Source organism: Nannobrachium achirus (assembly GCF_963921795.1).
Source record: "Nannobrachium achirus genome assembly, chromosome: 10".
Taxonomy (NCBI): Eukaryota; Metazoa; Chordata; class Actinopteri; order Myctophiformes; family Myctophidae; genus Nannobrachium; species Nannobrachium achirus.
Window position 1 is genome coordinate 16231132 of NC_137819.1, and position 72089 is coordinate 16303220.

General features: G+C 42.4%; 3 protein-coding genes and 2 long non-coding RNA genes across 7 annotated transcripts in view; 3 read left to right on the forward strand and 2 right to left on the reverse strand.

Moving 5' to 3' along the window:
- The first annotated feature begins 7337 nt into the window (after positions 1-7337).
- On the forward strand, positions 7338-17039 carry pcid2 (PCI domain containing 2). 2 transcript variants are annotated; one of them, XM_080734729.1, is made up of 15 exons: positions 7338-7400; positions 9076-9147; positions 10658-10747; positions 10965-11038; positions 11310-11375; positions 11726-11767; positions 12107-12161; positions 12659-12762; positions 13231-13306; positions 14524-14665; positions 15145-15245; positions 15339-15412; positions 15566-15691; positions 15813-15936; positions 16914-17039. In XM_080734729.1, exons 2-15 carry the CDS (start codon positions 9112-9114, stop codon positions 17001-17003), a joined length of 1200 nt encoding a protein of 399 aa, XP_080590855.1. In that variant the 5' UTR covers positions 7338-7400; positions 9076-9111; the 3' UTR covers positions 17004-17039. The 2 variants fall into 2 exon arrangements, with proteins under 2 accessions (XP_080590855.1, XP_080590856.1); XM_080734730.1 differs by lacking the exons at positions 7338-7400; positions 9076-9147; positions 10658-10747; ... (3 more) ...; positions 12107-12161; positions 12659-12762 and adding an exon at positions 12874-12890.
- An 8777-nt stretch (positions 17040-25816) lies between these two features.
- Positions 25817-27731, reverse strand: LOC308293291. The gene is made up of 3 exons (XR_013962446.1): positions 27234-27731; positions 27002-27076; positions 25817-26870 (listed from the first exon to the last, which is right to left on the reverse strand). It is a non-coding gene; the product is annotated as an uncharacterized lncRNA (long non-coding RNA).
- A 423-nt stretch (positions 27732-28154) lies between these two features.
- Positions 28155-36681, reverse strand: LOC308293290. Its single transcript, XR_013962445.1, has 8 exons — positions 36305-36681; positions 35644-36206; positions 34571-34651; positions 32656-32858; positions 32424-32498; positions 32149-32294; positions 29625-29727; positions 28155-28234 (listed from the first exon to the last, which is right to left on the reverse strand). It is a non-coding gene; the product is annotated as an uncharacterized lncRNA (long non-coding RNA).
- Positions 36682-37636: 955 nt separating this feature from the next.
- On the forward strand, positions 37637-54785 carry LOC308292611 (scavenger receptor cysteine-rich type 1 protein M130-like). 2 transcript variants are annotated; one of them, XM_080734998.1, is made up of 17 exons: positions 37637-37727; positions 38771-38934; positions 40398-40520; positions 40905-41114; positions 41586-41879; positions 42446-42748; positions 42844-43146; positions 43257-43364; positions 45261-45412; positions 46747-46879; positions 47307-47585; positions 49870-49986; positions 50362-50571; positions 51404-51697; positions 52628-52933; positions 53029-53331; positions 54001-54785. In XM_080734998.1, the coding sequence occupies exons 2-17, from the start codon at positions 38868-38870 to the stop codon at positions 54027-54029; spliced, it is 3231 nt and encodes a 1076-aa protein (XP_080591124.1). In that variant the 5' UTR covers positions 37637-37727; positions 38771-38867; the 3' UTR covers positions 54030-54785. The 2 variants fall into 2 exon arrangements, with proteins under 2 accessions (XP_080591124.1, XP_080591125.1); XM_080734999.1 differs by lacking the exon at positions 40398-40520.
- A 13675-nt stretch (positions 54786-68460) lies between these two features.
- LOC308292148 (saxitoxin and tetrodotoxin-binding protein 1-like) overlaps positions 68461-72089 on the forward strand; it is a 5853-nt gene continuing 2224 nt past the window's right edge. Inside the window, exons 1-3 of the mRNA XM_080734414.1 lie at positions 68461-68665; positions 70652-70797; positions 71314-71396. Of these exons, the coding sequence (XP_080590540.1) occupies positions 68543-68665; positions 70652-70797; positions 71314-71396 (352 nt within the window). The 5' untranslated portion in view covers positions 68461-68542. The remainder of the gene's footprint in view (positions 68666-70651; positions 70798-71313; positions 71397-72089) is intronic.

Below are 72089 nucleotides of genomic sequence, written 5' to 3' on the forward strand. Positions count from 1 at the left end.
CCGTGGCTCTGAGGATCACCGACCTGAAAATAATATGACAGGCACCACAATCTAATATAGCTCTAATCCATACCATTGCTCTCGAAGGTTTAGTTCTAGTTGCCATCTTATGAATGACAAGCACTTTAGTTCTAGTCATAACTTTAATTGGCCAAGTTATCGTTCCGTTTTTTGAGGGTTACGTCTACTGCCGATTTAGCCAACTTAAAATGTATCTGGGCCGGCGTTAATGCCCACATATCGACTGATTTTGCAATTAGTTTTGTGCTGCATACATCAGATCACCAAGTTCACCGTGCCCCCAGACCCCCACCCGCTCTCCTGTCACATATTAATACATATATGGCAGCAAATGATACAGCCTGGCGGACAGTACACAATTGTATTAGAACAATCATGCCCCTAAAGTGTGATAAAACAGTGTTTCTCAAATAGGGATACGCAGAGGTGCTGCGAGGGCCACTCAGAAAATGCTTTTAAAAGAGAACTACTCAAGCCAAGGAAAGTTGAGAAACATTGCTCCATCCATAAAAGCATGATTGGACAACACCATTGCATAATAACAGCGTAATGGGAAAACAGACCAGCTCAATCAAAGAAACAATGGGCGAGAGGTAGAGAGAGAGAGAGAGAGAGAGAAAAGGAGAGAGAGAAAGAAAGAAAGAGAGAAGAGAAAGAGAAAGGAAAGAAAGAGAGAGAGAGAGAGAGAGAAAGAGAGGGTGAGAGAAAAAGAAAGAAAGAGAGAAGAGAAAGAGAAAGGAAAGAAAGAGAGAGAGAGAGAGAGAAAAAGAGAGGGTGAGAGAAAAAGAAAGAAAGAGAGAGAAAAGAAAGAAAGAGAGAGAGAGAGAGAAGTGCACCGAGTGTGTGTGTTATATTCAGCACAAGCAAAATCAGCCTATTAACCACCCCGCAATTTGTATACCTCACAACGTTATGGGATGGTGTTTTCCTCTGGTGTTTCAGTCCGAGTGTATCAAAGGGTGCGTTCGGAAATGCGCACCGGGTGGACTGCGCGGGCGTTTATCGTGGGCTTGCCCAGGCCTTACGGCCTGGGCATAAATATAACGATTGCATTCACCACGGCTTCGTAACTCGCGCGGCGCTCCGCCGGCCGCGCGGCCCTGGCCCGCTCTTCGCGGCCACTCGCGCCTGCGGCGCTCGGGGGCGAAGAGCAGGACCAAGGTCCGCTGGCCTTCGCGCCGCTTGCAATGTCGTGGACAATAAAACGAGCGCACCCTTTGATACACTCGGACTGAATCACCAGTAGAAAACACTCTCTCACAACGTTATATCCCCCTTACAAGTCACAGAGAAGCACGTAGTGTGTGCTGTAAGTTACTATTTAGCTAGATGTAATCTAACACCAAGCCCGTTTCTCTGCCAGATGGGCGGGGCAGACTCCACTCCCCCCGCTGAGGCTGGGAATCACCCCAACGTCAGCGAGCGAGTCCCTCCCATCTGCAGAGCCAACGTGAAGCGTGTACAGCCAAAATGGCGGATATCCCCGACCACTACGTCGCCGCAACGTGACACCCACAGACCTATCCAAATGCACGTCGCTCGCAGGGAGATGACGATTACAACCGCTAACAAGGAAATACATATTAGCCGTTATCCCAACACCTTTCCATCGCTTCTCAAACATGATTTAAGCAATTTCAAATACAAACGCCCCCAGGATCCAATCGGTCCGCCTCGGACCACACCAGTCGAGGCGTCGCCAGGGGCTGACAATGCGCAACAGCGTTAATATCACCACATTCATACAATGCTAACCAACAAGCGGCTAGGCTAACCTGCCACCGACAGTCCCAACGGACCGACACTATCATTAACAAATGCACACTATATCATAACAGACACACGCTGCCACAGGCGACAGCCTATCCACCAAACCGGCAGGAATGACGGCTATCAAAGGTGATAAACGCCCCTAACGAGGAGACTGCCCAGACAGTGAGTGACGGTCAAACAGTGGTGCCAAACGCACCAGGCAGCCAGCAGCCCTGATCTCCCCAAAACGCACAAACGAAAGTTTCCTACAACGTGCGCTTCGCACAGACCACGGGCAGCCGGCCACCTATAAAAAATTACCTAATAAGGTCCCGAACAGACCTCACAGGACACGCACAGCACAGACAGTATGCCCCAAGCATCATCCAGTGAATAAAAAATCCACTAACTCTAGCCATACAGGGCAAACTGCCCAGCCCCTGCATTAAACATTGCACTCCACCAGATCAAAGTGCGCACAAACTATTATACATTGCACAGTGTAACCAACATTACACAGTGCCAATAAGCACGTCACACAATCAATACATGAAATAATAGCCCCAAACATCCATCATGTCTAACAGCAGCGCACGGCGGCGCAGAGCCAGGACACAGCGTGTGGAATGTAATTGTACAGTGCAACAATAATCAAACAAGTATGTGTCTGCGCGCCAGGGCGCACAGGCAGGCTATGTGGGAGCGCCTAACTGTAATGTGAATTTCACATGACAATACACAGGTTATGTGTGAGTGCCTAACTGGTACGTGAGTTTTAAATGACCATAGACAGAATATGTGTGAGCGCCTAACTGTAATGTGAGTCTTAAATAACCACAGACAGAATATGTGTGAGTGCTTAACTGTAATGTGAGTTTTAAATAACCACAGACAGAATATGTGTGAGTGCTTAACTGTAATGTGAGTTTTAAATAACCACAGACAGAATATGTGTGAGTGCTTAACTGTAATGTGAGTTTTAAATGACCATAGACAGGTTATGTGTGAGTGCTTAACTGTAATGTGAGTTGTAAATGACCATAGACAGGTTATGTGTGAGTGCTTAACTGTAATGTGAGTTTTACATGACGGAGAAACAAAGAATATGCGATCCAACCTTAATCAGGCGTGTAGGCAGGAGGTGGTCGATGAATTAGCAGGCTGAGGCGCGTATGGCACATCAAATGGGCAGATAAAAGTGACAGGCGTCTCCAGATCCCCGCGAAGGGAAGAGCGTCGCCGTTGCGCTGCTGTTAGACATGATGATGTTTGGGGCTATTATTTCATGTATTGATTGTGTGACGTGCTTATTGGCACTGTGTAATGTTGGTTACACTGTGCAATGTATAATAGTTTGTGCGCACTTTGATCTGGTGGAGTGCAATGTTTAATGCAGGGGCTGGGCAGTTTGCCCTGTATGGCTAGAGTTAGTGGATTTTTTATTCACTGGATGATGCTTGGGGCATACTGTCTGTGCTGTGCGTGTCCTGTGATCCAGAGTCGACGGGGAGACCACCACAGAGGCAAGCTGAAATATCAACATGAACTGATTTCAACAGATCCGCAAGATTGAAACCTCACAGACTCTGAATGACTCCTGTGAAGATGACACTAGAACTCAGCCTCACAGCACCATCTCTGTGATGACATGGAAGAAGAAACAAAGAAAAAGGGAAGAAAGGAGGAAGGAAAAAAAAAAAGGAAAAAGGGGGGTACAGGCAAACTTCAGAGAATAATGGACAGAGGACAATCCTGCAGCGAGGGTGCCAGTGAGGAGAACTGCATGAAGTACTATGGGGGTGGAAACTGACATTTAGCTAAATGACTCTACAGCAGCATTATCGAAGGAGCTCAACAATTCAAGACCAGATGGAAGCGTTAACATGTTTCACTCTAATATCAGTATTGTTTTGTCTTTTCATTATCTTATGTGTTTTGTTGATTTCTAGCTGAACAAATTAACATGAGGACTATTAGAGAAAGTTGACATTAGGGGAATGTTTGATTGTCAACAAGGGTTTGCCACGTATGTGAAGATTATTTGTTTTTTATGGCCTAAACTCTGGCATTTCAACATATTAGGAGTAGTCAGACAGCCCTGGAACGTGACTGTCAAGGAATGACTGAGTCAGGCAGAGGTTTGTGAGCTAGCTCTTCACTTTGGAAAACAGAGTTTTAAAGTACAAACAAATATTTTATCTCACATATCTTAAATTCTGAGAATTTGAGACACACAAAAGAAGTGTTGTATTTGATTGTGTGGTGATTATTTAAGCCAAAGCTGTATCAACAAATGCATTGTTTAAGGCTCACGTTTTTCTTTTTTGTACCACGATGTATGGGCCTACAAGCGCCGTTCCTGCGTGTTTTTGGAAGCAAAGAGTTGATTCTAATCTGGGTACTCGTCAATTGCTTAGAGTTTAATCGGATTAGGGCACGGTCGCGAACCTCTAATCACCCCTAAAAGGCCGCTATAATGCCGCTACGTGGGTCTCGCGTTAGGAGACGCAAAGAGTTTGGTTATATAGTCTTTTTATTTGCGTTTGACTATGTGCCGGTTCGGAGTTCGGTTAATTGCTCCACCAATCTCAATTAAATTGTTTTATGTGACGGGCGGTCTGATGGTTTCATCCTATATGTTAAGAATTGATCACTCATACAGTATGTGATGATTGTGATTTAGACTACAAGGCAATTGACAGCCAATATGTTTCAGTGTTGTGAAGGAGGTTTTTCCACTCTCTGGTCTCTTGGTTTTAATGTGGATTTTGAGTTTTGAAGTTTTTATGAACAAAGGGCAGAAGGTCCCTAGAGTACATGGTTCATTTTGATATTGTGTTTCTGATGTTTAACATTTTAGCTCAGAGTTTAAAGACAAACAGAGAGATCCTGCACACTGATGGAAAATGAATGATGCATAGCCGTGGGTCTGGCATAGTTTTTGTGAATGTAATGTAAATCACCTTACGATTGCTGTATAGTCTTTAATGCCTGTTTGTATGTCGATTATGTTGTTGGTATTGAGTATCATGTTTGACCATCTACCTAGGGTGAGCTCCTATCGTCGCTCAAGGGGGGAAATGCAGAATATTATCATACGTTACTATGGTATTGGGACACACAAAGCGTAATGTACACCCTTGAAGTATGACTGATGCATCTCCTCCGGCCGCACAGCTGTCTGTCTCCGGACCTTAAAAGGAGCCTTGGTCGTCTCATAGACTCTCAGGTCCCCAAAAAGTGCTTAGGCACCCATACACATACACACACATACACACATACACACATGCACACACACATACAGTACATACATGCACACACAGGTTTCCTCTTTCCATCTCTCTCTCTCTCCCTCTATCAACACACACACACACACGCACACACTGGGCCCCTACTCCCTGGAGGACACACACACTCACACTCACACATACACAGGTTCTCTCTCTCTTGCTCTCTCATCCCTATATGGGGTCATGTTTAAGTTAACACACACACGCACATACTGGACGTTACAGCGCTCTCATCCCTATATGGTCATGTGTAAGTTAACGCACATACCTCGTGCACAAACTTAGAATATGCAGGCATGTGCATAGACACTGGTTATAAAAGCTAGCCCTATCTCTGCACTTGGGTCGGTTGGAGTCAGTTGCTCAGCTCTCTGTTGGGTCTGTGGTAGTCAGCTATGTCTGATTGGGTCTGTCGTAGTCAGCTCTCTGTCGGAGCTAGGCTCTGTTCGAACCAGCTCTCTAGCTAGGGTCTGTTGGGGTTTACCATGGAAGCTACATCTGTTTAACCTGAACTCCCCGTCTCTCCAATAAAGCCAACTATTGATGAACAAAGGACTGGACGTTTACATTTGTTTCCGTGGGCACAGAGAGCCCCAAAACCCCCCACAATACACAACAAGGGCCTCCCTGCAAGGCGTTGTGAGCACGTACTGTAGATCGGCTATTTTCACAATATCTGCCACAATGTTTAATTTGTCATTTTAGAGGAATTAAAAAGCCCTTAAATTGTCACTTTAGAAATGTGCAGATACACTCTATACCATACATGGGCAACTGGCGGCCCGGGGGCCACATGCGGCCCCCACCTTCACCTAATGCGGCCCTCAGGTTAATATCGGAAAACTGATATATTATTGATTTCAGCTGTTGCAATTCCAAACATGCAAACATGATCCGCTTTACTTCAGTCGATATTAGTAGCCTAGTAGCATTAAAATGTATTTTTTTATGTCCAACATATTTATATTTAAGTTCATAAATCATAACCTTAATTTAGTTAACCTGAGTATAACTAAATGGATTTGACATTAAATCAAAATGTTAAATTTCAGGATTCCAATTCAAAAGAAGCACAAATTATTTTATTTTTTGCTATTTCATTTTTGCGTCTTTAGTATGAGATATAGTAGAATGACAAAGTGCAACATACTGGTATGCAGCAATATGTAATGTGGCCCTTTGGACTGAGTGTGGAAATATAGTGGCCCTCTCCATTAAAGTTGCCCACCCCTGCTCTGTACACTTAAAATGTGTTGGTTTGTTTACTGTTGAATGAGAAAACAATGTTGCACATTAAGTTAATCGTAGGGACCACAAAAATAATTTGAGAACCACAGGTTGAGAACAACAAATGACATCATCAACTTGCGACTGGTCATTCTACAGTACCAAATGAGTGAAGAATTGGCTTCGATCTTTCTAGAATAATTACAACATTTAAGGTGTTTTTAATTTTACATTGTAGTTATAGAGGACAATTGTATGCATATTTGGCTAGCCAGGGATCCTTTTGACATAATGAATGAAATCCAACTAACTAGAAATAATTGATCAAATGTGTGTGGAATATTCAATAAGAAGAGCAGATCTACAAGCTCACAACGTGCCACGCTGTGACACAATTTATTAACTGCTCGGCCTGCTGTAGTGACGAAGTTGTCCACCAGGGGGTGCCATTTAAACGCACAAGAGAATAAAACACTTGACTAAAAATGTAAGGAAAAGGTTCTCTTATCTCCATTTATAACTCACACAAGACAATTAGCCATTAATTAAAACACTCGTAGGCCTATGATGTTATTTATTGCAAACCACAATGTACAAATGTCACACTAAATGGGCGACTATTTTACACTATTATTTATTATAATAAAAAAATATGTTTGAAAATGTAAAAGTAACAAAATGTTTTGAAATAGCCGATCTACAAGCTCACAGCGCGTTGTGTCGCGGAGAGTTGTGAGCTTGTTGATCTGCTATTTTTAAACATTTTAGTAGGCTACTTTTACTTTTGGTGGTAGTTTAAATAGCCTACATTTTGAAGCAAACACTTTCATCCTTTTACACAAGTACATTTTGAATTCCGGACATTTACTTATAACGGAGTATTTCTACATTGCAGTATTGATACTTCATTTTTTTTATTTTTACTTTTTCCACCACTGTAAAGAAACGCTTCCAGCGGTTTTCGAGCTCTTATTCTGACAACTTCCGGCAGGCTGACCCCGACAACCCGGATGTAGTTGCTCCGTGATGCGGAAGCGAAGGACAACAAACCACCAGAAGAACTACAAACCGCACGAGGACTCAAACAACGGATCTCCAATCACTCCCGCGGTATTTAAAACCATTTAAACCACCTTTCCACTGAGCTGCGTGTGATCTATTGATCCGCGGTGTGTTCATGTTGACCAGGATATTAAAATACGTCTATAAATTAACTCGGTGTGTAGAATGGAAACAGAACCGTTAGCCGGTAGCTAATGGCTAATTCTAATGCAATAGCATTGTGTATTTTAATTAATATCTCATTAAAATCAGTTAACGTCACACAGCTGGGTTTAAATAAGCTGCAATCCAGAATTTATATTCTAATGCAGGGGTCTTCACGTTTTCAGGCCAAGGAGGGGAGCCCTTAGTTTAGAGAGAGATGAAGCAGGGACCCCCGCAACCTGTTCACAGATATTTTCAGCACAATCAGTGTATTTTGGATTCATGTCAATTTGTATTTTCAGATATTTATCTACTTGAACCTTTACTTGAACCTTTCACCCAACCTTTCAGCTCACAACGCCTTGCAGCGCGAGGCATTGTGAGCTTGTAGATCTGCTATTTTTGGCTAAAGTTCTATCCCACAAAGATTTGGAGGACCCCCTGTAGTAATTCTGAGGACCGGCTGTTGAAGACCCTTGTTCTAATGAATAAAGCGTAATTTATATTTATTTTATGAATTATTATCATAGAGTTATAATAAGAATAGAGAGGACACCAGATATCCCCGCCCGTCCACTTGCATTGAGTTGCTCACCCAGCGCATGAGGCGTTTTCACCCCTCCTTCCGTGTAGTAAAGATTATTATACATTTGATAATATTATGTTTATTATTGACATTATAGTCTAAGACACTGTTTCTCAACGTCTGGTCCTGGGACCACTAACATGGACCCTTACAGGTCTGTGACTCTTGAGAGTGCAACAAATGGAACGAAATGGACCTGTAAATCCATCTATGAAATCTATTAAAATGCATAGACATCAAAGGGGGCTTGAGCCCCTGCCCTTTTACCCGTCTGTAAAAAGTGCTCTCTCCAGGCCATGCAGTGGCAGTTTTCACTATGGTGAAAGAAATGCAAATGCCCTCTTTCCATGCCATACCTGAAGGCAGCATTCAAGAGAATACACACTCCTGAACTTGAATGCAGAATCTTATGTTAAAAGAATTGCAATATGTGTGTAGAAATCCCAGTATTGACTTGATTATTCTTACTTCAGTCAGTGTGGTATCAACTGAAGTAGCAGACCTCCAAGCTCACAACGTGTTGCAGTGCGACACGTTGTGAGCTTGGAGATCGGCTATCAGTCGGTAGAGCTCTCGCCTTTGAACCGCAAGGTCATGGGTTCGATTCTGGGCACCGCCAACTCAGCGTATGAGTAGCACGGCTTGGCAAGTCGTGCGGCAAGTACTGGGAGCTGATGGTAGGTGTGGCGCTCCACCTCAGCAGTCCATCTCCCAGGGGTCTAGCGCATTGTAACGGGGACAGACTCCCGCGTGTTACCGGCTGATACCGACAATAAGCCACTCCCGACCTACTTGTGTATTTCGATATTTTCACGAAAAGGCCCTTTTAAGAAATGTCAGCCCCTGCATCTAACATTCTCTGCATGTCTTTGTTGTTGACACACATGGACATCCTGATTCTGATACATAATGTTTTGAGATGGGGGTCCTTGACATGAAAACTAAGGTGATATTGAATGTTTTTAATGTGTTTTTTTGTTAATGTTATTGTAGGTTGGTTTGTGTTGACCTTTGACCTGTACGACAGCAATGGCGCACATAACAATCAACCAGTACCTGCAACAGGTAACACTTACACCTTTTATACGTTTTATTATACTATTCATTTACACCCTGTCTGTCATTTGTATTGTCTGTGGTGGGAAAAGTACTCACATTTTATACTTAACCCTGCAAGACCTGAATTAATTTCTACTGGACCAAAAAAATTAAAAGAAATCAGATGGTGTTGTAGGAGTCCTAATCACAGGAAAATGTAATGTTAAAAAATTAATAATGTTTTTGTAAGGTTTTATAGCCATAAGTCATGCTCTAATTTGCATTATGGGGATATTTTTTCACAATAATAACATATGTACATGTTCTAGACATTCTAATGATCACGAAAAACAATATTACAGGCATTTTACTTATGTTTTAGTGAGGAATAGCTTCAGTTAAAAAGTGAGATGTTGTTCGTCCAGGCGCTGGAATTACAACTTCTCTGGGAGGTGTGAATGTCATTCTCTGTGGGGGGTATTTATATGCAAATATCGTGGCCAATGGCATTGTAATACTAAACAATATGATTTAATGGTGATGTTAATGTGAAAAAAGAACAGGAAAACTAATTATAACATTTTTTTAAAAATGATTAAAAAAATGTTGCCAAAAAGCAACGCTGGGCCTTGCAGGGTTAAAGGAGCTATAGTCAACTTTTTCATTGTAGGGCCGACACTTTGTTTACATTCTAGTCTATAGACTAGGACAATGGCCAAAATGATTATTTTATCATTATTGTACGCTTTTTGTGGTCATTTTTGAATAGAAACACATATATGAAGCTTATTTTTTTATAAAATATTTTCGAAACATTATTTTTATTTTAGCATCCATTTTTCAAGAAAAAGTAGACTATAGCTCCTTTAAGTAAAACCTGTCACCCAACAGTTTTGGTGGAGCAACCAAAACCTCACAGGGGATAAGGCTAAAGTCCAAATATGAACCAAACACTCTATAGCAACTAGTAATATCAGAACATAGACCCATTTTGTAAGTATTTGAATTAAATGAAATCACTTGCCCTACCTTTAACTTGATGGGATTCCAGGATTGAAAGGTAGGACTCGTTGAAAGCGCACGTCTCTGATATTGTCCTTCTAATGAATGTTGGACTCACGTTCCGATGTTCATTCATTTAGGCTGGAATTATTTTATACTTTAGCTATTGAAAAATAGCAGATATACAAGCTCACAGCGCGGCACTCGTGAGCTTGTAGATAATGCTATTTTTGATGAAGCCGTGAATTTCTTTTTTTTTAGCAAATGTGTATTTTTAAAGCAAACATTTTTAACTCAAATATTTGCTTCTGGGGGAGGGGTGTCCCTGATACAATATTTTGAGTTGGGGGTTGGCGGCCAAATACATACTAGGGGTCCTTGACATGAAAAAGTTTGAGAACCACTGGTTTAGAAGAAAGATTTAGAGGACATTTATAGAATCGGGTCAAAAATATTCAAATGTCCACGATTTTTCAAAAAATAGATCTACGTTCACATGATTGAACCATTGTGTTATTTCACCGTGTCTTTTCAGATCTATGAGGCCATCGACAACAGAGACGGATCGGTCTGCGCTGAAATGTTGTCCTTCAAACACCCTCACGTCGCTAACCCCCGTCTGCAGGTAATATAATAATAATAATAATAATAATAATAACTAGAACTGCACTCTGCCAACATACTCCTTGCGCACAAGTAGGCCTACTTCTGCTCATAGATGTAATAATACTAGTGTGTGTGTGTGTGTGTGTGTGTGTGTGTGTGTGTGTGTGTGTGTGTGTGTGTGTGTGTGTGTGTGTGTGTGTGTGTGTGTGTACTGTGTGTGTGTGTGTGTGTTGCAGTTGGCCAGTCCAGAGGAGAAATGCCAGCAGATCCTAGAACCTCCATATGATGAGATGGTGGCCGCTCACCTCAGGTACACACACACACACACACACACACGCGGATGCATGGAATTTGGCTTCTGTTTCATGTGTCTAAAGCAGTGGTTCTCAAAGGTTGAACCAGTTCAGAGTGTTTCCACACTGTCCTTAGAATTGTACTGATTGTGTGTGTGTGTGTGTGTGCGTGCGTGCGTGTGTGCGTGTGTGTGTGCGTGTGTGTGTGTGTGTGCGCGTGCGTGCGTGTGTGTGCGCGCTTGTGTGTGTGTGTGTGTGTGTGTGTGTGTGTGTGTGTGTGTTTTACAGGTGTACCTACGCTGTGTCCAACCATGACTTTATAGAGGCCTACACATTCCAGACCCTCGTCGTTCAATATCCTACACATGCACAGACAAACAGACAGACCGGTCTGCTTATTGATTGATTGATTGAAGTATTTATTAGAAGTTTTTATAGGAAATGGAACAGTTTCATGACAGTACTGTTCATGGTTGAACATGATCTGTGGAGCTGCCTCTGGTGTTGTAATTGTGGACATCCTTGGTATTTTGGAAGTATTTTGTCAGGTACATGGGTATCTTAGTCATGTAGTGTATCTTGTACACCAAGCCCATTGCAAGATGCTGTACTCTGGTCAGCTACTTTGAGCCACCCCACGCTAGACTGGTGACTGGAGGTGAGGCGAGTTCACTCAATAATAGTTGTGTTCCTTAACGTGCTACATCATTCCTGAAGGCCTTCCAGTCCCATAAAGAGGAGAACTGGTGAGTGTCTTAAACTACATCCTGTTCTGTGTTATTCTGTTTCCTGTTGTTCATTATTATGTTTCCTTTTGTTGTTATTCTGTTTCCCATTGTCCACTATTATGTTTCCTGTTGTATACTATGCGGTTTCCTGTTGTTCATTATTTTGTTTCCTTTTGTTGTTATTCTGTTTCCCATTGTCCCACTATTATGTTTCCTGTTGTATACTATGCGGTTTCCTGTTGTTCATTATTATGTTTCCTGTTCTCCGTTATTCTGTTTCCTGTTGTTCGTTATTCTGTTTCCTGTTGTTCGTTATTCTGTTTCCTGTTGTTTATTATTCTGTTTCCTGTCACTCAGGGCCCTGCCTGTGATGTTCGCGGTGACCCTTGACCTGAGGGTGTTCGCCAACAATGTAAGACACTTCATCTAGGTTCTGGGGGTTCCCCAGTTAAAATATGATTATGTTGGGGGTCGCAGCCTGAAAAGGTTGAGAACCACTGATTTATGAGATGATACCATGTACCCGGGTAGCTCAGTCGGTAGAGCTCTCACCTCTGTACCGCAAGGTAATGGGTTCGATTCCGGGCACCGCCAACTCAGCGTATGAGTAGCACGGCTTGGCAAGTTGTGCGGCAAGTACTGGGAGCTGATGGTAGGTGTGGCGCTCCACCTCAGCAGTCCATCTCCCAGGGGTCTAGCGCATTGTAACGGGGACAGACTCCCGCGTGTTACCGGCTGATACCGACAATAAGCCACTCCCGACCTACTTGTTGTGTCCACTCACTCTGTGTCTCAGAGGAGGGCTGTGGACAGCTCAGAAACATGTCTACCAGTGAATGACTTTCCGTGTGTTCTTGTACACAAAGATGCCGTTGTGAATAAAGTTGTTTAATTTTGACATTTTCGCAGGCGGAGCAGCAGCTACAGAAGAAGGGCAAAGGTCAACCAGGAGACATGCAGGAGAAAGCAGCAGAGCAGCTGATGAGCTGCTTCAGAGTGTGTGCTAGTGACAAGTTAGTGCACGCACACACACACACACACACACACACACACACACACACACACACACACACACACACACACACACACACACACACACAGAACAGCTGATGAGCTGCTTCAGAGTGTGTGCTAGTGACAAGTTAGTGCACACACAGGCGCGTGCACTGCACACACACACGTTTTTTCTGTTAATAATTAATAATGTCATGTTTTACTAATACATTAAAAGTGTGTTGGTTTGACATAATCTCGCTAAATAACAATTCGATAATAACATTAACGCGCCAATAATAGTGCAAGTTTACATATGAGCTGGAGGGGAGTGACTTGCGTTATATTATCCTATTAATGATTGTATTCTCATTGTGTGTGTGTGTGTGTGTGTGTGTGTGTGTGTGTGTGTGTGTGTGTGTGTGTGTGTGTGTGTGTGTGTGTGTGTGTGTGTGTGTGTGTGTGTGTGTGTGTGTGTGTGTGTACAGTCGTGCTGGCATTGAGGACTCTAAGAAGTGGGGGATGCTGTTTCTCATCAACCAGTTGTTCAAAATCTACTTCAAGGTGAATGACGACTGATTCCATACTGATTGATTCATGATGATTTCACTCTTTTAACGATTCGTTAACGATTCGTTATTTATTGTAATCTTGTAACATTTTTGAGCAACACGGTGTCACTGCTTGTCAAGCCGAACTAGGGATGGAACGATTTATTTGATTTACGATATTATCCCAATAATCAAAATATCTCCACCATCTCTCTTTTTGGCAAAGTGATTTGGTAGAGAGTGAAAAAAAGACTAAAAAATGGCCGATCTACAAGCTCACAACACGTCGCAGGTCTGAATCCAAATGTCAGGGTTCCCACGGTCATGGGATTACTGTAAATATTTTTAAATTAGAAAGACTGTTTCCCAGGCCTGGATATTACTCAAATGCTTTGGAAAAGGTTTGTTTTTGGCTATTGATTTTGTAATTTGTTCATAAAACGACATGTCCCAAACATTATGTGATATCCCTGTGACCTAATGTGTACAGACATCACATGACAAAAGGAATAGATCTACAAGCTAACAACATGTTGCATCGTGATACGTTGATAGCTTGTAGATCTGTTCCTGTTGTCACGTGACGCCTCTCGAGTCTGTCTTGGGGGCATTGACGTCACACTGGAGTAAAGCCTCGTTATTGCACTGTGTGATTTCTAAAGGCTGGAAACGAGGCAAAATAATGGAAAAGTTACGGAAATGTTTTGAAAATCCAAATTTTTTCACACTCACTCCTGAGGGCCACAGTGCATACAGGCAAAAATAGCCGATCTACAAGCAGCTTGTAGATCGTCTATTTTAGCAATTTTTTAATTGGAATCCTGAATTATTTTTATTTTTTTATTTTTTTCATTGGAATCCTGAAAAGTAAATTTTGTATTAGTTAATTTCAAATGCATTTATATGTTCTTCTGTCAACTTTATGAACTTAAATACAAATGCATTGGACATAAAAAAAGATGAAGTACTTGTCATCAAGCTACTAATATAGACTCAAGTAATTAAGCGGGTCATGTTTGCATGGTTGGAATTAATAACAGCTGAAATCAATAACATATCAGCGTTCCGGTATTAACCTGCGGGCCGCATTAAGTGAAGGTGAGGGCCGCATGTGGCCCCCGGGCCGCCAGTTGCCCATGTATGGTCTAACTGCTTGTGTGTGTGTGTGTGTGTGTGTGTGTGTGTGCGCGCGTGCGTGCGTGCGTGCGTGCGTGCGTGCATGTGTAACAGATCAATAAGCTGCACCTGTGTAAGCCTCTGATCAGGGCGATCGACAGCTCCAACCTGAAGGACGAGTACAGCATGGCTCAGAGGGTCACCTTCAAGTACTACGTAGGACGCAAGGCCATGTTCGACAGCGACTTCAAACCTGGTGCGTACTGACCTGCACCACTAGGTGACACTGTCGGATGCAAGGCCATGTTCCACAGCCACTTTCAAACTGTGGTACACGTTAGAGTCGATTGCTACTTGGTTCCAAGTAGGAATCAAATGCGAGTCAATGGGTACTGGGTAGTGGGTACCCATGCCAAGGAATGAATTTGGACGGCTATAGCTGAGTGGTTAGTGAGCCCGTCTGGGCAGCCGGAGGTCCTGGTTGTCCCAGGTTACATTCCAGTGAGAACATTGAAAACATTAAACAGGAAGTAATTGGAGATCTGTTTTTCTCGATGACGTCATTTCTTATGTTCCGGTTCCGCTATGATTCCAACTTCCAAAAAAAAAGAAAGAAATATAAAACTGAGTAGCCAATTATTTTCACCCCCTTTTCCTCCCCAAAAATAATGTGCGTATCATGATCATTTGATGTACAAAACCTTAACGTTGCTCTTCCTTCCTGTGTCTCTCCAGCTGAGGAGTACTTGTCGTTTGCCTTCCAGCATTGTCATCGATCCAGCCAGAAGAACAAACGAATGATCCTCATCTACCTGCTGCCTGTGAAGATGTTGCTGGTAATATATTTATTCATATGCCTCTATCTGTTAACATGTTATATTTATTTAGTTATATATTATATTATTAATGTTTATAATCATGTGTTTCAGGGTCACATGCCGTCTCATCAGCTCCTCAGGAAGTATGACCTCATGCAGTTTGCTGATGTCACCAGAGCTGTGAGGTAATAATGATGTCATGATGATGTCATACTCCCATGTTGCAGCACCTCACATGGTAGCACTCACATATATTCCTCTGTCAGTGAATTGAATGTCTGTCTGTATATTCCTCTGTCAGTGAATGTAATGTCTGTCTGTATATTCCTCTATGTCAGTGAGGGCAACCTGCTACTGCTGAATGAAGCTCTGTCCAAACATGAGACCTTCTTCATCCGCTGTGGAATCTTCCTCATCCTGGAGAAACTCAAGATCATCACCTACCGCAACCTCTTCAAGAAAGTGTGAGTGCTATTAGTTCAACACCAATTGAATTTGAACCCCATCATGCTAGAGTTCCAGTGGTTCATGGGGATCAGACTTAGATTCTAACCTGTGCGTGTGCGCGCGTGCGTGCTGGAACAGGAACCTGCTGTTGAAGACCCATCAGCTGCCTCTGGATGCGTTCCTGGTGGCTCTGAAGATGATGAACGTAGAGGACGTAGACATCGATGAGGTGCAGTGTCTACTGGCCAACCTCATCTATATGGTACACACACACACACACACACACACAGCCTGAAGCCCCTCAAACCCATGGGTTAAAGTTCCACGACAATTCCATTCCAGTTATATGCAAGCATGTTTACCTAGCATCCTAGCCTATAGAAGATGGCCTGTTTGCCTAGTGTCCCAGACCTAGCCTATTGAAAGGGTTATTATTGACCATATTCACACCGTGGCCATCTTGGATCACCACATCCCATCTGAGGGCGATAGCGAGAGAGCGTAACAGACCCGCACTTCCCGACGTAGGTGGATACCTTTTTAGGAGGCAGAAGCATGTTTGTAGTCTATTCATTTACAATGAGAGAGCTAACGTGAACACAGCTTCTGAACTATGGTCACTGAACTAAATATTGGACCAGATCGTCACAAGCCACATAATATTAACACAATTGTCATACTAAAGTGGCTTTTTTCAGCTACACAAAAAAGGAGAAAATCTACTTTATTATCGCCCTTTATCTGTCCCAGCAACAAACTCTCGCTGGACTCTAGCACCAGTAAACACACTCTCGCGGGATCTATAGCACTAGTAAACACACTCTCGCGGGATCTATAGCACTAGTAAACACACTCTCGCGGGATCTATAGCACTAGTAAACACACTCTCGCGGGATCTATAGCACTAGTAAACACACTCTCGCGGGATCTATAGCACCAGTAAACAGGACATTCGCGAGATGCCGCCCACTTAGGAGGCTATGTGTAGGCTTTCGCACTCCAGTGGATCCAATGAGGTTGCAATATCTTCATAAATTAAAAACCTTTGATATGGTTAAAGATTAAAGCATTTTGGAGGTGCTCAAAACTAGCAATATGTTTGGAAACATCATCATCCTTTCATATTCTGCAATTTTTTAGGAAACGAGTGCGATCTCTCTAAAGTTATTATTATAAACTATTGTACAATTCTAATTTAACTTTCCCCCCCCTCTCTCTCTCTCTCTCTCTCTCTCTCAGGGTCACATCAAGGGTTACATCTCTCATCAGCACCAGAAGTTGGTTGTCAGCAAACAGAATCCCTTCCCCCCTCTGTCATCTATCTCCTAAACAACACTACCCACAAACCCCTCTGTTTAATAACTGTAATTTTTATACAATAAAGAAATCTTTTTTGACAAAATGTGTTGGGCTTTTTTATTTATCTGAGATCAGCATCTCAGTGTGGCTTTAAACGGTTAATGTTTGTCCATGGAGTAATCATTGCTATAGTGTTTGTTCAGTAGCAGTGTAAAATAGCTCTATATTGTGATATTAATCATTGCTATAGTGTTTGTTCAGTAGCAGTGTTAAATAGCTCTATATTGTGATAGTAATCATTGCTATAGAGTGTGTGTTCAGTAAGTGATAATAGCTCTATATTGTGATAGTAATCATTGCTATAGGTCACAGATAGCAGTATGTTTGTTGCAGTTTACCATGAGATACGTCACAGATTGTCTCCGTTTAGACGTGTACACAGCGGTAAACCCATAGACCATATAAATGTGTCATCATGCTCTGATGTCACTGTGATGTCAGGGGAACCACTCTAACCCTAACCACTATCATCAATAATTAATATAAATGGTCTGTTGTCAAGTATTTGTTCTAAACAAAACACAAATAACTCAAATAACTCAACATTACCAAATGTAACCAGGCGTGCAAAAAATACAACAAAATAGCCTTTCTTTGACCTCTTCAGAATGAGATAAGTAACAGAACAAGGAATCCTGACAAATCAGGGAAAAAAATGACTGTTTGACAGTGCTGGCGGGCCGTTTATAGTACGATTTAGGAATGAAGCTGTGGGCCGCATAAAAGTTGTCATCGGGCCGCATTTGGCCCCCGGGCCGCACTTTGGACACCCCTGCACTAACAGAATCCCTTTTAAGCCCATATGGAGTTCCCTGATGTCATCAATATTAATGATGCCCTGTTAGAGAGATCCCTGTGATGCCAGGGGAACAAATCCCTTTTATGCCCATAAATGGATATCCCTGATGTCCACATCACTGTGACGTGACCTCGTCGCTTGTCGCCCTGAGGCGTCTTACTGGTATTCCTTGTTCAATTAATTCTTCATGAATTGTGTCTTCTTGGTTCAGTCTGTAGGCTACAGTGTTTTTACATGTTTGTGCAGTGATTTGAACACTTTGCTTATTTTACATTTCATTTTGTATATTTATTAACAGTTCCCAGACAAGTTTAGAGTCTAATGCCTCATTCACACTACAGATATATAGTTGAACGTTTTGCTTGGTAATTCAATGTAATCTCAATGGAAACCAGCTTTAAAGATGCAGGAGATCCTGAGAACAAAGCTTTGAAAGCTTTAAAGCTGGTTTCCATTGAGATTACATTGAATTACCAAGCTAAACGTTCAACTATATATCTGTAGTGTGAATGAGGCATAAGGTTTGAGTCAACAGTTTATAATTTCGTCGGGCAAAAACAAAGTACGGCTCAGTGTTAAAGTTGTAAATGTTTTTACATGATAAAAGGAACATGTTGGTGTAGTATTGCTACTTTGTCACAAGATGGGGCACTTTCCTAACCGTTCCTCTAGTAGGCCTACAGTTGTTCAAAAACATTTTATGGACCCAAACTAGTGAAAATAGCTGATCTACATGTAGACCTGCGATTTTCACTACTTCTTAATTATTAAAAATCATGGAATTTCTTACATTTGTTCGTGGTGTTTCAAAATGTTTTCTTAAAATGTTCTTATTTAAAAAGAAATTTAGATTTTATGGGGGGGAGGGAAAAACGTTTTGAAATAGGCCTATATATTTTATTAATGTAGGAAAAGCAAATGGGATATTTACTCGAGTCGTGGCCCATGGTCTCTGCATTTGCGTTTTAAGCTTGTATATCAGCTATAGTTTTCAATGTATAAAGTTATTAAATATGTCTGTCCTTTATTTGCATATAGGTTATTTGTCATATCTGCCCTATGCAACTTTAAGCCTAAAAGCAAACGGGAATGTGTCCAATGACAAAAACACTACCCTAAGGCCCCAGACTACTATACACACAATGAGTGAGGACAATGGACACACACCACACCTGATACAATCCAATGCATTTTAATGTTTGCCTGTTTATTGAATCATTGGGGTGGTGGTGGTAATAATGGGTGTGGTCTCTTCTCCTGTGTCTCTCCTGCACTGCTCCAAGGAAGTTATTTAAGAAGGAAGGGAAACACGTGACCACATGGGCATGCGTATGGAGCTCAGCATGGGTGCCAAACTGCACTTGTTTATGATGTCACAAGATGGCACTGTTTTCCCTTTTCTTTGACGATGGCTGGACAGCTTGCTTTCACGGTCTAGCGATGCAGCCAGGTTGTGCAGCCCAGGCAGAAACTTGCTCTGTGCTCTTTAGATACATCAATTAAATTAAACAGATCGCAAGTCGGCAAACAAACACTCTGAAAAAAACGTGTGATATATGTTCTTCTATATTCCAGAACCGATTTGATGACAAAGGTCGCAATCGTCCAGAAATAATGTTTGTTCACAAGCAGTACAGCCCACGTAACAGACGCCTCCCATGCATCCCATTCCATGACTTCTATTCATCACACTTCCGGTGGGAGTTCCTGGCACCCATGCTGAGCTCCATACGCATGCCCATGTGGTCACGTGTTTCCCTTCCTTCTTAAATAACTTCCTTGCACTGCTCTATGGCACTGCTGGGGGAAGTTCCTCGATTAATAGGAAGGTGCCAAGTGCTGTGGAGGAGAGGGGTGTTTACTAGATTTCAGATTAACAATGTTTATTGTCAATGAGTTTCCACCCACATTGTGCTGTGACCTGTGGTAGGATCCACTCTTATTTAAGGGAGGCTGCAGGAACTGATAGTCTAGTTAGATGGGAGCAACAACACAGATAGCATACATTGCTGAGGGAGATGCACAGGCAATTCACTACTCCTGCAAGAGTGCACAGGCATTTGGGCACCACTTCTTTACACCTGCAAACCTGAAATGTGACAAAGCTGATTCTGTTGCTGTTAAGAGTTCAGGCAACACTCATGCAGCAGAACACACAACCAAGCAATACAATTCACGCATGCTAAAACACATGCAGCCTTCTGAACAGCGGAAAAACACCTTTGTATGGCCAACTTTTGAACTTGAGCCAAATATAATTAACCTGAAAAGTGACTGCCAAAGCCACAATTTAAGGGTTCTTAGAGTCTAAGAAGTGTAAGACTTTGTCTTTGGGTCTTATGACCTGAGAATCTCTCTCTCTCTCTCTCTCTCTCTCTCTCTCTCTCTCTCTCTCTCTCTCTCTCTCTCTCTCTCTCTCTCTCTCTAAAAGAAAAAAACAAAAAAAAAAACAAGAAAAGAAACAGGATTAAATACATTTGTCAATGACATGAACAAAAACGAACAAAAACAATATTTCCACTGATCACAGAAGTATACATTTCTCTATTAAAATCATTGCAAAGCTATAAATAGTACGTATATTTCTGTGACATGCAGAAAGCTTTACACTGAGCATTCAGTGTCCTTGTTTCCATGTTGGGCATATGAGGTCTTTAGAAGATGTATAATCCATAGACATGCTCATTGGTCTGTTCAGTATATGTTTGGTCAAATATAAGGAATATACATTGTGTAGGGACAGGATCTATAAGTGTTCCGCCAACGCAGTACCTGTTTAAAACTTGATGATGATGAGGATGTGTGTATTGAATAGTTCAACCCACTGATGACTTTACTGTTTTTTTTTGTTTTGTTTTTTTTCTATTCACCTTAAATGTTCTGTGGACTGATAGGACAATGACGACAATGGGGGGGAGGGATGGGTTGGGGAGAAAAAAGAAAAAAGAAATGTCTTGATTACACTGTAATGATGTAAATCCATTGTTTATTTGACGTTGATATGAATAAAGATATTCTTAAAAAAAAAAGATGTATAATCCTATCAAGATGGGAAAAACTTTGGCATACAAAGTTGTATTTATAAGTCACAGAGCTTTCATTTATACAGATCAGATATGTTTGACCAGTAGGGACAGAACAGGATCTGTGTCAAATGGGTCAGTCCATGTCGCTACCGCATACGAGTCCATGGCGACTTCATCCTTTCCCTGTAAAGTAATACTAACTTTCAATATCGGTCCAAAAGATTTACATACTGTAAATCATTTCATTTCTTAACTTAATTGACATCTGGCAATCTCAACAATCATGGTGAGACAGCAGTTTATAATATGTAAGGTTGCATGAAGCATAAATTGGGTAAAAAAAAAAAAAACATTATCTGCATTGCCCATAACTTCTGAGATCATGATAATAGTACTCACCGTAGCTTCCACCTCCCTCTCCAACCCCAAAGTCAGGAAATCAGAGCACATTAGGGTAATTAGGGTAGCGTCAACAACTTCCACGATGTGCTCTTCAGAAGCGTGTTGCCCATCCAGCACATATTCAAGCTTAACTGAAATTAGCTGAAATTCAATACTGGTAGCTATGTCACAAGACCTGACAATTTATTTTTATTTGTATTATTATTATTATTATTATTCTTTTCTTTTTTAATTTCTGCTGTCCCTCTTGTATCGGGAAGTTCCAGCTATCCCTTCTTGCCCGGTTGTGTTCCAGTGCTGTTAGAGATTGGCAGCCCTTGCCACATACTGACAGAAGATAAAGCAGTGGTGTAAAGTAACTAAGTACTTTTACTTAAGTACTGTACTTAAGTACAATTTTGAGGTATCTGTACTTTACTTGAGTATTTCCAATTTCTAATACTTTTACTTCTACTCCACTACATCTCGGATCCAAATATTGTACTTTTACTTCGCTACATTTTTTGAAAACCTTAGCTACTAGTTACTTTGCAGTTATACATTATAATATAAAAAAAAACATATATTAACCACTTTAGCCTTATTTTATCCCTTGGCTATTTGAAAATAGCCGATCTACAAGCTCACAACGCGTCGCGATGCGACGCGTTGTGAGCTTGTAGATCGGCTATTTTCAAACATTTTGTACTTTTACTTTTGGCACTTTAAGTACATTTTGATGCCAATACTTTCATACTTTTACTCAAGTACATTTTGAATTCAGGACTTTTACTTGTAATGGAGTAGTTCTATATTGCTGTATTGATACTTTTACTTCAGTATAAAATGTGAGTACTTTTTACAACACTGAGATAAAGGCAGGGGAAAAAAAACAAAAATGACTCCATCAGCTAAAGAGAAAAGAGTGTCATATTAAATGAGAAAGCATAATGCCTAATACACTGCATTGGTCACCTGGTTCTGCATGGTATGACGAGTCAGGCTCTGTCTCCAGAGGATGACCCATCTCCCACCATCCTTGGTCTTGTCCAGAGGATGCCGCCAGAGTGTCTTGTCCATTAGAGCAAGCTGACATAATCAAGATTTATAGTTAAAAAAAGATAGGAAGACATTAAACACAAAAATTTAACACAACATATTTCTACCCATGACTGCCTGGCTGTGTACATTGATGTGGACAGCTCGTCCAAATGCGTTCTCTGTGTGTTTTGTGGTCTCCTTGTTCAGCCTGGCGTTTCTGTGATGCAACATTTCTCGACATGAACATGTAGGTGTTGTTGAGGAAATAATTTGCTTTAATCATATGAGAGAAAAACTGCTCCACTACTTATGTGTTGAGATGCCCCGCCAGCCGTGGTACAAAACCAACACGGATGTCGCAGCGCATCCTTTGGCTCATCCTTTGGCTCCTCTCATGGAATTTGTCACTCAGAGCATAATGGCCTTTGTAGACCCTGTATGGATGACACTCAACATCTGGAGGATTCTTCATTTCCGAGAGCGATGGAAGATTGACATGAATTAATTAATTGTACCCTCTCCGGCATCTCTGACCTTTTCAGGAGTTGGATCCAACAGCAGCCCCTCGTGTGGACTGAAAGGGATGCTCTCAGGTGCCCTCAAGTTGGTGTGCCTAAGCCTCTTGCAAAGTCATAGACGATGCCATGAAAGTGGGAGATCTGCTTAAGTCCCTTGGCCTAAGCCTCTTGCAAAGTCATAGACGATGCCATGAAAGTGGGAGATCTGCTTAACACACGGGTGACTAACCGGTCCCTTAGGCCGATTTTGAGATTTCAAAGTGCAATAACTCTCCCCATGAAGGTCTCAGAAATTTCCCCTTCCATGACTTTTCCTAAATACTCAAGATATATGTTCTCGTTTTTTTTCCCCTTCTGAAACGTTTCCTAATTATGAAATAAAATACAATTATACCACTCTGACGGCTATTATCGGCAGAAAAGACCGTTCTCCCCTTTTTCTCCCCCTCCCAGAAGAAGCAGAAGAGACTTCACACCTCCAGCCCACCCGGAGTGCGCCTTTGTTGCTTCTAATAGATCATTTACATTTCACTGTCAGCAAAGATAACATGACTAAATGTTGACTAATGTTTTATTTTATAACCCTCTAACCCTATACCTGAAAATAATAATGATAATATCAATGTATCAATTGTATTGTTATCGCGCGTTATCGCCGTACAGGTCCATTTGGTTTCATTCTAGAGCCAAACGCACAGCGTGTTTCTAAAAGCTAAGCATCATTTCAGCTAATAATACATATAAAGAACAACTGGGTGATCTATAAGTTATCGGCCAAAATGAATATCTTGTATAGATATGCCTACACGGCACACGCTGCACTGGGAGACATGGCCCTATATCTCCCGGTGCAGTCAGCCTGTTCTGTCTGAGTGGAGACCGCTTATAGACGGGCACGCATGTCACGGTGACATGGGTGCCGATCAAACAGTATAGGCACCCGACACTTGTGTCCTGCACGTTTAATTTCTAATGGATAATCATTTGCTTTTCATTGTTAGATGCCTAAGCAAAAAACACTACGTGAACATTTTACAGAGTGAAGAGAATGTGAATTATCTCTCTCTTTCTCTCTCATCATTTATCTGCCTCGCTCTGTCTATCTCTGCTACACCGTTCCCTCTCTCTCTTTCTCCCGAGCCCAGTTTGCGCAAATGGAACCTTATTTATTATATATATATTTAACTATCGAGAGCGCTCTCTTTCTTTCTCTTTCCCCTCCCTCTCTGCATGCATGCGTGCATGTGTGATGTCGGGACATCACATTACCTAAACATGATTCATTGGCTGGTTTTGTGAGTTGTCTAATAATAGCTAATATGAATGAAAATCGGGACATATGAAGGCGTAATTCTTTTACTTCGCTTCGTATGGCGTTGTGAGTTTGTAGAAGATTGGCTATTTGTGTAACAAAATACCCTATATTGTCAATGAACAAAACTAAGCCAAATGGAACCATACGGGTCCATTTGGTTTCATTTTACGCGCTCTCTTTCTCCCACATGTAAGGAACCTGCCTCTCTCTCCACGTCTTTTTTTTAATACTTTTTTATACCACGTCCACGATCGAACCATGCATGCGTTCGTTCCTATATATACAGCGCAAGGCATATCTCTCTCTCTCTCATGCATGCATGCGTGCGTGATGTCGGGACATCACATTACCTTGCCTTTCACCGCATAATCAATAGCGCGGTGCGCCCCGCTGTGTTGGCCTTGAATCTCCCAAACCGTAAATAAAACAAAGCCATAAAAGATATGTTTCTGGATAAACAAACGTGTCTATAACCACTCAAACTGCATGGCGCACTGTGCGCAAAGACGCTGATCATTGATTTATTCCTGCATGCAAAACCGAACTGTTTTAAAATGACTTTCAAAACTCAACAATCTGCTGGGCTGCGCTGCGAAGCGATACGAAATTAAACCAGTGACATTAAAAGTAAGATCATGCTACAAACTTAGTGTCATTTTCCCAAGCCTGTTTTTTTCCTGCTAAACCATGAAGTTAACATTGAAAGCGAGAGTATTTGAAAGGTCAATTGAAATGCTAATTCTAATTCGGAAGACAATAGAACCTCCGCTGGCAGCAGGGGGAGGAAGTGTTGCGCTCCTGGGCCAAAAGGGAGAGAATCTAACGGTCAAAATGAACGATAAATGCAGGCGTAGTGGTAGTTTTTTATTTTCAGTCACCCAAGTGTTAAGTCCCCTGAGTAGAACCTTCAAGCTGTACTCATGGGCAAAGTATAGCTGCCCATCCATCTGGAAAAACATTAACATAAATTAGAAATACATGGAAAGTAAACTATGTATAGGTTAACATTCAATGTAAAGAAAGATATCTGCAATAAAGCAGACAGCCCGCAACACTCCAAGTTAGATGAAGGCTTTTAGGTGCACGGCTCAAAGAAGCATAATGAGGAAGAGGTAGTAGCCAGCACTCAAGGAATATCCTTTTTAGATGATTTTATTTACCTCAATGCATGGACAGTATACGGACGCGTTTCGGCCGTTGCATGCAACGCTGAGGAAGGCCGAAGGGCCGCTGAAACTCTTGTCACTGTTTACAGTTGAAAGGTTTCTCTCCCGTGTGAGTATTCTGGTGCGTCTTCAGGTGAGTTCGCGTACCTTGGGAACCCCCTGGCGACGTGCTTCTATAAATGCGCCATGTTTTAATAATTGTAAGGACACACATAACAAAAAGTCCCAAATAACGAATGTATGCTGCAGCAGCTAATCTGTTACTGCTACTTTCGATTATTGCTAAAAAAACACCAAAAAGACCAGTAAAAATAACTATGGGTTCCCAAGGTACGCGGTCACACTGCTTACATCAGTATGACATCACACCGTACACAAATGACCCTTATATAAGACCGGCATTATCTACCGACAGATTGTGGAGATAAGCGACCAACGGTCGCTTATCTCCCGATTATTAGGGAGTCACTGGGTACCGGGTCCTGGGGCAGGCTGGGCAGGTAGTGGCTCAGGCTGCTGCTCTTCGGGGCCTTGTTGGGGGGGGGGGGGGGTACTGGGCCGCGTACCTTGGGAACCCCCTGGCGACTTGCTTCTATAAATGCGCCATGTTTTAATAATTGTAAGGACACACAAAACAAAAAGTCCCAAATAACAAATGTATGCTGCAGCAGCTATATTCTAATCTGTTACTGCTACTTTCGATTATTGCTAAAAAAACACCATAAAGACCAGTAAAAATAACTATGGGTTCTCATTAGCCTGTGGATCCCGGAACCCCTATATGAAAATGTCAATGTCAGCTAAACTATAATAATAGCACTTAATACCGTATGAGCCAGAATATTTTACGACTCCGATTATAATACGACCCCTATTTTTCAATCATCATTTTGGAGAAAAAAAATATGTTGAAGGCAAAAAAAAACACATCTACGTGATATTAATAAAAAGGGAAGAAAAAAAGTACAGTAGTTACATAGCAAAACAGTAGTTTTCCCCCGAAAATATATGTTTTAATTAGTTTAATCCTCTGGATCAGACAGAGGAGAGAAATAGCCTTAGAAAGCGCAGTGCATCTTGGGTAGGAAGATAGGAAGACGTAATTCTGCCCATTTAAAATATATGTACCCAATCGAAACTCTTAATTACATTGATAAGGTCCATGTTAACTAGTTTGTTGAAGCTTATTCATTATAATGATCGAAATCGCTATCAGCTCGCGGCGCCGTACTGCACGCTCGCCGTGCCTCGCAGTGCGCACCGAGTTGAAAGCCTGAAGCAACGTTCTCCCACTGCATAACTCCACCCCCGATAGCAAATAGTGAATGATTTTTTCTGGTTGGCCAGTCAGGGAGTCTCAGGGACCAATCAGAAGGCTGACAAACGGTCCATTGCGTCACCGTTGGCACTATAGGCTATTATACTCACATTAAGGTAGGCATCTTCCCATAAAGCCTTTTTATATTTGGCAGAGAAGTCTTGGCCGTACTTGGCCACACAAGAGCTCCTCATGGCATTGTTGCGGAGCATCAATGAGGTCATGTCCTCCACAATCCCATCAAAACGTTTCTTTAAACTCCTCGCCATGGCTCTGTGTGGAGATTTATTAATTATCAAAAATGTCCGGGTCATGCACTTTGCACTTGCGCCATGAGATCCCCCCCCTGGTCAAGACTTTTTCCTGCAGGAAACCCTGCATCCATGCTAGATATCTTAACTTACCAACAGGCACATTGCGTCATTCCCTGTCCAAAATCAGGGACATCGTCCTCCTCTCCGTCGTGTATAAAAAAGGTTCTGAAACACATATTAACACATTATTTAGTCGTGCTAAATGGCCTAAACACAAGTTAAAAACATGACATGTCGTTTCTTAAAACTTTTTTTTGTTCTATTCAGTATAAATCAATAAGCATTGAAGTTTTAATTGAGCATTCGTGTGACATGAACTCACTTTAAGGATGCGCCGGGATTATCTACCGACAGATTGTGGATCTGTCGGTAGGACTATTGGGGAAGTCGTTTGCGTCTCCCACCTCGTCTACCACTTCGTCTACCGTCACAAAGTCCCGGAGGACCGGGAAGTCTCGGAACCGATCCTCCTCCACCTTATCTACCGTCACCGTGGTATCCATGTCCCGATTAGGGAGTCACTGGGTACCGGGTCCTGGGGCAGGCTGGGCAGGTAGTGGCTGAGGCTGCTGCTCTTCGGGGCCTTGTTGCCCCCCCGGGAACTCGGGGGGGGGGTGGGGGGGGGGGGTACTGGGCCGCGTGGGGTACTGGGCCGCGTACCTTGGGAACCCCCTGGCGACTTGCTTCTATAAATGCGCCATGTTTTAATAATTGTAAGGACACACATAACAAAAAGTCCCAAATAACAAATGTATGCTGCAGCAGCTAATCTGTTACTGCTACTTTCGATTATTGCTAAAAAAAACACCAAAAAGACCAGTAAAAATAACTATGGGTTCCCAAGGTATGCGGTCCAGCCAGCAGCAGCAGCCATCTGATGAGAGAGAGAGATGGGGAGAGAATGTGATGCAGTCTGTGATTGTGAAGCATGTGCTTCCTAGTGTATTATGTACAAGTGTACATTCATATGTGACATTAATGTGTGTTCCCATGTTCACATGTGTTCAGCTCTTATTATACATGAATTTCAGCTATCAGTAATCTTACTGGTTTATATGGCAAAAATAAGAATTAATATAAAAAATTAAGTGAATGAATTACTCGATTAATTAATTAATTATTAAAAATGTCCGGGTCACGCACTTTGCACTTGCGCCATGAGATCCCCCCCTGGTCAAGACTTTTTCCTGCAGGAAACCCTGCAATGTTCACAGTGAAAAGGTTTTTCTCCAGTGTGGACACGCTGGTGTGTCTTCAGGTCAGTTGATGCATTGAAAGTCTTCCCACACTCAGGACAAGAGACAGCCATGGGCATGATGGCTCCTGAGAGAGAATATGATCAATTATTTGCAATATGTATTTGATCAATGCAATTATGCTCCTATGCCGTTCCATTATGTCATTATGGCCTTACTTGTGTCACAAAATAGATACTGTATAACAATGATGTTGAGCCATGAAACCCCAAAACATCAATTATGTTAACGTATTGTTATTATGGTAATTATAGAAATCCACATACAATCATTCACATGATTTCATATTTATTGAATATGCTAAAGCTTTTTTCTTGTTTTAACCAATAGCACTTAACTCATTGAGTGCCTATCCCGAATTAGTTCGGGATATATGATCGTATCACAGGGTGCCTATCCCGAACAAGTTCGGGATATAAAAAAAAAAAAAAAATCAAATCTGGTGAACATGATTTCAATCGCGATTTTGCATGTTCCACCCCCATACAACCCCATCTAACATACAGGGCAGCCATTTTTGTTTACATTACATGTAAAACATAAGGGCGATTATCTCAAGAATGCCTGAACGGATTTCCAATCGGATTTTTTTGTTTGAAAGCTGTGAACAAACTGCACAAATCCACTCCAATGCAATCCAGGATTGCATTGGATTTTTCAGAGCTCATTCTTCTCTGTTTTTTTCCCATGCATGAGGTGTGCAAGGTTTAATCATGGCTAAGTTGACGAAAATAAGGCTTCTAAAATGCTTGGTAGCCAATAGCTAACTTCAAGCTAACTTCATCCTCTTCCTGTACATGCAGTCATGCACAAAGGAAAGTGTTCAGGCAAGTCATGGCTGCAGGGCTTCTGCATATACCAGCATATCTCTATGGGATTTTCTCTGGCCACTGGGCGCCCTCTAGTGGTGAAAGGGGTGGCACTAAATGAGTTTAATATACCAGCCTTTAGAATATTAAATCTTCTTTGGAAACCTATACCACACGTCCTAACAAGAACTTATAATCTAGTTTATCCTGCTCAAAAGCACATTTAATGTAGTAACACACCTGAACTCCTGGCTCCTTATAAAGAAAAATGTTCTCTTTAAAGGACAAATTTGATTGTTTTAGAGATTCTTATTTCAGTGTTTGGGGGCATGCGTACAAGTGGCTGAATATGTCATTTTACACAGGATAGGCCCAAGATTCCCAAGATACAACGCAACCCCTCATGGTTCGATGTGACTTATGCGGGCTAGTAGTGTTACTGTAAATAGCAATAAAGAAACTGCTGGCTTAGTGTGTCTAAAAAGGCATATTTAGCTACTTGTACGCATGCCCCCATGGGTACGCATGCCACACATTTTAGCACAGTAAACGCGATAAAACAATAGAACAAAGCAAATGCAAACATTTTAACACTCACTTTTTCTTTTCTTTAATTACAATCTACAATATGTAACAGAGTAGGATTACCAGAAGGAGTCGGCTCCTCATCTTCCTCCGGCTCCTCCTCTTCCTCTTCCTCACTGGAGGAGGTGAGATGGGGTGACTCATTAGCCTGTGGATCCCAGAACCCCTATATGAAAATGTCAATGTCAGCTAAACTATAATAATAGCACTTAATACCGTATGAGCCCGAATATTTTACGACTCCGATTATAATACGACCCCTATTTTTCAATCATCATTTTGGAGAAAAAAAATATGTTGAAGGCAAGAAAAACACATCTACGTGATATTAATAAAAAGGGAAGAAAAAAAGTACAGTAGTTACATAGCAAAACAGTAGTTTTCCCCTGAAAATATATGTTTTAATTCGTTTAATCCTCTGGATCAGACAGAGGAGAGAAATAGCCTTAGAAAGCGCAGTGCATCTTGGGTAGGAAGATAGGAAGACGTAATTCTGCCCATTTAAAATATATGTACCCAATCGTAACTCTTAATTACATTGATAAAGTCCATGTCCAGGGGAGGAAGTGATGGAAAGCGTGCGAAGAGTGCAGGCAGCGCAAGGTGAAAGGCAATACGGGGAGGCCTGGAAGGTAATAAATGAGATGACAGGGCGGAAGAGGGCCAAGGAGGGCCAGGTTGAGGGACACAGCCCAGAAGAGAGAGTGGCAACATGGTTCGACCACTTCCAAAGGCTCCTGGGAACATCAGTGGAAGAGGGAGAAGAGGAAAATATACCAGCAGTCCTCCAGGGCCTGAACATCGACGATGGACCCTTCACAATCAGCGAGCTCGCCAGGGCAAAATCCACCCTGAGAGAGGGAAAAAGCGCTGGGCCGGATGGCATACCCCCAGAAGTCTTGAAGAACTGCGACCTGGACAACCTCATCCTAGACTTTTGCAACAATGCTCTACAACAAGCAACCTGAAATATGGTCTCTGTCTAACATCATCCCGGTGCCTAAAGCTGGGGACCTCTCAAAGCCAGACAACTACAGAGGCATCAGCCTGACATGTATCACTGCTAAGGTCTTCAACCGAATGATACTGAACAGGATACGGCATGCCATCGACCCTCACCTGAGAGAGAACCAAAATGGTTTTCGAGAGGAGAGAACAACCGTAGCACAGATCCTGGCATTAAGGAGATTAATAGAGGAGGTGAAAAAGGACAACCTAGCAGCTGTACTGTGCTTCATTGACTTCAAAAAGGCTTTTGATTCTATCCACAGAAGCAAGATGGTGAAGATCCTTGAGGCCTACAATGTCCCTCCCAACATTCTCCGGGCTATCGAGACCATGTACGCAAGAACAAGGGCCAAAGTGGTGACCCCAGACGGCAGCAGTGAGGTGTTTGACATCCGAGCTGGTGTAATGCAAGGAGACACCCTGGCCCCCTACCTCTTCATCATAGTTCTAGATTATGCGCTCAGGAAAGCCATAGGTGGACGAGAACAAGAGCTTGGCTTCACGCTAACACCAAGGAGGTCAAGGCGGCATCCCGCAGTAGTTCTGACAGACCTGGACTATGCGGACGACATCAGCCTGCTCTCCGACAGCATGGAACAAGCACAAGAACGCCTGAGCAGGGTGGAGATAGAGTGTGCCAAAGTTGGTCTCAGGCTAAATGCTAAGAAAACTGAGGTTATCATCTATAACCTACCTGATCACTCACCTCTGACAACAACAGAAGGAGCTGTGTTGAAGGAAGTCAAGGACTTCAAGTACCTGGGCGCATGGGTCGACTCAACTGAGAAAGACCTCAAAGTAAGGAAGGCACTCGCTTGGAGGGCCCTGAACGGCATGAACAGTGTATGGAACTCTAGCCTCCCCCGCCAAATCAAACTTAGCTTCTTCTTTGCAACAGTGGAGTCTGTTCTCCTCTATGGCAGTGAATGCTGGACCATGAAGCCAACCCTGCAGAAGTCTCTAAATGGGTGCTACACTAGAATGTTGCGTGCAGTACTCAACATCAACAGGAGCGCACATGTTACCAACAGGAGCCTGTATGAGGGAATACCAAGGGTAAGCGAGAAAATTGCCACCAGAAGAATGAGACTTGCAGGACACTGCCAAAGACACCAGGAGCTTCCAGCCAGCAAATTGGTACTGTGGGAGCCAACACATGGGCACCGGTCGTGAGGACGTCCCACAAAAACATACGTGGACGTACTCAAGGAAGACGTAGGGACACAGAACACCAATGAGCTGGCCAGATGTATGGAGAACCGAGATGACTGGAAACAACGATGGAGGGCTCGTCTGAGGACGACCTAGATAGATAGATAGATAAGGTCCATGTTAACTAGTTTGTTGAAGCTTATTCATTATAATGATCGAAATCGCTATCAGCTCGCGGCGCCAGTGCGCACCGAGTTGAAAGCCTGAAGCAACGTTCTCCCACTGCATAACTCCACCCCCGATAGCAAATAGTGAATGTTTTTTTCTGGTTGGCCAGTCAGGGAGTCTCAGGGACCAATCAGAAGGCTGACAAACGGTCCATTGCGTCACCGTTGGCACCGTTGGCACTATAGGCTATTATACTCACATTAAGGTAGGCATCTTCCCATAAAGCCGAAGTCTTGGCCGTACTTGGCCACACAAGAGCTCCTCATGGCATTGTTGCGGAGCATCAATGAGGTCATGTCCTCCACAATCCCATCAAAACGTTTCTTTAAACTCCTCGCCATGGCTCTGTGTGGAGATTTATTAATTATCAAAAATGTCCGGGTCATGCACTTTGCACTTGCGCCATGAGATCCCCCCTGGTCAAGACTTTTTCCTGCAGGAAACCCTGCATCCATGCTAGATATCTTAACTTACCAACAGGCACATTGCGTCATTCCCTGTCCAAAATCAGGGACATCGTCCTCCTCTCCGTCGTGTATAAAAAAGGTTCTGAAACACATATTAACACATTATTTAGTCGTGCTAAATGGCCTAAACACAAGTTAAAAACATGACATGTCGTTTCTTAAAACTTTTTTTTGTTCTATTCAGTATAAATCAATAAGCATTGAAGTTTTAATTGCGCATTCGTGTGACATGAACTCACTTTAAGGATGCGCCGGGAGAAGAGAGAAAGATTACCGGGTCACACGCCATTTGGGAGATATGATCCTATAGCTTGAAAGGATACAAAACTCTGATTGGCTGGGCCAAATACTCTGGCTTGTGATTGGCGTACAGTAAATCCAGTTGCGGAAATCATTTCAAAGACAGATGGCCCACTCTTCATGTCTCCATTCACATGTAGTCCTGAAACAGAATGTTCAGGATGGAGATTGTTACAGCATGTGGTACCCCTTCTTTCATTTTGGCGCTTCTTTTTCCTCTTCTTCGTTCTGCCTTCTTTCACCACAATCTCCTCCAAACCCTCTTCGTGCCTTAGCTGTGTCTCCTGAGCAGACATAGATGATGTTTTTATGGACCTGCATGTCATAGACTGGTCTATGATATGCAGACACAATGGAGAAAATTGACTTTCATTTACCAGTCTGATATGTGACACTAACCCACGACGTACGTGAAGCTTTTTTTAAAAGTACAGCAATTTCTGTACCCCCTTGGGCAGGAAATGATATGATGTTCTGAATTTCTCCATAAACACCATCACTCAGCTTTGCAAAAAAGTCATTGCGTCTCTTAAGCCCTTTGCACACAGGCGCGTTTATCCGTACGGATAAAACGGACAATTTCACTTTTTAAAAAGAAAACAATGATTCTCTACGACCTCATGCACACCGGATCCAAATTGGCCGTGCGACGAGTGGCTGCGGCCGTGCGTCTTTTTCTCGATCGAACCCAGTTCGATTCGTGCATCTTGTCGCATGCGGTAAAAAACTCATCACTCCTTTTATGACTCCTTTTGGGATCCGCAGTGCCGATTCCGCACAGCATTGCACACCAAATCCAATGCGTTTTATTCATGCAGCAAACGAAAAAAACGCAACTGTCCTGTGTGCAAAGGGCTTTACTGAGAGTATATAATAGGGTAGGATTTGACTAGGGTTTGGGGCTGGTTAGGTGTTGCATCGCCATGGGGCTTCTATTAGAAAGCCATTCAGAGGAGGGTTGCCATTTTATGTTATGGTTTTATTCTGTAAATAACAAGAAATATAACACATCAGATACAATTCAATAATATTACAACAAATATAATTAGACATAAGTATAGACCAATTTGGCACTCAAGGGGTGGGCAACTACGGGGTCCAACCTATGTTCCCCAGGTTCTATGTTCCCCAGGTTCTATGTTCCCCACCTCAGTTAGTGAGGTTATGGTTAGGGTTAGGTGGTAAGAAAGTGGGGAACATTGAACCTGGGGAACATAGGTACGGTCCCAATTAAAAACACACGCCACCAGTCGCCTCCCTCTCTCAGTTGAGGTGATTAATCAATAACCAACAGGATTTAATATTGCCCGTCTTTTAAAAAAATATATTTAAAAAAAGCCTATATAGCCTATAATGCCTTAGATGGTGTCTTTTGTAACATTGAAGGCCAGACCATCAAGCGAGGCTCATGTTACTACGGGCTTTTGTGTTTTGTTCCCGCTCCACTCCGCTCGTCGGCTCGTGTGCCCTGGTTCAGGTTAGCAAGTAGCTACTAGCTACTCACCCGCTTCCACAGGTTATCTTTTCACCAGGTTAAAATGCACCCATGTCGAACTGTAGAACAGATGAAGTGTCGCAATGTCAGCATGTTCTTTGTCCTAACACAGGTTTAGATTTGAAAGGGGATTAGATTTGTTTTAGACTTCTTAACTTTAAGACTAGTAGAAGACGTTGATTAGATGTCTAACTTAATGGAGGAAATCCGCCATGGAGGAAAAACATGAGCTCGGGTCAACAACATATTTTACAGTTTACAGAACATCCTCCATAACTTGTTATCGTATTTGTTGGTGTATTTGTTATCGACAAATACGCCAGCAGACATAAAAATAGATTTATAGTCAGCCAACTCACGGTCACTCGCTTTCTTTCGTGGGTTTCTCGGTTTCTTCGGCGACGAATCGGCGTCTCCTCGTGCTCTCACGGCCTCCTGACCTGAGTGTGAAGTGATCAGTAAGTACCGAGCTATCGGCAATAAGACATCCGGTGGCCGATCTCTTCAGAATAACAGTTTTTGATTGATCGAAGACTTTATTAGAAGTTTGTATAGAAAAAGGTACAGTTTCATGACGGTACAGTTCACTAGTACAAGGTCTACTAAAAGGAGATCCTAGAAAAGGACTAAGCTTATTTCCACAGGAAACCATTTAAGTATCTCATATAACATTGAATGACAGACGAATAGTATCCCTGAAGCCATTGAAAATATGATTAATTTGTACTTGATATGCACATTTAGAATATAAATTAAGCAGTTAAACGCAGGTACAACTCAAACTATGTTTCAGTATAAAAAAGAAAAGTTTTACATTAATGTAGAAATACACTAGGCTATATAAACCTCCTATATCCACATACAGGTTAATACATTTGCATTATGCATGTGTGAGCTTGTAGATCTTCTATTTTCAAAATATATTTAGGTCTATTTATACATTTGAAAACTTCAAATGGCAGATTCTGCACAATGCGTAGGCTAGGCTTACTTTTACTTTTGATACTACACTAGTAGCCTACATTTTAATGCCAATACTTGTGTAGGCTACTTGTAGGCCTACTCAAGTATATTTTGGAACTTTTACTTGACAAAGAGTATTTTTACATTGCAGTTTTATGGTGAGTTTTAGTTTACCACTCACGCACGCACGCACACACACACACACACACACACACACACACACACACATTCGCTCTCTCTCTCTCTCTCTCTCTCTCTCAAACTCACTCTCAAATCTCAACTCAATATCTGTCTCTCTCTGATCTGTCTATGCACAATGCTCCCGCTTGTCTGTCACTTTGTTGGCGGCATGTAGTCGAGCTTTTGTTTTAAGTTTTGTAAGCTACTATGGATGAAATGAATAACATGCATTGTATAAACCTGCAATAAATTATTACAAAAAGAAAACAAAAAGAAATGTCCAGCTCACCTGACCAGGAGAGCTGGAGATTGGAATGTAAGCCTGCAACATGTTCCGTGACAGTTTGAGCATGTGCCAAGCATCCATGACCACAAAACCCTCTCACCGCTAATAACCAGATGTGGGAAAAAAGGTTTTTAGCGGTTCAAGAGGGTTTCCTTTCAGTTCGCACCCCAGCTGGTAGCACACGCTGACATTGGAGGCATGCCCATCCATTGTCACACTCTAATGTGCCGTGCGTGCACACAGTTCTTTTATCGCATGTGTATGAAGGACCTTCTCAGTGTCCGGTGACAGGGGCTCTGTGAGGCTATTGGCGTTTTCCAGTGGCCTTGTAGGCCGACCACCATGAAAACCAGAGCCTCCGTTGGGACAACCGTCTCATTTACACCGTCCCCCATGTTTTGACATAGCCACACATGCTTTGTGTATGTGGAGTGTTTTTGATGGCCATGGCATCCAACATGAGACACACATGTCTATATTTCTCAGGGGCTTCCTCATATCTTCTTTGTAACATGTCTAGCATCATCATGTTGAGGCCTGGTTTGGCATCCACAGAACTCATCCACCTGTAATTCACACAGAAAAGAGTCACTTATTTTTTTAATTTTCTTTTAATTCAGAATTGACAATAATACAATACATAAATATAAATACTAGTCCATACCTGTGCAATCTTTTCACAATGCACATCATTTCCACAAAGGAAAGGCTATTCTCTGCCATTCTGTTGTTTGCGACATCCGTGAGGATGTTCGAGAGAAAACGACCGGCAGGATAAAGCAATTCATGCATGCTGATGGGTCCAGATTGGCCATGTGTGCATGGTCCGGCCCTAATCAAGGCAAACATCAATCGTGGCCGTCCTCCACCGAAATTCTCACCCCACAGCTCTGCGTGTCTCCTCATTGTAACTGTCCAGCAGGTTATTTTTCTCTTCCTCAAGCTGGTCTCTTTTCTGATCCCGTCCACCACCTCTCCCTCCTGGAGGGCCTGCTCAACGAGCTTGTCACACTTCCTCATGACAGCCTGAAAGTGCTTCCCTGCCCCCTTCTGTCATGCTCTGCCTGCGGAGCTGCATTTCGGACAACATGTCCAGCTGCATGGCGTGAGCCGCCTTTGCTCCGTCCACCTCTGTGTTCAGGGTCATCAGCCCCTCCCACAGCCTCTTGTACTCAGTCACGCATTAATCCACCTCCACCAGTCCAGAAGCTGCTTCTGCTTCTCAAGCTCAGTCTGTACATCTTGCAGGAGGTTGCAGGCCTAATGCCTGCATTCCAATGCAAATACTGTAGGCTAGTATGATTTTAGTGTGTTTTGTGTGCTAAAGCAAATTCATATTTAAAACATATGGTATATTCAAAAATGTTCCTAATTTTAATTTTAAAATGATTGGCTGTGACTCCTGCTGTTGATTGATTGATTGATTGATTGATTGATTGATTGATTGAAGACTTTATTAGAACTTTGCATAGGGAAAGGTACAGTTTCATGACAGTACAGTTCACTGGTACAAGATCAAATAAAAGGATAAACACCTTAAAAAGTTTCAATTGGGGTCCCTTTTTAACTCATATAAAAATTAATGACAGACAAATAGAACATAATACTATGCAGAAAATTATACCCAAAAAAAGCATAATAAAAGGAAACGTTGGAACGTTCCTCGTTTCTTTATTGTTTAATGTTGAGTGGTTTAGTTTATGGTGACAGCTGTCAGCTCATGCCAGGCTCTCAGTCGGACCACAGCTTGTTGACCATAACAAACATCATCCCTTCAAAGTGCACTAAGCTCCTCCTAATGTTATACTGCTGACTAAACTCATGCTGTATTAACCCAGGATAAATGTGCGCGTGCACGTGTGCATGATGTGTGCGAGTGTGTGTGTGGGGGTAAAGTCTGCATGTCTCTGGGAGGAGGAGGAGGAGGAGGGATTGGGGGAAGGCAATGGAGGGAGGGAGGGAGGGAGGGAGCATTTTAGGACACTCTGTCCTAAAATGCAGTGGGCGCAACATTAGTGCCGGATCTGTTCTGTGGAGCGACAGCATTCCAGCGGGTGACGGTATCTGGAGGTCTTCAGTAGACACAGGTAGGCCTGACTCAACTATTACATGATCGTCTGTCTAATTGCGATTATTTGACATAATCGCAATTGTTTTGTCATAAACGTTTACATGTTGAAAAGTTGAAAAACTATTAAATCGTTAATCCCAATTATTTGAGTGACAATTAATCGGCATGTAAAAAATTTCATAATCATTATTATAAATCAGTGATAAATGCATAAATACAAAATAACATCGGTAGTGGGTCAGAGTCTTATTGATGCACATATACATGAGCATTGTATGTATTTGTGTAAGTGTATTTATCATATGATATTATGTTTATTTATTATTTTACAAATATCTACTTATCTAAGTGGTATAGTTAGTTTGGTGTAGCCTCGTGGCAATATTTCCATATCGCCACATGATACAGCACCAAACTGGATTTTTGGTCAATTCAAATGTGTGAAATATTTGATATTTTTATTTAAATGGGATTGGCAGTATAAGCTTCGGCTTCCGCCTATACCTTTTTGGACCTTTTTGGACTAGTTTTGAATGTGCTTAATAACTACTATATGTATTGTATTCATTGTCTGAAATGGGACCAAAATAAACTAACCTAATCATGACAGCCCTAGACCAGGGGTTCCCAAACTTTTTTGTCTCAGGGCACCCCATGAATATTTTTTTAATCCGAGGCACCCCTACATTATAATTTTCACTCTCAGCACCTTATATTTATAGCATATCATCATTGTCGGGTGGAAACCTTGTATGTCCAAAACCGTTCATTTTGTATTTATCATCTATAAAATGTACTAAACTAGTGAAAACAGCAGATCTACAAGCACACAACGCCTCGCGATGTGCTTGTAGATCGTCTGTTTTTTTGTGCGACGGTCTTGTATGATGAAGCAGGGCTTTGCTTTACCAAAAGACGTACACATTTGAAACTTGGAGATACAAGGTTTCTGCCCGACAGTGACGATATTTTAGTGATTATGTTGCGAGGAAAATGTTGAGATAATAGCCATTTTGGTTAGAACTGACTGAAAATAACTTTGTAAAACCCCTGTCCTAGACGCAGCACAGCAGACTCTGGGGTGACGGTATCTGGATCTTCAGACCCCGGAGGAGCAGAAGGTGGCTGAGGGTATCTGCAGGCTCCAGACAGCAGGATGAAGATGGCTCTGTGGCTGAGTGTGACCTCTCTGCTCCTTTCATCCCTTATGACGGAGCTGCACTGTAAGTACTGTAACCAGGGGCGTGGGGGGGGGGGGGGGGAAGTGGGACTGAGTTACTAGGGCCCAAAGTGGAGGGGCCTTAATTATTTTATACTTTAGCTATTGAAAAAATAGCAGATATACAAGCTCACAGTGCGCAGCGAGCTTGTAGATCTGCTATTTTTGAAAAGGCGTGAACACGTGTGCAAATCTTTGAAAATATGTATTTTTTAAGCGAACATTTGTAACTCAAATTTTGCTTGTGGGGGGGTGAGTCCCTGGAACTAAATATTTTGAGATGGGGGTCTGTGGCCAAATACATATCATTTTGGGGGACCTTCAATGAAAAGGTTTGAGCACCACTGACATAGAAACAAGGATTTAGAAGACATTTATCGAATCAGGTCAAAAATATTCAAAGACTTACGCACAAGATTTTGCAAAAATAGCAGATCTACGAGCTCGCTGTGAGCTTGTATACCTGTTCTTTTTCAATAGTTAAAGCACAAAATAATGCGTAATAATGCATTCCCAGTCTAAATGGGTTTACTTCCTGACCATGTTCGTGCCAGTGGCGTATCCAGGAATGAGAGTCAGGGTAGGCGAAATGCCAGTCAAAATGCCAGCGAAGTGCCAGCCCCGAAATAGCAAGCAAAAAAAAACAACAACATTCAAATATCAACGCAGTTATAAAAACACAATCAATCAAACAGTACCTCAAAATTGCTCTTAAGCACTGTACTAGAGAAGTTACTTCCCACTTCTGGTTGTTGTCTTTTTTTATGTAGTTATTTGCTGAATTTATAGATACTGGAGAGTGGAGACATTATATTATACTGTAGAAATTGTGTCACAAAGCAAAGCAGAAAGTCACCAGTGATGACGAAATCTTATTGATCAAAGTTCACACAGGAACCGCAACTCAACTCAAATGTTATTTAGAATGACTGCGGTCAATGTGCTGTCGGCACAGGCTGTAGAGGTTATTGATCAATGATGAACCTCTGTAAATTTGAAGCCTGATTGAGACTTTTGGTGAATACCATGTTCAAATATGAGAGAGATTAGAAGGATCAAAAGGTTTATTTTCAGAAACAATGCTTTGTTTGCACCGCAGCAGGTGGGACACCTGAACAGAGATAGGTATTTATCAATTATAAAACACTTCACCCAACATAAAACTTTAAAAGGATAGTTCACCGATGGCAGTGAATCATGACCATACAACCTTTGTTTCTATGAAAAGAACATTTTGAAAATCGCACAGGTTGAGAACCACTATAGAGTGTTTGTTCAGTCTCTCCAATCCAGCTCATTCAGCCAAACAGGAGAGCGTACCCCATTTATCAGCTTGATAAAAGTGTTAAAGTTCCAATTTTGACTGCTCATTTCTTCCAATTTCACATGGTTAATCGGGAGTTCTATATTCTGATTGGATAAAATTGGTATCCTAGACTGAAAATGCATTTTGTGTGTAATAAATAGCTGAAGAGACAAAGAGACACATCAACGACATAGCTGTGGGCCAGGACTTCCACATCAAGCTGGGGATGGACCCTGCTCTGTTCCAGCTCACCTTCACCCCGGCCGGGGCTCCCACAGACCAAGGTCATCATAGTTAACCAAAACTAAGCAAATAATGAAAACCAAAATGAATAAAATAAAATAAAAAGGTTTTGTTAACTGAACTAAATAAAAACTAAAATAAAAAAAGAAAACAATAACTAACTCAAACTGTATTGTTTGTTTGTCAACTAAAATGAACTGAAATTATAGACAACATGCCCTCAGTTTTTCTCATTACCTACAGTAACTGAATATATATACAGATATATATTTGTAATCGTATAGCTTTTGTTACGTTGTTATGACACAACAGACCCACTAATAAAAACTAGCAAACCTGCCATGAAAACCATTTAAAACTAACAGAATAAAATAAAATAAAAACTAAACTGATAAAAATCCCAAACTATTCTACTCTGACTCCAGAGCCTGTGATGCTGATGAGGGCGGGCAGCCTGCATCAGGAGACCACAGAGAGGCTGTTTGCAGACAGACTTCAGAAGATGGACAGTGATAGACGGCGTCCGCCCAGGCTGCACATCACCGTGAGACGCCTGCAGCTGTCAGACTCTGGTCGCTACGAGCTCAGAGACCACAGAGGAAACCTGGCCCTGCTCCTGGAACTGGATGTACAGGGTGAGTTCTGATGGACTGGACCTACAGGGTGAGTTCTGATGGGCTGGACCTACAGGGTGAGTTCTGATGGACTGGACCTACAGGGTGAGTTAGCAGTGGTGTAAAGCAGCTACTGTAAGCACATTTACTTAACTCATTTACTGCCCAAGACCGAGTATCCTGAGGTATTCCCAATGTCTTTGTGTGCCCAGGACCGAGTTTCCCAAGCTATTAATCAATTACATTTGATTAAAACCATCCAAAATCGGATCACAAATGCCACTTTCTCTAGAGACTGTTGTCGTCTAAATGTGGCCCAAGTAACCTAGAGCTTCCGTTCTTGGCCCAACGCACTATGGACCCTATGAACACTTTTGTACTTTTACTCAAGTACATGTTGAATCCAGAGATTCCGGATTCAACAGTGTTTTTTATATTATATTATATTTACTTTTCAGTTCATTGTTGACCTGCTGTTGTCTCTGTGCACAGAGTCTCACGTCAGGTTGGTGGGAGGAACCAGTCACTGTGCCGGTAGTCTGGAGATGAAACACGATGATGAGTGGAGACCAGTGGGGGATCCGCACAGAAAGTGGAGCACAAAGTCGGCTTCTCTATTGTGCAGACAGTTGGGCTGCGGCTCTGTCGTTTCAACGCAAAGGAGTTCTGGATCTCTTCAGCCAATATGGACGATTCCATATATGTTCCAATCTGAAGCTTCCCTCAAGGAGCGGGAAACAGACTTGTCAGATACTTCCTCCTCCAGAGTGGGGGTGATCTGTGCAGGTAACAAACAATGAATTCAACAATGACAGTAATATACAGTGTCTGTGCAGGTAACAAACAATGACTTCAACAATTACAGTAATATATTCCAGCCAATGCCTATCACTCCTTGAAATAGTCCTTGAAATGAATACAAAATCACATCTAGTGTGAAGTGAGCAGTGCTATTTATGAGTTAATTTCATTAAGCGTTGTGCAAAAAACCCAATTTGACCATGGGTGCACAACAAACTGTGTGGGCTTTGTGCCAAGATGTAGGCCAGATGAAGGCCATGCTTCAGAGCCCGGACATTTATGAGGCGTACAACAAACTTTGAGCGCTTTGTGCCAAGATGTAGGCCAGATGTAGGCCACGCTTCAGAGCCCGGAAAAAGCCAGATGTTGTAGCTTAACTGTTCAAGATGTGCCACGTGCATCTGTAAAGGATATACAGTATGATACCTTTGTAGTGATTTAATAAATACAAATTAACGTTGAATTCTCTCTCTCTCTCTCTCTCTCTCTCTCTCTCTCTCTCTCTTTCTCCCTCTTTCTCCCCCTCTCTCTCTCTCTCTCTCTCTCTCCAGAGTCAGTGAGGTTGGTGAATGGAGAAAGTCTGTGTTCAGGCAGAGTGGAGGTGAAGTCTAATCAGTCGTGGGTCCCGGTGTGTCATGCTGACTTTGACCAGCAGGATGCACAGGTGTTCTGTAGGGAGCTTGGCTGTGGGGCTCCCTTCCTCCAGGCGGCGATCTATGGACAAGTGAAGACTCCGATGTGGACCAAAGAGTTCCAGTGTGGAGGCAACGAGTCTGTTCTCCTGGACTGTAGAACCTCAGACTCTACTAGAAACGGCTGCTCACCCAATGAGACTGTTGGTCTCCACTGCTTTGGTAAAAAGACAAAGTGCACGTCAGGTTTGGATTGTTATTTTGCAATCACAGTTAATGTTGCATGTTTTACTGTGTATGCTATTGTCTCTGTACAGAGGCCGACAATGTCAGGTTGGTGGGAGGAACCAGTAACTGTACCGGTAGGCTGGAGATGAAACACCAGGGAGAGTGGAGACCAGTGGATGAAGCCCTGGACCACAAGTCATTATCCGTGCTGTGTAGACAGATGGACTGTGGTAAAGCTGTGTCTTCAAAAAGGAGGGGTGCTCCTACACGTCAACCTGTATGGAAGTTCCAACCTTCCTGTGGCGGACATGAATATTCACTGAGAGAGTGTGGAGCAAAGGAGTCCGATGATTCCTTCTACACGCTGGAGGTGAAATGTTCCGGGCCTCACAGTAAGGATTCTATGGACTCTTGGAGAAGTGATTGTGTTATAATATAATATAATATAATATAATATAATATAATATAATATAATATAATGTAATATCATTTTATTTTGTAGGGTCTAATAGAGTACATCACATCGCCTCAGCCTCATCAACTCTACCCGGTAATATTGGTCCAGACAGTGATCTTCCCAGACCCTCAACAAGTCAAAGGCTTCTCTCAGGTATGAAGTATGCCAACGGATACAGTATAGGTCGACACTATGGGACATCTGTGCAACTCGATTGGCTATTTTACATGTTAAATGAAATATTTGAATATTGGTCTTAATGTAAAGTAACTTTTTTAAAGAACAACGTGCTTGAGAAAAGATGAATATATGCCTAAATAGGCCTACATGATGTGAACAACAATATATAATTATCAAACTTTCATTTTATCCTTCAACGTGTTGTTTATGCCCCCAAATGACTGGATATAATCACGGGAGAAACTTTCTAGAGAGAAAAAAACGCAGTTTTACGTTTATTTTAAGATGATCTGATCAATGTTGCATGTCAGGTTCAGACAATGGAGAGATACAGGCATTATATTTAATTGTTATCCAATCGGGCAGCCTATCAGAATTTAAATACCAAATCGCATAGGCTATTGCTATAAGGTTATAACACAATGTAAAAATGCAGATTTACAAGCTAATAGAGTGTCGCATCACAACGTGTTGTTGGCTTGTAGATCTGCTCTGAGGTTATTGCGACCGTCAGGTCGCAGTTTAGTATGAAAACCTCCACCGGCCGTCCGTCCGTCCCTGAGTCCGTCCCTGAGTCACACGTGTGACGTGACACGTGTGACGTCAGAGTCCACAGCTGATATCACTCTGAGCCACAGAGTCCACAGCTGATGATGTGGCGTGATGTCATACAATACACAAACAAGCCCTATATAAAGGGGAAATTCTCACCAGGGAAGAGAGCATTCCTCGACTCAGACCTTATCGCCAGGATCAACTAAGCTTATAGCTTATCATCACATCCAAGATGTGATAAGATACTCAGCTAGTGGGGAATGCTCTCTTCCCTGCTGAGAATTGCCCCTTTATATAGGGCTTGTTTGTGTATTGTATGACATCACGCCACATCATCAGCTGTGGACTCTGTGATGTCATCGTATCTCCATATATGGCCATCTCCGTATATGGAGATATAAGTCGTCCATGCCCAAGTATGGGCTGGTGAGGTCAGACTTTGTGTGATGCGTAGGTTATCTCCATATATGGAGATTCAACATTCCAGGTGTAACTATGGCTGCCCGTATGACGTGAGAGGTGGAGGCTGTGATATAAGACCGGCATTATCTACCGACAGATTAGTAACAAGATGTCAAAATCGTTGAAGGTTGAATCTCCAGATATGGAGATAACCAACACATCCCTCCATATATGGAGATAACCGATGCAGTGGTGTGCGGTAAGAACTTAACCGAGATGCCTTGAATCGTCACACTCCATATATAGTGTTATCCACATTTCGTGTAGCCGCCCTGTACAGGAAGTGATGTCACAACTCGCTGACATCACCGTCAGGTCCACAGCGTGACCGTCAGGTCACGCTGTGGTATGTAAACGTTTGGGTATGAATCTCTATTCGGAATGAGTTCATTCTGAATGAATAAATGTTGAGCATATAAACACAGCCAATGTTGCACATTAAGTTAATCATCTGGGGATTCCCCAAAATAATTTGGGACCCACAGGTTGAGAACCACTGAGTGTTTGTTCAGTCTCTCCAGCTCATTCAGCCAAACAGGAGAGCGTACCCATTTGTGAGCTTAATTTTTATAGTGTTACAGTTCCAATTTTGACTGCTCATTTCTTCCAATTTCACATGTTTAATCGGGAGTTCTCTATTCTGATTGGATAAAATTGGTATCCTAGCCTGAAAATCCATTTTATGTGTAATACATAGCTGGATAGACAAAGAGACTCCTGTTGACAGCAATGAGTACTATTAGAATATAGCCAACACTTAATTTAACAAAAATAAAATGGAAAATCACTTTAACCCTACCCTAACCCTACCTTTAATATAACATTTTGTCTCTCTGTCTTCTGTGTTCTAAGGCTCCCCTGCACCACCACTTTCTCGAACTACATGCTATGGTTATCCTTTTACCATTTACACCTCTGACCTCGGGAACCCTCGGCCTCGACAGTTGTACTTCACTTCAGATGCGCCGGGCAGCCAGAGGATACAAGTGGTGCAAAATGGGAAGGTGAGCAAGAAATAGTGGAGGAAAGTAACTAAGAACATTTACTTAAGGACTATGCTTAAGAACAATTTGGAGGTATTCGTACTACTTGAGTATTTACAATTTCCAATACTTTTACTACTCCACTACATCTCGGAGGCAAATATATGTAGCCTACTTTTACTCCACTACAATTATTTGATAACTTGAGTTGCTAGTTACTAGTAGATTAGTACATTAGTAAATTTAAATCTGTCCTCCGTGTCATCAGTGCACACACCCTAAGTGGGGTTGGCATAAGGGCGTTTCTGTGTGGAGTTTGCATGTTCTCCCCGTAGATACCCTCACAAAAACATGCAGTAATGGTCTCTTTAATGCCTCCTAGCTGGCTAGCTGGGGCACCTGATGGAGGGGAAAGGAACTGTTTGGACTAACGTGTTCCGTCCAACCGGGGAAACACCCCCCTGTCAGGTGATAAGAAGCGGCTTGATGCTCACTCCTCATGCACTGAAGGAAGCATGAGCTCAGATCGGGGCCCTCCTCAGGTTGGCAGAGGGAGAGCAGTGCCCAGGATTACAGTTCAGGCAATTGGCACTGGGTGAAAATTGTGGGGTAAAAATTTACATTTTGCTCAAGTCAACAACAAATTGAGTACTTTTTCCACCGCTGGCAAGACATGGAATGTGTTGTAAATGTGTGGCATCGTGGGCAATATGAACAAGTCCAGTTCAAACAACATTAAGAAGCAAAAAAAGCAATTTACACTTTGGAAACAAGCCCCTAAACTGACGACACATGGGGCTGAGGGAAACAGATTTAAAATAGGGCTATAATCAGCAGAAACAGAGCTGCACTTTCTAACCCCCTGCCCACTATACCAAAACATCAGAGACACATACTTCCCACAGTTTACACACACCCGAAGTGAGTTTGAAAACATGACCAATGATGGAAAACTCCCATACCTACTGGGAGAAATACAACAATGTGCGAACACAGCAGCAAGATTTGTGAACTGCAACAAAAGAAGGCTAGAAACACAATTGGACTGACAAGGACTACAAACCATGGACTGACATCTGGCTTTTAAATGCATTTTGAGAAGAAATAATGCTGCTATTTGTTCCAAAAGCATTATACCCTGTATATAAAATGGCACAATGCAACATACCTGTTTAAACAATGCTGTACCCCCTCCAACTGTATATACAGTATGTTACCCATTTTCAACTGTTTTTATTTTATTTGTGACACTTGTTTTGGCAATGTAAACGTATGTTTTCTCATGCCAATAAAGCTCCTTTGAATTGAAATTTAATTTCCTCAACTGACTAACAATGCTGAATAAATGTTTGCAGTCTTTGGACCCCCACTATGAGCTATGGGGTTCTATCTTTTCTGTGACGGAGGTGACAGACAAAGATGCAGGGGTTTTCTCTGCTGGGGAAGATTCCACCAACCTCACCACTGTCCTGCTTCTGAAGCTGAGAGGTGAGACTGCTTAATGCCAGCTTTCTATCAGGTAGTAGCCATCATATACTGTAGCATAGTATAGCATAGAATCTATTGTATTTTGTTTAAAGTTCAACACTCATGTGAGATCCAAAAGAACTCTCTCTCTCTCTCTCTCTCTCTCTCTCTCTCTCTCTCTCTCTCTCTCTCTCTCTCTCTCTCTCTCTCTCTCTCTCTCTTCCCTTTCCCTTTCTCTCTCTGACGTAATAATATTTGTTCTTACTTTTTCTATACATAATTTAAAAAATGCATTTATTATGTTCTAGGCTTCATGTAAATAAAAACATACATTCCTTATGTACTAGGCTGTCCTTGTCAGTTGAGTTGATCCTTGGGCTTGGCACATCTATTCTAAATAAATACTGTATTCTCTCTGTGTGTGTGCATGCGTGCGTGCATATTTTAGAATGTGAAGCTGAAAGTAGACAGGACTATGGGTCCGACTACCAGCTGGTTCTTGATGACCACGTTCATACTGTAGAATACACTCCTCTGGGAAGCCCAGAGGAGTCTCGGGTCCTGTGGAGTCGTACCGGCAACCCTCCTGCAGCCAGTGAGCAAGGCAGAGGAAGGCTGGGGTACAAGCAGTGGACCATAGACAAGGTCACCCAGGAAGACAACGGTTACTACACCTTCAGGAACCAGTACCACAAGTTTATCGTCAGATACAAGCTAACAGTTAAAGGTAATGATAATACTAGAAAGATAAAATCCTGGAGAAGTGTGGTTGCACTGATGCGAGTCACGAGAAATCCACTGGGAAATAAATGATGTCCAACCATTTAAATTATGTATTGTGATGTCAACTAAAGTGAGGCATGACTAAAGCATCACTTTTCTGTTGTGCAGCCACCAAATCAGGATAACATTACTCAGAAACACAGGTTGACTTTGCTGGGGAAAGAAATCTCTGACCGAATACAATAGTGTGTTGACTTTAGCAACCACACTAACAAGTAAGCCTTTGTTACATTTCATGGGTTTATTTCATCCTAGCGGAACATTATGGAGCAGGTAATTGCAACAACCTCTCATCTAGTAAAACATTTAAATGGGAGCGCCAATTATTAAAAACTTCCTGCGATTTTTAGCTATCAAAAGCACCACAAAGTGTAAGTCCGTCTGTCACGTCTGTCACACCTCACACGTCACACTTTTCCCTGCTTATATCTCCGCAACCGTTGCCCCGATCCATGCCAAATTTTGCACACACGTTCCTTGGCTGCCAAAATACAACCTCCAAGGACCCCCGGAGCTCCAGGGACCCCCAGGTCCCTGGGGGACCCCCAGATGTAAAAAATGACCAAATGTGCAAAAATGACCAAATCACCACCCCGACGGGGCTGCTCACTTGCACACACACTCCTTACCTGCCAAACTACAACCTCCAAGGACCCCCGCAGCTCCAGGGACCCCCAGGTCCCTGGGGGACCCCCAGGTGTAATTTTGCCCTGCTCCTATCTGCACAACCGTTGCCCCCATCCATGGCACATTTTGCACACACACTCCTTACCTGCCAAACTACAACCTCCAAGGACCCCCGGAGCTCCAGGGACCCCCAGGTCCCCGGGGGACCCCCAGGTGTAAAAAATTACCACATGTGCAAAAATGACCACATGACCACCCCAACGGGGCTGCTCACCGGGAATTCCTGGGGACCACCACTCCTGCTGCTCCAGAACGGATGCAAAAGTGGTGGCGCCCCGAGTGGAGGACCCCCTCCACTGCAGCTCACATAAAATGCCGTAACTCCTACAGATTTTGCCCTAAAATCACGAAACTCACTACGCAGCATGTCTACACTCATGTCATCAACATGGACCAGGAAGATTTAGGAAAAACAATTTTTTGCCCTATTTGTGGAGATTGTCGCTTATCTCCCGATTAGGGAGTCTTACTGGTTAAAAACTTCCTGCGATTTTTAGACTGGGTGTCAGCCTGTTCGCGCCGTTCCGCAATTTGTTTTGTCTCTCCGCATCACAGTCTGGAAATCCTCCTATTTCCAAGGGGAGGAACACGGCTTTCCAGCAAACCGCGGCTTCCGATTGGTCTGTGATGCGGAGCAACCCAACCCTACTCTGATTCGTTGGAACAAGAACAACACCACGTGGCTTTCCAGCCACCGCGGCTTCCGATTGGTCTGTGGTGCGGGCAGGACAAATACACCATTTTGTATTGGCTGGCTGATGACGTAGCTACCCTAACCTTCGTTGGAACAACATCCAATCAGCAACGACCTTGCTACGTCACAATGGACGTTCAGCAATGCGAATCAAATGAATAATTTCCAGACTGATGCGGAGAGAAAAAACTAAACAGAGCGAACAGGCTGGCACTCAGGCTACGTGATTTTGCCAATAATCATATGTATTTCAGGCCAAGGGAATCACATGCAGTTGATCCCCTTCCCCTACGCTCATACTAGGACATACTTTTAATGGTATCGATTGCATGACGTCGATACTATCGGGTATCGGTTCACGTAAAAACGAACAATACCTTGTTTCGATACTCTGGAACGCACCCCTGGCCAGTCGCATCTGTAAAAGTTGGGCTACTGAGACCTACGGTCGCTTATCTCCCGATTAGGGAGTCTTACTGGTGTTTATTATTATGATGATTATCCAATGTCTATACTCTCCGCTCCGCCACACTGTGTGATCATAAATGGTGCATCATCATCATCACCTCTGCTCTACCACTGCTGCGATAGAGCAGTTAAACTTAAATAAAAAGTATCGAAAATGGTATCGAAAAGGGTATCTTATCGATTCCCAGGTATCGAAAAAGGTATCGTATCGATTCAAAGGTGAACAATACCCATCCCTAATGATGTATGTGTAGACAGAAGAATATTCAAACAATCTTCACTATGTATGTCTCATACAGAGCATTTATATTCTAACAATGTCCTCTCTCTCATATACAGAACAGTTGTATTCATACAGTCTCCTCTATGTCCCATACAGAGCAGTACCAACACATCAACGACACAGCCGTGGGCCAGGACTTCCACATCAAGCTGGGGATGGACCCTGCTCTGTTCCAGCTCACCTTCACCCCGGCCGGGGCTCCCACAGACCAAGGTCATCATAGTTAACCAAAACGAAGCAAATAATGAAAAACAAAATAAAATACAAAAAATAAAATACAAAATGTTAACTGAACTAAATAAAAACTATAATAAAAAAAGAAAATGATGACTGACTGAAACTGTATTGTTTGTTTATACAACTAAAACAAACTGAAATTATAGACAAAATGCACTCAGTTTTAGTTTTTCTCGTTACCTACCGTACAGTAACTGAATACATTTAATCATATAGCTTTTTGTTGAGTTTTTATGACACAACAGGCCCACAACTAGCAAACCCACTATGAAAGCCAATTAAAACAAATTAGGAAACTACAATAAAACTAAACTCTGATAAAAATCCCAAACTATTTTACTCCGACTCCAGAGCCTGTGGTGCTGATGAGGGCGGGCAGCCTGCAACAGGAGACCACAGAGAGGCTGTTTGCTGACAGACTTCAGAAGACAGACCCGCCCAGACGGGCTCGTCCCAGGCTGCACATCACTGTGAGCCGCCTGCAGCTGTCAGACTCTGGTCGCTACGAGCTCAGAGACCACAGAGGAAACCTGGCCCTGCTCCTGGAACTGGATGTACAGGGTGAGTTATGATGATGCACTGGACTAACAGGGTGAGTTGAGTTCTGCTGATGCACTGGACGTACAGGGTGAGTTCTGCTGATTCACTGTACGTACAGGGTGAGTTCTGATGATGCACTGGACTAACAGGGTGAGTTGAGTTCTGCTGATGCACTGGACGTACAGGGTGAGTTATTTTGATGAACTGGACATACAGGGTGAGTTCTGATGATGAACTGGACCGCAGGGTGAGTTCTGATGGACTGGAACTACAGGGTGAGTTCTTATGGACTGGGCCTACAGGGTGAGTTCTGATGAACTGGACCTACAGGGTGTTGTCGACCGTTATTGTCTAAATCACTAAATGTGGCCGAAGTAACCTCGAGCTTCATGGACACACATGTGCCCACGTTGAAAGACAATTGCGACATATAACGTGAAAATCACCATTTTGATGCCAACACTTTTGTACTTTTACTCAAGTACATTTTGAATCCGGACTATTACTTGTAACAGAATGTTTATTATATTGCATTATTGATACTTTTACTTAAGTACTTTAAAAAAAAGTTGTACTTTTCCATCACTCTGAGTTCTGATGAACTGGAGGTTTAGACAGGGTGAGTTCTGATGAACTGGAGGTACAGACAGGGTGAGTTCTGATGAACTGGAGGTACAGACAGGGTGAGTTCTGATGAACTGGAGGTTTAGACAGGTTGAGTTCTGATGAACTGGAGGTACAGACAGGGTGGGTTCTGATGAACTGGAGGTACAGGGTGAGTTAATTATGCTGCGTTGCAAATAACTGTAGACTGAAGCCAGGTCATTGTTGACCTGCTGTTGTCTCTGTGCAGAGTCTCACGTCAGGTTGGTGGGAGGAACCAGTCACTGTGCCGGCAGTCTGGAGATGAAACACGATGATGAGTGGAGACCAGTGGGGGATCCGCACAGGAAGTGGAGCACAAAGTCGGCGTCTCTATTGTGCAGACAGCTGGGCTGCGGCTCTGTCGTTTCAACGCAGAGGAGTTCTGGATCTCTTCAGCCCATATGGACGATTCCATATATGTTCCAATCTGAAGCTTCCCTCAAGGAGCGGGAAACAGACTTGTCAGATACTTCCTCCTCCAGAGTGGAGGTGATCTGTGCAGGTAACAAACAATGACAGTAATATGTGTGAACGTAACAAACAATGATAGTTATATACAGTGTCCGTGCAGGTAACAAACAATGATCTCAACAATTACAGTAATATATTCCAGCCAATGCCTATCACTCGTTGAAATAGTCCTTGAAATAAATACAAAATCACACCTAGTGTGAAGTGAGCAGTGCTATTTATGAGTTAATTTCATTAACACATGGGATGCTAAGGTTTATAACATTTCTAGCTGTTGCTGCTGCCGCCGTTCACTCACGCTTTATTTTGAAGGGCCTCGGAAGCTTTGTGCGTGTGCACGTGGGTGTCCACTGACGATTGAGGAAGAAAATCCATTTGTTTACAAACGCTCGCGAAACTAAAATCCAAACCGCGGCCGACCATCGCGGTAAAGTGTCGCCGTGAAAAGAATCAGATCTCTGCTTCCCTGGCGTTCTCTTCACCTCATTCATAGATAAAGCCCTTTTTATGTTTCAGAGTAGAATGGAAATCAATGCAACCAGCTCGTGCCATTTTCTCTATCTCTCTCTGAGCTACGGGGTGACGTATGGACTAGGGTTATTCAGAGGGCAGGCAGCTGCACGTAGAGCTGTACAGTTAACCCCTTGTTGACTCGTTCAGGAACGAGACAACTCCTTTTGGCCCTAGTGGCCTTAACTCTTTACTGAACGAGTTTGGCACCCAAGTTGTTAAGCGTCCCACAAAAAACCCAATTTGACCCTGGGTGTAGGCCACGCTTCAGAGCCCAGCCAAAGCCAGATGTTGTAGCTTAACTCCTTCCAGGAGCACCGTTCAAGATGTGCTTAGAGTTCTACATGCATCTATAAAGGATATACAGTATGAATACCTTTGTAGTCATCTAATAAATACAAATTAACTTTTAATTCTCTCTCTCTCTCTCTCTCTCTCTCTCTCTCTCCAGAGTCAGTGAGGTTGGTGAACGGGGATAGTCTGTGTTCAGGCAGAGTGGAGGTAAAGTCTGATCAGTTGTGGGTCCCGGTGTGTCATGCTGACTTTGACCAGCAGGATGCACAGGTTTTCTGTAGGGAGCTTGGCTGTGGGGCGACTCCCTTCCTCCAGGCGGCGATCTATGGACAAGTGAAGACTCCGATGTGGACCAAAGAGTTCCAGTGTGGAGGCAACGAGTCTGTTCTCCTGGACTGTAGAACTTCAGACTCTACTAGAAACGGCTGCTCACCCAATGAGACTGTTGGTCTTGACTGCTTTGGTAAAAAGACAAACTGCACGTCAGGTTTGGATTGTTATTTTGCATTCATAGTTAATGTTGCATGTTTTACTGTGTATGCTATTGTCTCTGTACAGAGGCCGACGATGTCAGGTTGGTGGGAGGAACCAGTAACTGTACCGGTAGACTGGAGATGAAACACCAGGGAGAGTGGAGACCAGTGGATGAAGCCCTGGACCACACGTCATTATCCGTGCTGTGTAGACAGATGGACTGTGGCAACGCTGTGTCTTCAAAAAGGAGGGGTGCTCCTACACGTCAACCTGTATGGAAGTTCCAACCTTCCTGTGGCGGACGTGAATATTCACTGAGAGAGTGTGGAGCAAAGGAGTCCGATGATTCCTTCTACACGCTGGAGGTGAAATGTTCCTTTCCTCACAGTAAGTATTTTATAGACTCTTGGAGAAGTGATTGTGTAATATACTATAATATAATATAATATAATATAATATAATATAATATAATATAATATAATATAATAATATTATACAGCTCACATGGCCTCTATAGGTCATAGCAGTGTGCGTGGTTTATTGGTGACACTAAAAAATCTACCATACATTGACCATTAATCCTGTCCTGGATGGCTTCATTCTAGGCATAAAATAATTGATATCAATATTTTAATAAATTTCTATGGCAAAGATTAACGGCCTATTTTTTAGTGGCAACAGTAAATGACGCCCACTGCTCTGCCCTGTAGAGCAGTGGGCGGCGTATATCCATATTAGAGGTCTCAACGGGCCTGAAAAGTAAGGCCCGGCCCGACTAGTTAGCATACATTTCAGGCCCTATCTGGCCCAAAACCATTGAGGTTATGGCATCGGGTATGGCAGGTTTGGAAAGAATTTGAGAACTCTATCACAGAGTAATAGTAATAAAATAATTTTCTTTTTACATTGAGCCCGAGGCCCTACCAGGCCCGACTAATTAGCATACATTTTAGGCCCTACCCGGCCCTAAATGTCGGGTCGGGTTCGGGCAGCTATCAATATCCCAAAGATTTGGATATTTAGCACAACAGAACTCACCTGCCTTCTGTCTCTCAGGTCAACCCCGGCGCCTATGGGATTCTTAAGCCGTGACATCATTTTGTAGTCAGGTAGCCAAGCAGATTCATTGTCAATATGGGCAGTGCTGTGTCCCTCGCTATTTCAACAGATCCGGGACAAAATAACGACTAAAGTATAATTCTACCACTTTCCTTTCAACAAGAAAGAGAAGAAAAATTAGCTTATAGTAAAAAGATTCATGGGCGCTGGTGCCTCTTGGCTCCAGAATTTCTGTCCGCCCTACAAAATGATGTCAGACTTAAGAGGCCCATGAAACTCCACTTCCTATTACTACGATGACACAGACATGAAACCACACCTGTTATTGGTCTACGAGGACGTGAAACAGCACCGCCTATTGGTCTACAAGGACATGGACCACCCTATGGACTGAGCTGTGAAGACTCAACCGTTTGCCACTTTCATGATGGATTTAGGGTTGTAACATTTAATCAAACTAATCGTCATCAATTTAATAGATTATTGAAATCAATAATTGTATTCACTTTCAGTATTTTCTTTTATTTAGTGTATTACTAAACTCACCCAACTAAATTGTAACTAAACAAGCTGTTTCCAGTCACAGTACATAAACAATGCACAGTAGTGCTAGGCTTCATTCTGTTGTATGTATGCTGGTCTTTATATAAACAAGAGACTGCATAAGAAAGTCTGTCCAGGTCTTTGTGTATGAATAAGTGACTGATATATTCTATTTTTAAGTCGTTATATGAATACAAGACTGATATATTCTCTGTTCACTGGACTTTAGAATTAAACACATTGAACCAGGGACGTGCTGGGCCCCTGATTCAGCCCGGGAAAAAGAGTTGGAGAGGCCCTCATTGCGCGCTATAGAGAAAGATCTCTCTCTATTACATGAGTCATATTTCGTCATTGTCGGGTGGAAACCTTGTAGGTCCAAAACCGTTTGTTTTGTATTCATCATTTTAAAAATGATTTAAACTAGTGAAAACAGCCGATCTACAAGCACACAACGCCTCGCACCGCGAGGCGTTGTGCTTGTAGATCTGCTGTTTTCACTACTTTTGTGCAACAGCCTTGTATGATGAAGCAGGGCTTTACTTTGCGAAAAAAATATATATACATTTGAAACTTGGAGATACGAGGTTTCTGCCCGACAGTGACGATTTACTTTGTTGGCTGCCCAGCCCCCAAAATGGAACGAAGGCCGACATTTTATTATAATTTCTTTTTGCTAATGGCCGGCCTGGACCGGCCGGGAATGAACCGGCCGTTTGGGAGTTGTCCCGCTTTTCCCAATGGCCAGCACGTCCCTGCATTGAACCCAATGGCTGGTCATCAGTTTTCTTCTTAATTGTAACCTGCATGTAGGATGACCATAAGACACAAAACAGGACCCGTGATCACTTGAATAGAATTTCAATCATTGCTGCTATGTAGACCTGCTATTTCTGTGAATTTTGACTATTTCTTTGACATTTACAGTTTGTTATTTTATTTTCAGCCGGTGTTTTATTTGGGATGGGAGACAATTATTTTAGCACATCTATAGTGTCTGCATCTTTCAACAGAGTATAAATAATATTGATTGATTCCATCTCCATCCAGGATCAATGGGGGTATTTTGTTTTTGTCTTAGGAATGCGACAAATAGAAAATCAATAGAAAAAAAGGCATTTTGTGGGTAACTACTCATTTAATGGGTTTAGAAGACATACATGTAATGTTGACTTAGTCAAGTTTTAGCTATGAATTTAATGACATGCAGTACACAATGTTTAACACAGAGCTGAATCACTTTATTATGGCATCAAATAGTATGTCACATGTAAAAGATTACAAAGGGGTATGGTAGGTCTACAAGTACAACTTAAAATAAGAAAAAATATTGCAAAAGCAAGATAACACACAGGATCGAAATGTTAAAGATACATGCAAAGAGGTGACAGTACAAGTGCATGACCTTTGTGTACACACAGTCACATCAGATGCACCTTTGGCAGCAAAACACATTTAATAAGGCATATTCAACTCAAGTACCAATAAAACAAAGAAAGTATTGCATGCATTGCATAGGACCCCCCCCCCCCCCTCCTCGTATCTACTTCTTCCACTGCTTTGTGGAGGTAGAGTTTGGGACATTTTCTTTGTTTGACATACTAGGCTGTGTGTAGTGCTGTGCCACAAGCTGTGGGAGCATAACCCTCAGGAAAAACTCCTGTGCCTTCTGCAGTCGTGGAATCCAGAAGTCTACATCAGGGAACACTACACGTACGACTGCAAAGTCTTTCTGAGTCCATGCCACAAAGTCACAATATGCAGAGTTGGTCACAAAGATCTGAGTCTGCATCTGTGTGTAGTGTCTGTGTGTCTTTTTCAGTTCAAACTTCCCATTGACAACATGGAGGTAGACATCATGGTCTTTGTCACACACCTTCTGGATGGTGAGATGCTTCATCTCCAAGCAGCCTCTCTCGTCACAGCATGAACATGTGATGAGTCCATCAGGAGAAGCCCCCACTTGTGGAAATTTGGGATTGATAAAGAAACCACATTGTTCAACTTTTAGATCAATGTGATCTTGCGCTTTCAAGGCTTAATAAGCGTTCCGTGCCACATTCTTTTCCCCAAAAGACATGTCTTTCGTTGGTTTCATCGCCCTTGGGTAGCACACATGCTTCACTGTGTTTACAGCGGATCTGTCAATGTTGGTAACAAAAAACACTGTGCATATTTGAGGCAGTTATTCTGTGCTTTATACCAGGTGCCAGATGCCGACTGCCTCTTCCTCAGTCACATCAGTTTGCTGTCTTTAAATCCCTCACAATGCTCTCGGAGGACAGACAGCTCACATCCGTCAATGTTGTAGTCATGCAGACGACCTCCAAGGCCCAGTGGTAGGGTGCATGGTCGAACAGGATCTATGTATGACTCTGTCTATTCAGGCACATCGAACAGAGCAATGCCATTATGAGCATGTATTATTAGAGGAAACATAAAATCCCAGTCCTTCAGTGTGGCATCCGGAGGAAGAGTGTCCACGTTGCGGAAAAGTGCTTGGAGATGGGTGCCCAGAGGGTATAGGCCGGGTCCCCATAAATGCACATCTGATGCAGACCTGCTGAATGGAACACAAAGGTTACAGTTACAGCATATTTTCCTTTACAGAAATGTCCTATAACACATTATAGAGAGCTATTAAGTGCCTAGTTTACGTATAGTTTATACCTATTTGTGAATACTAGGTATGTGACTGTGTATGAGATTCAATAATGAATTGTTTAAGCTTTTGTTTGTTTCTTACTATAATAGGGGACAGGTAGCCAGCCGGAATCTTCCAGCATCCCGGCATCATGTTTCTTTCCCTCTGAAAAGATGCAAAGGAATTACTTTAGTATGGTGATGACACTAATGAACATTTTCTCCAAGATTTCCCTATTGTAGCCTGGCCGGCCAGCCACTCCTATAGGTCACCAACCTGACCCTATATGGGAACGTTTGGTGACTTTAATAGGAGGGGCTGGCTGGCCAGGCTATGTTGGCCTATAGCCAACTGTAAATATGTGAATATCCTGCAAATATGTAAATTTACAGAGAACATGAATGGTTAGGTATGCTTACCAACTGGACCATATAGGTTTGCTATCAACCCATTTTGGGATGACAGTAGATTGACTCTTAAGGCTATGGAGCCGCTTGTGTCTGCTGTAAAGACCCGCTGGTACCGGCCTGGTCTGGCCTAGCCTAGTAAACGACCAACTTCCGTTCTCCAGGAGAAACAAATGAAATGGTTTCCGGAAGAGGGCGGGTACGAGGCTAGGTCTGGCCATGGCTCTCACAGTTCCATCTATTGACCAGAAAGTGCATTGGCCAGCACTGGTAGGTCAGCCTTTTTCACCCGAAATTCCGCAACGCACTCATCTTCTGCTATATCGTCAAGACAGAAGTGTGGGCGTGTGCACTGTGCAGGGCATATCTAGGGTTTTGGCTGGTTGAAGACCAATGGTGCTGCGGCATTTTGGATTTTTACAACAAGAGTTCATATTTTAGATTGTAATTAGAAAATAAAAGACCAGTGTTAAAATGTTTTAATTTAGGCTACTGCTGACATCATGAACCAAGAATGCTGGTCCCTGATTGTACTTGCACACTATGCTGGTGCAAGAAATTTGTATCTCACAGAAATATATTAAAATACATTTTGTGTCAGGTTGGTGGTAGACAGTCTAAACTCTGAATGGGACCGGGGGTTTCACACAGGCAACAATAGTGGCGTTTCCATAAAGCCACTTTTTGCGCATTAACGGCTTATTCGCAAAAAGGTTTTTATGGAAACACACAAAATGCGAATAAACTTTCATTATCCGCAAAAAAAATTATCCGCTTGGAGGAGGATGATTTTGAAGCTTTATCTAATAAACTAAATGCGCATAAGTGAATGGAAACGGGTCAGACAATAAATGCGAATAGATTTTTAACACTTTCCTCTGCCGCTTAACGTCTGTTAGCCCACAAAACAAACCGGTTGTTTGTTACATACAGAGTGACACGGACTGTGTGTAAATTCCTCCCGTTTTCACCTCCCGGAGTCAAGCCATCAGTGGCTAACCCTTCCTCATCACACGGTGTTGTGTGCCAAAAGTGGCCGATCTACAAACTCACAGCAGCTCGCATCCGCGTCTCCGCGCCGCGCTGTGAGCTTGCAGATCAGCCACCTTCCAGAGGACGCTGAATCTTGCAGGATGAGCACTGTGCAGCGACGCGACCGCGGTTTCACGGTGAACCTGAGCGCAACGGTGGGGACGTGGGAGTGTGGGGAACACACCACTGACTATTGCCGATGATGGAGAGGTTATATAGCTTTATGTATTGAGAGGAACTCTTGCCAATTTCGTAAGAGACTCGTCGCCAGTTGTAAGATATTTAAAAGTTATTTGGGGCCATGAGGATTGATAACCCATTCTTCCCACTATAAACACAGCAGTCAGACGTGCAGTGTTCAGGTTCGGTTTGAAAAAATCAGCCCGATCAACTCATGCGACCGTCGCTAATTCGAATGACACCCGCAAATGGAAACATGCTAAATTCGCTTTGTCTTAATGCGTATTTCTGATAATTCGCTTCTCTAATTCGAATAAGTTTATGGAAACATGGCTATTTGTTTGATAACCAGTTTGACTCCAGGAAAACAGAGGTAGAGGAGTGGTGGGCAAACAGGCAGTGTGCTGGTTAAATACTGCCGGTCAATCAGCCAATGATTAATGGGAGGAGGATGGGCCATGGGAAAGCATGGAAGCCAACGCCATCCTTCCACCACTTCCTCAAACAAGTTTGGGCTTCGTTCATTGAGCACCTTGTCAAAGTTCTTTTGCACCAAAGCGCTCGTTTTTCCTTCGAATCCTCCTCCTTTAGAGTGATGCCCAGAGAGCCCTGGAGGGCATCTGGCTGTCCAAAGTGTGTGGCCCCTCCAACCTTCATGGGAACCCAGATGTTAACCATGTGAGCGGTGATGTGGCTGAGGGGTAGGTAGGTGTATGGCTACTTTCTCCTGGGCCTCAGTGGTCCCTGAGGTGTAGATGAGCGTGCAGCACTGATTGGGCTTCTGGCTCGAAATTGTTATCAAGTGGAGCATCTGGCTCGGCTCTGCCCAGCTTGAGGAGCCTACTAATCAAGAATTTCCCCCACTTTACTTGTAATGTGAAGAGACAATAAAGATTGATCCTGATTCTGATTCCATGCATTTTGCCCATGTGTAAAGATTTGGTCTCTCCTCCTTTAGAGCGTCTTTATACTGTATAATTGCTTTCAGTCAATTTGGCCTTGCAGTTATGTGATCCAACGATCACATCTGAATGGATTGTGTTGAAACTTAAAGTCCCACATTTGAAAGTTGGATATTGTTTCATGGCCATTGACCCATTGATTGATATTCTTCTTTGGGACATGCCTCAAGAGAGTTGGTGGTGTCGATACCTGCGGAGAACCCTCCCGCCAATATGGCAGCAATGTCTGAAATGAGTTGAAGGCCAAGCTTCAAGGTATGTAAGGAGATAGAGAAACACGTGACCACCGGACATGCACCATGACGCTTACCATGGGTGCCAAAACTCACACCGGAAGTTCAAGTGACTGAAGCTATGAACGACTGAGACCTTTTCTTTATCATTCCAATTTTAGCCCAAAGAGTTCCTTAATGTCAACGAAGGGCATATTGGTATTACATCTGAAATGGTTTGTAATTAGAGGCAGTCAGAACATAAAAATCAAATAGAGTGGTTGGTTGGCCAAAACCTATATACAACTGTGTATATAAAATATATATTTTGAAAAGCATGGTGGGGCCCCTTTAAAAACGTACAAGAGTAGTTTCATTGAGTTAACCTTGATGTGGTTGTGGTTTTGATATGGGCCTTATTGCCAGGAGGTCCCCAGTTCAATCCCAGCAAGAGTAGTTCTAACCTTGTAGAATTTAGATGCAGAGTGAGCATTCGTAAATGTGGTCAAGAACTGCAAACCGTGAACTTACACACCACTTTGGTGCCACAGAAGCATGGAAAGTCCAATATTCATGGTCAGTGCTATAGGCTGCAGTCAGCACTATAGTTGTTAAAGTGATCCCTGACTAATACGACAAATATGCCTTAATAATACATTATAATTGTCCTCTATAACTACAATGTAAAATTAAAAACACCTCAATTATTGTATTTCTTCTAGAAATAGCGAATCTTTCACTCAATAGGGGAAATGCCTGTCGCAAGTTGATGATGTCATAAATGTCAAGTGTGATCTATCCCTATGGAATTTATGGCATGCATGTGAAAATAAAAACAAACTTAATACTTCCTATGGTTAATATGAGCATCAAATCAATATTTCAAATGTGTTTGTGTTTTGTTTTTTTGCACATGCATGCCATAAAAATTACACATGACATTTATGACATCATCAACTTGTGACAGGCATTTCCCCTACTGAGTGAAAGATTAGCTATTTCTAGAAGAAATAAAATATTTAAGGTGTTTTTAATTTTACATTGTAGTTATAGAGGACAATTATAATGTATTAAGACATATTTGTCGTATTAGTCAGGGATCACTTTAAGCCTATCTGCACCATAGATCCTATCATAGTCAGTTAGTACCATGGAATATCTAACTGACAGGCCATGATCACTTGATTATAGCTATGTAAACTGATTTCCATGAGGTTTTGACACACTCTTGGATAAATATAGGCTAATAATTGGCTAGTGTTTATTCAACAGTCAAAAGTGAAAACTGTAAAAATGCACTTGATGCATTGAACAAAAACATTGAAACTGCTATAGTTTTGATCAGCTGAAACTAAGTTTCTATTTATTTATTTTTTCAACTAATTGTGCTTTCAATGAAAGTGAAATATCTGGGTGTTCTAATGAGATGGTTTTAAAGAACAACCTAAATTGCAGTTGTCATAATGAACCCTGGTCATAAGAGGGTGTATCTAGTAGATTCAGTCATTCTGTCAGGGGTAGAGGTGTTTGCTGTGGATTTTCATCTATTGACCTGTTGGCTCTCTTTTTCACTTTAAATACAACCGCCGACCTTTTCTTAGTGTGAAAGTCCTGGTGGTGCAGTGGTAAAGCAGAGGACTCATAACCTGAAGGTTGTGGGTTTGAATCTGACTACTGGAAAGTCTTTAACTTTGGTCTTTTTAAGGCAAAGAGCATGGAAGCTGCCCGCCTCCCTCATCATTACCTCTTTTAGCTCCAGTAGGAGAGGGAGGAGCATAGATAAAGCCCACCCCAGGGGGAGGAGATTAATACATTTGCATATTAAATATAGAATTGGGTATTTATCAGATACCCTGTTTTGTTTTTTTATTTTTTCCCCCTATTGCAAGCTTGATTTCAACCAAGTTATTTTATTGTTGTTGTTTTTTGTAAGTTCATCTTTAGTTTTGTTTGAGCTTCGAACCTACAACCTTTGGTATATGGACCTTTGACTTTTCTTTTGAGCCACGCTGGCATGTAGATATAATCGGGAATGTAATACTTGACCCACATTTTAGATTTCAAATGGACAGTGAAAAATATTCTTGAGACTTTTTACTTTGAAATAATTTGTTGTTTTTGAAATATTTAACTTTAAGCGCCTAATGCATTGTCAATGACAATGGACTTTTAAAGGAGAGTTAATCAAAACATCAGTGTCCATTGCTCAGATGCTGGTGCTGGGAATTGATTCCACGACCTCCTCGTGATGAGTCAAGATCTTTTCCAACAGAGCTACCATAACTCAGAATACTTGAGTGCCCAATGCAGTTGAGAACTGGTGCATTACCTCTGGCAGTTGAGGTGGGGAGGTATACTGGTATTCCTGAGGAGCAGCGTTTGTGTGTGCTTTGTGATCTGGGAGTTGTGGAGGATGAGTTTCATTTTGTTTTTCACTGTCCGCTGTATCATGACTTAAGAAATGTCTTATTTGAAAAAATGCAAGCTAAGAATCCAGATTTGTTTTGGATGTCTGAATGTTCCATGTTACGCTGGCTGTTCACTAAGAAAGTTTTTGTTTTAGCAAAATTCATAGAGAAGGCATGGCAGTTGCGTTGGAGAACATTGTATCTGTAAATAACGGCATGGACAATCATTACGTTTTTCTTTTGCATTTTTTTGTGTGGTTTATCTTGGTGTATGTATGTACTATGTTTGTGAGTGTCTTGTAAGCCCGTACGGGCTGGGCATCGTTTGGTGCAGGACACTTTAATAAAAACCTCTATCTATCTATCTATCTATCTATCTATCTATCTATCTATCTATCTATCTATCTATCATAAAGACATTATGAGTTACCCATGTGTTTCCATAGAAAATTCTAAGTAGTGCATCTGTGAACTATGGGAAGACTGGGGTTTTGAACATGGCACCTCTGAGGCAGGGAACTAATCATTAGAGCACTACTCCACCTCTCAGGCTCTCCTGGCACACGTGTCCCTTATTTAACATTTACTTATTTTTCCTTCTTCTTCTTTTCAAGGCTAGAATAACAGAAAAGGAGAAAAAACACTTCAAAACACTAAAGAGATCTGTGCCCTGAGTGTCTAACATGTAGTAAAGTGGTCTAATGATCTGACTTTCAGCAGAGAGGTTCCATTATTCAAACTGCAGTTTACCTGTTGTTTGATGATAGTACTTTGGAACGTTCATTGTAAAGATATGCATGAGTGACTCAATGTCTTTAAAAATGAACTGGGCACACCAACCATGTGTGATTGGGTGGCTTGGTTGGAAGAGCTCTTGACTTGTCACCAAAAGGTCATGGGATCAAATCCCTACAGTAGCACCACCGCATCTGACACAGATGGTTTTATTTTTCCCTCCTTTAAATGTCCATTGTCATTGACAATGCATTGGGCGCTTAAAGTTAAATATTTCAAAAACGACACATTATTTCAAAGTAAAAATCTCAAGCATGCATGTCCACAGTAAGGTGGAATTTTTGAATTGTGAATCAAGTTGCTCGGTTAAAGTATGTAGGAACAGCGAGGTGCCAAAGTTTTCAGATATAAGATTTAAAAATTTAATATCTCCAAAACTACAAAACATTTCAAAGTAAAACGTTTAAGTATGTGTGTCCACAGCTAGATGAATTATAAAAAGTATGAATGGAGTTTCTCGGTGAACGTGTTTTTTTTAGGCGCACAATTCTGCCATTGAGCCCCATGTTAATTTTACAAATTTTGTAAAGCTTATATCTCTAAAACCATAAAACATTTCAAATATTCATTTTCAGTTAAACATTTCCACAGTAAGCTCAACCCGATAAAGTGTGAACGGTGTTTCTAGATGTACGTTTGTAGCTCTAGTAGCTTGCCAAAGTTTGTACTTTTTCCCTTGACAATGCATTGGGTGCTTAACGTTCAATATTTCAAAAACTACACATTATTTCAAAGTAAAAGTCTCAAGGCATGCAAGTCCACAGTAAGGTTCAATTTTAATGTGTGATTTTACTTTGAAATGTTTTGTAGTTTGGGAGATATTTAACTTTTAAAACTTAAATCTGAAAACGTTGGCACCTCGCGGTTCCTACATACTTTAACCGAACAACTTGATTCACAATTCAAGAATTCCACCTTACTGTGGTCAAGATCTTTTCCAACAGTGTTACCATAACTCAGAATACATGAGTGCCCAATAACATTTTGAGTTACCCATGTGTTTGCATAGAAAATTCTAAGTAGTGCATCATTGAACTATGGGAAGACTGGGGTTTGAACATGGCCGCAGAATTAATGATTAGACCACTTGACCACCTCTCAAACTCTCTTAGCACAAGTCTCTTATTTAATATTTACTTCTTTATTCAAGGCTAGAATAATAGAAATAGGAGGAAAAAAACACTTCAAAATATTAAGAGAGCTGTGCCCTGAGTTTCTGACAGGTAGTAAAGTGGTCTCAGGCTGGATTAACCATTGGGCCGGTGGGGCCGTTGCCAGGGGGCCTTGGCTCTCAGGGGCCCTTGGGGGAATTTACTATTAAATGTATACGTTAATTAAATATCAAATATGTGGGCCCACAGGTGCTTTCTTGGCCCACCAATGATCATCATGGCTTAAAATACGACCTGGGTAGTGCGCGTCGGGAGGAAGAGGGGGGCCTAAAGAATTATCGGCACACACGTCACATTGTGAAGCGTTGTGAGCTTGTAGAACGGCTATTTTTGATGAACCTTCCCACCAGAATAGGGATGCTGGGGTTCAAGTGGTTTAACGTCAGTTATTTTTAGTCAGTTCTGATGGAAACTGATATTTCTACAATATGATGTAAGATTCTAAAAACTAACAGTGTAATTCAGGGGTGCCGTGGATGAAAATTGTATTTACAGGGGTGCAATCAGACAAAAAAGTTTGAAAGCCCCTGGTATAGATTATACATGTCAGATGTCAGTCTAACCCGTGTGGCTGGTTCTACAGACATGGATCTCCATATATGGGCACAAAGGGGATTCTGTTAGTGAGGTTCCGAGAGAGGGCGAGATCATTTAGCGACCTACAACCGGGTCGCGACGTGGTCGGTAGTTTTCAGCGACCGGGTCGCAAAATCGAGCGACCGGGTCGCTAAATTGAGCGACCGGGTCGCTAAATCACCGACCGTGGCGCTAAAGCGAGCGACCGGGTCGCTAAATCGACCGACTGGGGTGCAAAATCTTCCGACCGGGTCGCTAATTCCTCCGACCGGGACGCTAATTCCATCGACCGGGTCGCTAATTCCTCCGACCGGGACGCTAATTCCATCGACCGGGACGCTAATTCCACCGACTGGGACGCTAATCCAGCGACCGGGTAGGTAAATCCACCGACCGGTGGTCGCTTCCACCGACCACCGGGCTACTAACCCTAACCCTAACCCTAACCCTAAACCTAACCTTACCTCAGTTAGGCTAACCTGCCACGCAACCTCCCGACCGGGTCGATAAATCACCGACCGCGTCGCTAAATCACCGACCGCGCCGCTAAAGCGAGCGACCGGGTCGCTAAATCGACCGACTGGGGCGCAAAATCTTCCGACCGGGTCACTAGATGTACCAACCGGGTCGCTAAATCTACCGACCTAAAACTGCAGGCAGGTCGGTAGATTTAGCGACCGGGTCGGTCGATTTAGCGGCGCGGTCGGTGATTTAGCGACCCGGTCGCTCGATTTAGCGACCCGGTCGCTCGATTTTGCGACCCGGTCGCTGAAAACTACCGACCACGTCGCGACCTGGTTGTAGGTCGCTAAATGATCTCGCTCCTACTGGAGGTTCCCCTAACAGGACTTCATATGCAAATGCATATATGGAGGCCCATGACCACATACAATTCCTTATAGGCCCATATATGGAGATATTTCCAGAGTTCCCTATCCTGAGTAACTTCCTCTTTTACCTCCAGGAGAACCGAGGCATTTCCCAGGCCAGTGTGGAGATATAATCCTTCCATCTGGTCTTTGGTCTGCCACAGGGTCACTTGGGGCACTTGCATCGAAGACCGTCCTAGGAAGGAACTCGGGAGGCATGATTTATTTCCCTCTTAAAACTCAGTGTTTTATTATTTGATGTGCTTACACCCGCCCTGGTACATTGTTTTCGTGCACAAAAAAACCCCCACCAAAAGTCAAATGGCCTTGACCACAACATGAGGAGATTCCAGGAATATGTATATGTTGAACACATTTGACCTTTGACCTGGCCGTCAGGACGTTGATCTTTGACCTCCTTCAGGAGCAATACATATCAATGCATTCAGGCACGTGCACACATAGACATCGAAGGGGGCTTGAGCCCCTGCCCTTTTACCCGTCTGTAAAAAATGAGCACACGCTCATGAATGGGACAGGCAGGCGCGTGCAGAGACGTGCTGGCCTTTGGGAAAAGCTGGGACTGGGAGAACTTCCTGGCTGGTTCAGGCCATTAAAAAAAAAAAATTGGCCGCTGGTAATTACGGTAACCGCCTTTGTTCCATTTTGGGGGCTCGGCGGCCTAAAATCACAGTATACATTCAACGGTTAGTACGGGGGTCAGCAACCCACGGCTCTAGAGCCGCATGCGGCTCTTTAGCGCCACCCTAGTGGCTCCCTGGAGCTTTTTCAAAAATATATGAAAATGGAAAAAGATGGGGGGGAAAAATTTATTTTTTGTTTTAACGATTTTTATCGTCACTGTTGGGCAGAAACCTTGTATCTCCAAGTTTCAAATTTGTATGTTTTTTTTTTCGCAAAGTAAAGCCCTGCTTCATCGTACAAGACTGACGCACAAAAGTAGTGAAAACAGCCGATCTACAAGCACACAACGCCTCGCGGTGCGAGGCGTTGTGTGCTAGTTTAGTTCATTTTTTAAATGATAAATACAAAACAAAGTTTTGGACATAGTACAAGGTTTCCACCCGACAACGACGATATATAAGGCTTTTATATTTTTTTGCGGCTCCAGACAGATTTTTTTTTTTTTTTTTTTGGTCCAATATGCACCCAAAAAACTGATTCAACCCCCCTATAAATGTGACACATATAAATTATGTTTGCTTTATTTAATTACTTCACTTCAAGGCATAAGCATATACATTTAATTGATATAACTCAAATATTATTAATAGTGCCAGATGTGATACATTTACATTATGTTGGCTTTATTTAAATGTATTTAATTATAATATATGCAAATGTATTGAATTGATGTAACTGAACAAATATTAATCGTGCTTACCTTAAATATATACATTTACAATATATGCATTTTTATTAAATTGTTCCAACTCAAATGTAATTAATAGTGCTTATACAAAATCTATTCATTTAACATTATGCATTTATATTACATTCATGTAACTCAAATCTTAGTAATGGAATTTAAAAACACATTGAAAATGAGTTCCAATGAAAACTCCCAGAGTCCCATAAACCACGCCTCTCACCAATTTTATTGAGTAGTTTTTAAGGCTGAAATCATTCTGAGAATATTGTTTGAATCCAACTCAATTTTATTAAGTACATTTTACAGATCTGAGAAGTGACTCCAGCCCTTTCCCTTGATTGGTCAAATAAGTTGGTCACATGTTATGCAAAGCATGCTGGGAACAGCATTTTTCTAGGTTTTCAGGGAAATGTTTAAGCTTTCGGGAGCTAAAAATGCTAAATGTATCATATCAATGTGTCTGCCTTGGCAAGATGACTGTCATATGTCAGAATTTGATTTGTCAGTATTTGAGCCTAAACCCTAACCCTAACTGCTAGGCTGCTAGTTTAAGCTTGAGCTCCCTCCCCATGCTAGGCTAAAAGAGAAGAACTCATGGTAACTTTGAGGTTATTGCGTTGGTTTTCTCTTAAATGTTCTGATTATTCAATAATCACTGCTATTGCATATATCCATTATGCATCTGTATGTTGATATTGTAAAACTTGAAACAAATCATCCAGAAGAAAACCTGAAACCGAACTCTTCTTATGTAAATGTAAAAGTATTTTATTTATCTTAGCTTAATTCCATAAAAATGAGTTGAACCAACACATTTACGTTAACATTTGTTTGAGTTGGACAAACGTAAATTAATTAAGTTCATATAATTAACTTGGCTTAAGTTAATGAAAATGAGTTGGACTAATTGAACAACATGCATTGCATTGAATGTAGATTTGACTTGGGACTACATATATCCCATATATAAATTTACTCATATAAAATGGGTGGAAAAGTTTCACACATTTAAAATGTGTTCAACTGAGAGATTATTTTTTTGGGTGTGGCTCTTTCAACATTTTGGGTTGCCGACCCCTGGGTTAGTACTTGGGGCCTCGCGACGTGTCTGGAAGGCAAAGAAATATGAGGGCCTCTCCAGCTTCTTTTCCCGGGCTGAATCAGGGGCCCAGCACGTCCCACGCGAGTGCACAAACACACACTTTGGACTGAGTGTGGGAGTCATTCAGGTCGTTCAGGGGAAGACAGGCTGAGTTGATAAAGAGCAGCAGGTTCCAACACACATACACACAATCCTCTGGACTCCAGTAGCAGCACTGTGTGTCTCTCTTCCTCTACATATCAGTATGTGTGTAGTTGTGTTCAAGGTGTTTGCGCTGCTGGCTCTGGTGCTGAGCTGCGCAGCACAGCTCACACCTCAACAATGTGAGAACCTGACCAAGCCTCTTCCTGCTACTGAACTGGACAAGGTTAGTATTGTGTATGTTGTCTTCTAATATCTACTGTGTAATGTCCACTATTAGAATACGAACTTGTCACCAATTGAAAATAATAATATATCTTTAAAAAAGGTATTGTAATGCTATTTCCATTCTAGTCCATAATAGACGTTGTGAACAAAAGACTTTACACAGGCATTTAAACGAGCGAAGGGGAGCTCTTGCCATATGATGACCTTGATACTGTCTTTCCATTTAGCATGAGTTCATTTGCACTCATGTGAGATGTCTTAGTATGTACCGTGTTACTAAATTATGTTAGTCAACTGCATGTTAGGTGTGTTGATTTGAATGTATTGATTTACAATAAAGGAGTAGTTCACCCCCAGAATGACTTTTTTTTCCTATTGATTAGTCACGCCATGGAGACTTGAGTTCCATCCATCCATCCATCTTCAACCGCTTATCCGGAATCGGGTCGCGGGGGTAACAATTCCAACTGAGACCTCCAGATTTCCTTATCCTGAGCAACTTCCTCCACTCCCTCAGGGAGTATACCGAGGCGTTCCCAAGCCAGTTTGGAGATATAATCCCTCCATCTGGTCTTTGGTCTGCCACAGGGTCTCCTCCCAGTGGGACGCGCATCGATGACCTTCCTAGGAAGGCGCTCGGGGGGCATCCGTACTAGATGCCCGAACCACCTAAGCTGACTCCTTTCCAAGTGTAGGAGCAGCGGTTCTACTCCAAGTCTCTCTCGGGTGACTGAACTTCTCACCCTATCTCTAAGGGCGATACCAGCCACCCGTCTGAGGAAACCCATTTCGTCCGCTTTCACCCGCGACCTTATACTTTCGGTCATGACCCACACTTCATGACCATAGGTGAGAGTAGGAACGAAGATTGCTCGGTAGACAGAGAGCTTTGCCTTCCGGCTCAACTCTTTTTTTCTTCACCACAGTGATAATATTTTTTGTATTTGTCACATTCCAAGACAAAAATATATATTATAGTACATTTACCTAGCCTGACACTTCAGTCCGCACATCACCACCCCCTGCTGGTGGGTGGTGTGTAGTGTGGACTGAAGCTGCACACATTTTAATCTATTTCGAAAGCGCCCAAAGAGCGGGCGCATTGAATGGGCCAATCAGGGTTGTATGCTTGGGGCACGTGTGTGGCTGCTCCGGTCCCAGCCCCCTCCAAACAGAGCTCTTGAGCTCACGTGAGACTCGCTCGTGGACTCTGATTGGTGTCCTCTGCCCACGTGAGAGTCTAGTGGACTCTGATTGGTCTGTGAAAACTGTCATGGCGGAGTCAGACTCGACTCGTATTATTTTAATAAACTATGAAATAGTGCCGTTTCTTCACGTTTTAATACCATTTTGCACTAACGTAAACATGCAGACATATAATATGTTATGAGAAATAACGTATTTTTGCAATGTCACGCCACGTCGCCGTCGCGTGTGTGTGTGTGTGTATGTGTGTGTGTGTGTGTGTGACGTCAATAGGCTTTAGCCCCCCCCCCCGCCGAAATAGAATGTCTGCCCTCAATTTCAGACTCTCATCCCGAAGTGAAACGTACAGGTAGTGTGAGATGTCTGGCGCTCGCAGTCAGGCAAACATTTACCCCCATTGATTCTGAATGGGGACCCACATGCATAGGCCTGGATGGGGACCCAAATAAAGGCCCTGGATGTTGACCCAAATGCATTTGGGTCAGAATCAATGGTGGTAAATTTAAATCTCCATGGGATGACTAATCAATAGAAAAAAAGTCATTTTGGGGGTGAACTACTCCTTTAACCCTGTACTAACTGTGATGTGTCAGATCTACGGTGACTGTATGTTGAGGTGATATTTATTGATTTACATTAACCATCAGATCTACGGTGACTGTATGTGAGGTGATATTTATTGATTTACTTTAACATTGTACTAACTCTGGTCTGTCAGATCTATGGTGACTATACCGGTATGTTGACGTGATATTTATGGATTTACATTGACCATCAGATCTTTGGTGACTGGGTGGGGGTTGAAGCCATGGCAGACTTTGAGGCGGGTCTGGAACTGGTGGCCAACATGAGCAGTTCTTATGTTGAGCTGTTCCTGGACGAAGACAACAGCACCGTCCACTACCATGAGAGGAACTCCTTCATGTAAGAACTGTAACTACAGTATAATAACTGGCTGTAAGATCAATAACTACTGTATAATAAACCATGACTGTAAGGACTATATATACTATGACTAAGCACTATAACTACTGTATAATAATTATGACGGTAAGATCTATAACTACTGTATAATAACTATGACAACAGCACCTTCATGTAAGATCTATACTATATAAACTTTTAGTGTCTATCCCAAATTAATAAAAAAATATATGAAAAAAAAACAGGCAGTAAAGTGCCATTCCCGAACATATATGCACAGTATAACATTGTCGTTGTCGGATGTCCAAAACCATCCGTTTTGTGTTTAACGTTGCGCTGATGTGGCGTTGTGTTCTTGTAGATCTGCTATTTTCACTAGTCTTGTGTGACAGTCTTGTGTATGTTCATCATGTATTTGAAAAGTGTGTGTGTGTGTGTGTGTGTGTGTGTGTGTGTGTGTGTGTGTGTGTGTGTGTGTGTGTGTGTGTGTGTGTGTGCGCGCGCGTGTGCATACAGAGATGAGCGTTGTGTGAGGTACTACATGAACACCAGCGTGGACACAGACAGTGTATCTGTCGCCCTGCGTGATGTCAGTTACTGTGAGTTATTAAAACACTATCATCATATTCTGCACTTTATATTAAAACACTATGATCATATTCCTGCACTTTATATTACCTAAGACTCCTTAAATTAATCGGGAGATATTATTATTACACAAACTTTAGAAGGCAATCGTAGCCAATCAGGAGGGACTATGGGAAATGGGACAGATCCATGTTGATGACATGCCTTTAGAGATACTGTAGTGTGTACCGCTTTGCGTGATTTTAGTGGAAAATCTGTAGGAGCAGTGTCCAAAAAATGTGTTTTACAAGAATCGGCCTCATGGTGGCGCTAGAAGAGGGCCATGTGAGAAATCAGGGCTGGAGGTTGTGTTTTGCCAGCCAAGGAGTGTGTGTGTGTGCAAAGTTTGGCATGGATAAGGGCAACGGTGGCAGAGAGTAGGGCAAAAAGTGTGACGTGACATGACGTGACGTGACAGAGGGACAGCCGGTGGAGCTTTTCATAGTAACTTGCGACCGGACCTTTTCATAGTAACTTGCGACCTGACAGTCGTAAAAACACTATCATCAAAACATTATATTCAAACATTATCATCATATTCGACCACACTTTATATTAAAACATGATCATCATATTCTACATGATGTCAGTTACTGTGAGCTATTAAAATGTACAATGTAAGCATTTAGCAGATGCTCTTAATCCAGAGTGACTTACAATAAGCA

Excerpts from the sequence above, each read along its gene's own strand:
- pcid2 (XM_080734729.1), top strand. The coding sequence starts at position 9,112 with ATGGCGCACATAACAATCAACCAGTACCTGCAACAG. Across the intron at positions 11,768-12,106 it reads TCCCATAAAGAGGAGAACTG|GGCCCTGCCTGTGATGTTCG; the intron begins GTGAGTGTCTTA and ends CCTGTCACTCAG. Across the intron at positions 15,246-15,338 it reads TGCCTGTGAAGATGTTGCTG|GGTCACATGCCGTCTCATCA; the intron begins GTAATATATTTA and ends CATGTGTTTCAG.
- LOC308292611 (XM_080734998.1), top strand. The coding sequence starts at position 38,868 with ATGAAGATGGCTCTGTGGCTGAGTGTGACCTCTCTGCTCCTTTCATCC. Across the intron at positions 46,880-47,306 it reads CCTGCTTCTGAAGCTGAGAG|AATGTGAAGCTGAAAGTAGA; the intron begins GTGAGACTGCTT and ends TGCATATTTTAG. Across the intron at positions 47,586-49,869 it reads ATACAAGCTAACAGTTAAAG|AGCAGTACCAACACATCAAC; the intron begins GTAATGATAATA and ends TGTCCCATACAG.